We start from the raw sequence: 72,089 nt of genomic DNA, 5'->3' as shown, positions 1-72,089 counted from the left end.
ATCCATTAAGGCATTTTTCTATACGTTGTGTACTTTTTAAGTTCTAACATCAAATTACATATAGAATAAGAATCACACCGGTTAATAAGTTTTTAGTTATAAGATTATAATGTATCTCTTTTAATCCATAAATCCATAAAATAAGAATAAACGATGCAATGTACACGAAATTAGCATCGTGGCATGTGTTGGGGTGGTGGTAGGATGCGTTCTTGAGCCTCTTTGCCATTCTTAACGATGAATACTGTTTCCATCCCCCATGTAAGGTGACGTTCAAGATGACAATGCATAAACCATACACCTGTTCCAAATTTATTATTAATATAAAAACAATTCAAGATTATATATTAAAAAAACAAACAAACTATGTAATGTAATTTGCATCTTACCAGGGTTATGAGCTTTGAACCTAATCGCAACCCATCCATTTATTGGAACAATGACTGTGTTTCGATGAGGCGGGTCAACGAGGTTATACTTCAACGGGTCATTATTTTTGTCAAAGTTACCAAATCCCCATCCTAGGATGTAAAAATCGAATCCATGCAAATGCATAGGATGATCGATACCCGCTACCAAATTTGTTCCTTGAAAAACCACTTCTATGATTGAATTATACTCGATCACCCTCACTTCCGTAGCCCTCTTAGGTGTTAGTAAAATCGATGGTAAGTTAGTACTTGTAAAGTTGAAAAACAATGGAGGAACACTAGGAAACCGTGTCCCAAACACACCGTTGATGTTATAATAGTATGCTTCAAGTATATCAATAAACTGAGATACAAAACTTATGTTGTTCATACTAGCTGCTAGTCGTGTATCATTTGGGCCTGCGCATGAATTGTTCTGACATGGGAATGCGTTTACAGAAACGGTGGAATATATTTGCATATCGTACTTGTTTAACGGGAATAAGAGTGGGCCCGGGCTCTTGAGACTGATAAGAAAGTCAAAAGCAGCACTGGAGTCGTTGTAAAAAGGTAGAGAAGGGAAGGGAATTGTTGTTGGTAAATTAGATCCATTATCATATTCAAGGATTGCGGTGGTGGTGGTGTTATCAAATGGAATGCCAAACGCGGTTGAATATGCTCTGGCAGCCATGTAGTAACTGCCACCGGCCGCCTGGGTTGCTTCTAACAGGCAATCAAGTGTTTGGCCGGGAGCGATTACTGCATATTCTTTTGTCACTGGCTTGGTGTAACCACCATCGGCTCCCACAATTGTTAGTGAATGATTAGCAATGGCGAAAAAGAAGATTTCGTTCATTGCAGCATTCACCATACGTAAAAGATATCTTTTCCCGTATTTCACATTTAACTTGAATGTATCTGTAAAAAAAAACGTGTCAACCTTGAAAATATTTTCTTTACAAAACTTCGAGCTTTCAAGCGTGTAAAATTACGAATCTAACCTTGTTTCGAACATGGATAAAGATCACCGGGTTGACCGTTGATGGTATACGCATCAGAGTCTCTCGGGGCACCACCAGATGCGACAAATTCCTCGAGCACTTCCATAATATCTTCTTTCCACCACTCGCCTGAAAGAATGAACATTTTTTTATTGAAATATTTCTTTATTCAACAATGTTAACTTAAACGGATCAATCAGTTTATTATGAGAAATAGTTACTTGTTTTCTTTTATTTCTTATGGTGTGAACTTGTTTATGTGTGATATTCCTTTAACGTATATGGATCAATGGTGTATTATATATGAGAAATAGTTACTACCTCGTTTATGTGTGATATTCTAATCATGGGCTAAATCTAGTTCCTGGGCTAAGTAGCTGGGCTGGACAAAAGTTATGTTCAAATCTGAATGAAAGAGTGTTTTTTCAATGTTTTCGATGATAAATTCGTTAAAGATATAAAAATATACATGCTAAACAAAGTATATATATTATACGTACCAAAAATTATGGGCACTTCCTGATAAGGTTCGGGGAAGGGATAGGTGATGCCATGTTTGGGGTACACGATGATAGCACCATGGACGGTTGCTCTAGACCAGTCACTATGAGCATGCCACCATAGTGTCCCAATCTCCGATGAAAATATGATCTTGTAGTTAAACGAATCACCTGGTTGAATCGAACACTGTGTGATATATTCAGGACCATCACTCCATGGATTCCGTGGTTGCTTTACACCATGCCTGAGGTTTTGAACTCATTCATATACTTGTAAAAAAATTGTTAAGATTAATTAAGGATATATAATATAGTGTTGAGTTATACTCCTATATATGAAGTTATTGAGTTGATCATTCTCGTAAACTGTATGTTGTTTTTATAACATTCTCGTGTTATTGTCGTGCTAAACTTGTGTGCATTGTGCGTATGAGTTCGTATCTCGTGGGTTTGTGTTAACAGGTTTTTTGGTCTGCTTCTGCAAATTTATTTGTAGCCATGAATATTTAAATTTTAAAAAGTGTTTTGTGAATTGCTTTTTTACTAAATAGAATCACTACGTAAAATATAAGTAATAAATTTACTTACTTTATACTCTTTTGAGGTGGAAAGTATTCATATCTAAGACTGGGATTATATTTTTTTATAACTAAATAATACAAGTTTTTACTTGAAATTAAAATAAAATCATTTTATTGTGTGCCGAAAGCGGGCTTAATTTCATGACTGTTGCTCTAAATTTAATTAAAAGTATGTATTTTGCCAATATCATGAGCCAGAATCGATTTGTTATACTTTTTTTTTTTCTTATTAACATAAAAACAAACAAATAAGAATAAATATGAGTTTTGATCTGATAGTTAAACGATAATATTTAACTATTAGTCAAATATCTTTACATAAATACTGTATGAATTTAAAGAATCTTGTGACCAAGTTAAGTACTATATATGATGATGTTGTAACTTGTAATGAACAAGAAAAGAGTTGCAATTCATACCAATGAATGGTGATGTTGTATCTTCCATTGTTATGGACCTTGACATAAATTGTATCTCCTTCGTGAACATACAACGTTGGTCCTGGAAATCGTTCATTTACTGTTAAAATGGTTTTCGTTTCACAAAGTCGTGTATACGATGCCTCCTTCACCTACACAATCAAATATTTATGTTTAATCTATGCAATTTATACTTAATTATGAATGGACATGTATATAAAAGGTTCTGATATTAAAGGGACAAAAAATGCAAACTTTCTTCTAAACACACTTACGAAAAACACATGATGTCGACCCCATGCTTCTGAATTAGTGAATCTTGCTGATGATATGAAGAAGAACAACAAGATTTTGATACATGAAGGCATTGTAGATGACCATGCATACAGCTTTTCTAGTGGAAGTCATGTAAATTTATACATAGAATTGCGTAAGTGGGAGGAGGTGATATTAATTCAAAAAAGTAACGTGTATAGACTATATCGTCATGTTTCCATTAAGCTTTTTACGTATTTAGTTGAGTTACTAACTTAAATCATTAAATTTACCTATAGATAAAGTGGTCAAAACAATAATGAAAATAAATACTAATAAAATAGATCCCAACAACAATTTTGTAGAAATCAAAATTACTGTATTTTCACAAAAAGATTATTTGCTACAAAACTCCAACGTCGTCGTAAATTCTATCGTTAAACGTAATATGATATTTATGGGATAATCATGCACAAAACTCGCTTTTCAACGTGGTATTAACCCACGACTATTATTTTTCGACAAATAGCTACCTATGAAATTTGGTTATGAGTTTGGAAAAAACTATTCCACGAAAAAGTAAATAGTAAAAAAAATGTCTTCACTTTTTTAATATTTTATGAGTTGCAAAAAACTAAAAAGTTAGGAAATTAATAGCGGGGTTTAAGGTTTTCGATCTATAAGATATGAAGTTTACTATATTATTTCTTTTATATATCTTTGTTTTCAAACGATGTCTAGAATTTGATAAAATAAAAGATGTGCAAGCACCTCCAATACTCGTTTGAGGTGTTAATATGTATGAACACATATACAATGATATAAATATCCATTTTGAAATCTTAAATGATGTAATTAAATAAATGAAGATATAGTTATCCGCTCAACATCCAACTTCCTTTTTTAGGGAATAGTTTTACAAGTAAAGACCCGAACAATAAAAAGCAGTTATGTACGGGTGAACAAACAGAACAAAAAAAAAAAAAAACAATACTCACTTTAAAATTTAAATAGAGCCATAAGATAAAAACAGGAGAGCAAACTCCATTCCGCCGAGCTTTCTAATCCATTACCCATGTAATTATTCCATTTGAAAGATTGAGTTATGATGGAATCCGTAGTTTTGGTTGGGTTGACTCCAATCTTTTTGAAAATTTTATCATTCCTTTCAAGTCAAATATTCCGGATGGTAGGGTATAAGATCATACATAGCGTATTACTTTTCTTGGGACAATTCCGCCACGAGGAAGCATAATCAACGAACTCTCTTATATTCCCGAATTGCGAGTATTGAATCCCGCACCAGTGTAACATCCACCCAACCTGGGGTTCGAGCTTAATTTGCTCCCAATTCTAATTAACACAATTGTCACCGAGTGGTTATAAAGATATAAATAATCTATCTGAGTCATATGTGCAATTGCAATTAACACACTAGTCGCCGAGTGATTATATAAAGATATAAATCCTATATCTGAGTCATATGTGCATATGAACATTTAAACTTTACTATAATTTTATTGAAGGAAATTATACAAACCTAAATCCTTCACCTCCTTCGTATGTGTCATATCTAAGAACTTGGGCACCTCCTTAGTATTATTCATCTCATCCTCCATACCAATATATATAGTTTAGTAATTTTTTATATGAAAAAACTATAATAACCTAAATCATTTACCTTTATATGTGTTATCTCCTCAAACTCAAACACCTCCTTATTCTTTTTCTTCCTATTGTGTATGCAAACCAACATTTAGTTTTGTAACTTTTCGTCAAAATAAAGCTAAAAATACATGATGTGAACTAGCATTTCAGGTTGAGGATGGTAAGGGTAAATAAGACTTCAGCTGGACAAAACTGAGATCATCATAAAGTGGAACACCATCATTCACACTCCGGGTGGAGGTCTGGGGAGTACACTCTGACGATCAAGTTAACTTATGATGAGATATTAGGGTTTTGGGTGTGTATGTAGGTGAGATACCGTACTTATGTTTTGTGCACGATCTAGCCTTTGTAGGTCGATCATGTTGTTTGTCTTATCTTCCACTGACGTAGGGTGTAAGGGGATATTATCCTTATTTGATGGTTGATAGTCCTTCTTCTAGTACATTTTGTTAGAGTAAAAAGGTGGTTTACGCAGAGCAAGGCGTATATCAAGACAAATCGTTTGTGTGCTTATGGCATGCATGATAACTACTCTATGCTAGGTAGATCAGTTGTTCTACTTAGTACTAGTGTCTAGCACCGCCCTTGAATAGGTGTCTTCATCACTTCATAAATGCAATGTTATGAATTGTTCTTCTCGGAAATGATTCCTAATAACGTTGCAGAGGAGGCGTCGTCAAGTCCCCTTAGTCTTAGGTCTAATGATGTTGATGACATCAACGCCCGAGACTCTGAGTGGCTTTTCCATGCAACTTTCTAGTTTTCTAGGCGGTGGCATGTCAATTACTTATGCACATTAATTGCTCTGTCAGCACGGTAAATGATTACTTTTTTCGTGCTTGTTGAGTTTTTTTTCCTTTTTCTATGTGACATCTCTTATTTCATTTCATCTTTTTTGCTTTTTTCCTTACTCTCTGTTTTTCTTTATGATTTTCTCTAAACCATTTCTTCTATCTTAGATTATCCTGTGGCTTTTCATCAGGGAAATCCTTAACCATTATTAAGTTTGAAAATCTCCAACGTTGGTATGATCTTCATGAAAACGAGTTAATGATTCATGCCAAGGGATCTCGCCTCAATCCGATGATACATAACATTCAAGTATCACACATAAAACTAGCATCCTACAAACATAATCCAGTGGGCCAACATTGGTGCCTTCGACCCACAAGTACAATGAAGAGACTCACCTCAATCCGATGATAAGAAAGCCACATACACATGAGTTGTTGCTACAGTAGCTCCTCACACTGATCACATCCAAACCAACCCTAATTATCAATTAGGGTAATAACCCATAGTTAAAGGTCCAAAACATAATCTATCATACTAAGGGTGGAAGACCATTCTACCATTCTCACACTTGGCCCAAATAACTATGGTCCAAAACCCAATATAGCCCAAGGCCCAAAAAGCCTTCTGGTGAGTATGCTAAGCGTACTACCGCATTATGCCCAACGTACTAAGCTTAACAGAAAAGGGAAAATGGGGCTAAACATGTTACACCATGCGTACCTAGAGGGTAAGCCCAACATACTCCCCTAAATGCCAAGACCCAAAAATTAGGGTTTGCCTCTACCACGAGTATGCCCAACGTACTCAAGAGGAATTCGCGACCAGGTTAAATGATCTATGCCCCGCATAACCCTCCATTATGCGCAGCGTAATGGCCTTTTATGTAGAGTAAATAAATATTTAAAACTTAAAGAGTTTACCTGCGATCTGGGTGTTACACAATAAGGAATTTTGTAACGATGAAAATTTCCAAAACAATTTTTCATTTTTCAACACAATAAAAATCATATAATATTTCCAAATCACATGTTATCAATTATCATCACAAATAAACATATCCAAGAATCTCAAAACATAATAATAATAATCTTTTGCCAGTGTGTACGAATGATGCCCGCGCCTTCCTGCGATCCTCGCTAGTACCTGAAACACATAACACATAACACGGTAACCATAAATGCTTAGTGAGTTCCCCAAAATACCACATGCAACACATATTAGCCACTCGAGGCTATAACTCTGTATGACCCTCTGGTCAATGTGTCTCAGTGGGACCCTCCAGTCCCATAACTCTGTGGACCCTCTGGTCCTAACTCCGTGGACCTTTTGGTCCTAATTCTGTGAACTCTGAATCATACATAGCACAAATTACATAGAAATCACATCATACAAAAGCATACAAGATACTCTGTGACATAACTCTAATTACCACTCTAGGTAAAGTATAGTGAGAAGACTCACCTTGGGAAATCTCAAACAATCTCAAACTCGGAATACTGACCTAGCCTCCGCCTAATCACATAAATAAATTACTCTAAATGAATAACGGCTCTCAAAGGCTAAATAAGTCTCTTACTATAATTTCTAGAAGGGTAAAATACCATTCTACCCCTCTACTGGTCCAAAGGTCCACTGGTTAACTAAACCCGAAAAGTCAACTGAAGTCAATAGTCCATACTGACCAGAATCGTCGAGTTCATGCGACTACTCGGCGAGTCCATACGTGTACTCAGAGTCCATCCCAAGATCTCACTCGACTCACTGAGTCACTCACCTAACTCGTCGGGTCACCAATGGCCATGAATCTCGGGCAACCCGGTCCGACTCGTCGAGTCTACCAATGGACTCGGCGAGTTTCCCCCATGCTCATGCTCAATTGACCCTCTGAGGTCAGATCTGCTTCACCATCCTATAGATCTGGCCTCCTAGAACCCAAAAGTCACGTAAAGGTTCAAACTTTAGGTCCATGCATCACACTATCATCTCTATATGCCAAAATAACCCTTAATATGATAACCTAGGCTACAAGACTCATAAAGGATTGCATAAAGCTGAAGGATAGGGACTCTCTGGACCTCTCAAGGTCTAGATCTGATAATATTGTCACAAGGGGACATCACAAAAACTAGATCTCTACCAAAAATGAAGGGAAGAAACCCTAGATTCATGAAATCTATTACTCAAATGAAGATAGACATGAATCCATACCTACCACAACAGCTCTGAACGAAATGATGGTAGATTTGAGTCCCACAAGTCAATCTAGCCCGAAATCCTTCCTTCCCTTTGCAAAAACACACTAAAGAATGATAAATTAGCCCTTCTCTTCCTCTACAAACTCTCTCTCTACTCTCTAGGATTTCTGAGGGGTGTAGTGGCCGCAAATGAAGGCTATAAGGGCCTTTAAATAGGCTCTAAACCCAGGGAATTAGGGTTTTCTTCATCAGCACCGACTCGCCGAGTCCGATCTCTAAACGCTTCAAAGGATCCCGACCCTACTCGACGAGTTGAGGCACCAACTCGTCGAGTCCTTCCAAAAATCCCAAAAATAAATATTTAAAATAGCATACCCGCAAACCCGGATGTCATAGATTTCATGTTATCTACCACCACAATTGAAATCATCAACTCGTTTAGGAGGTAAAAAACTATATTAAGCACTAGAGAGAGTTTTGGATATGGCCAACACTCTCGATTTTCCAATGATAAATTTCTAACATACTCATATTACTGATGTGATGCCAACCTTGCTTGAGAACAATATCAATATTGCTAGGTATTTGAACATTTAATGAATGTGTAACGTTCCAAAATATAGAGTAAAATTTTCATATTTAAATCATAATAAAATAGTTCAAACATCATCCTAACAAAAGATAATCAAAACAGGAGTTTGTAGTTCCAATAAAAATCAGAGTGAAATCATAAAATAGATAGTGCAAAATCTTCGGTGGATGTGATACAATCAGGTTAGGCTTTTCCCTTTGCTACCAGAAGTACATGAAACATTTAAATTTAAACTGTAAGCACAAATCTTAGTGAGTTCCCCAAAATAACACATACCATAACGAGCCTCACCCAACAAATATATAAACATGTCTCTCCCTACAAACATATAAATGGGTCTTGCCTAACTATATATAAATGGTCCTCTCCCAATAAACATATAACATACATGCAAGAGTCGCAAAGAAAACAACTCCTGAAGTTGCATGGGCAAATCTTGGATCTTAGGTGGTGCAAGATGATAAGGTCCTTGGCTATCAGAGCTGCACCTAGAACTAAATCGATCTTGAACTCAATCTGCCTCTTAGGAGACACTCTTGGCAAATCCTCAGGAAACACGTCATGAAAATACCGCATGAATGAAACATCTACAATAGTCTTCTTTTGATATATCCTTGTATCCACCACATAAGCTAGAAACTTGGAACACCCATGCTGCAAACATCTCCTAGACCTTGTCGTTGAACAAATGGTTGGGCTGCTCTGACCGCCCTCACCATGAATAATTAGTTCTCCCCCACTTGGGGTTTAAACTCGCACCAACTGATGCTCACAGTCGATCATGACTCCAAACTAGCTTAACCAATCCATACCCATAATAACCTTCATCTCTCTTAGAGGAATATGAACAAGATTAATCAAATACATCACCCGGAACATCTACATAATGCAATCACGATAAACCTTTGATGCACTCACGGTACAGTCATCGACAATCTCAACAACCAAATAATGATCCAACGCTCCCAAAACAACATCGAAATTATTGTTGAATGCAAGAGATACAAATGATCGACTAGCCCCCGAATCAAAAAGTACAAAAGCAGGCATTCCATTGACTAAGAACATTCCTAATTATAAACATAACAACAATAAGCATAAAATAAGGAAAGCATAATAAATAAAGTAGAAGACACATATTGGTAATGACATCTGACACTACTCTAGCCTCCTCTGCAGTCAACTGAAAAGCTCGAATCCTCACCACAGGGGCCTCCCCCTTGCCCTGGAGGCCACCAATAATCCTCAGGGTGGATGGTGCGCGTTCCTTCACCATTTCACTAGCTAAACTCGGATAATCAAACTTCTTATGGCCGTTCTGATTGCAATGGAAACATATCAATGCCCCTGAGTGTAATCCCTGATTATGTGTCCTATCTGACCGCAATTGAAGCACCTAAATCTCATCACGTGACAAACCCCATTATGCTACCTACAGCACTTGCCACATCAGCTTCGATCCAACTAGCCCCAAAACACACATCATATGTCTTGGACTTCTTAGGTGACACCACTGTTAACACGCTGTCGTGGGCGTATTAAGCAAATAAAATTTCAATGTTAGTTGCACTAAAAGATAGCATAGGGAAGCACAGTCGAATCCTCAGGGATACAACCTAACAGTCAATGCCTTTTTGCATCAGGCACATTCTAAATAAATCAGAAATTATAAAAGGGGTTTTTGAATTAAACTAAAAACTAAAAATTGCAGTGAAAATAATTAAATAAAACTCAGTAATAAAAATGATTTCAACTCTGTTGTGACGTTCCTATTCATGCAATCAACTCAAGTCTGGTTATTCAAAATGCGTTCGATCTAAGCTGGTACTGAGAGAAACTAACAAGCTCTAGTATAATCTCGTTTACCTAGTTAAATTAACCAAAACAATCTCTTCAGTTAACCCTAACTTTTTACTGTCTAATTAAACAAGCTCTTAATTAAAATAAAAAAAAATTGCATTAAGATCTGTGTAAAATTCCCATCAATACCCAATGCTTCTCACAAGCTCGGAAGCGTAAAGATATGATACTTCAGTTTATATCAGAGTTAAATCCCAAAAACGAAACCAATCTGATGCTTTTTACTTATTAGTAGTTGACAAGAACAATTACATATTCTATTAACTGATTAAATGGAATGATAAAACCATAGCTAGGTGATCAGACTAACAAAAATTAAAAATCAAACATTCATTAAGTTCAAAACTGAAACAACTAGATAGAAGCACATAATGAAACTCATATCTGATAACTGGCCGCATGAAAAGTACTAGTCTAATGCAGAACTGAAAACTAGGGTTTTAACCAGACATGGCTAAAAACAAATCTAAACTAATAAAAAGAAACATTAACCGAATAATCTTCTAAACTAAGTGTATGAGATGATTCACACCCTTCAAATCTTCAAAAATTGTTGAAAGGTGTCAGAAATCTCCTTCATAAGTGTTTTTCGTCGTCTAGAACCGTCTCACCTTCGAATCTGATTATGAGGGTCGTATTTATATGCGAGCAGGAACATTTCTGAAGAAGTTATCAGAAAATGAGATCATAGATTTGAGAAATGTGATCACAGAAATTCAAATTTTTTTCCAAATTTGCCTTTAAATGAAGTACGATGATATTTCAAATGACTTTTTTTTCGACCCTGGAAAACTTCTACCAAATTATTCGATCGCAGAAACAAAAAATGCGATCACAGATATTGATTTTCAGCTCAGTTTAGATGCAATTCTTCATTTTAGGCACTCTAAGTCGTTCTTTATTGTAACATCCCAAAAATTCCAACAAATCTAAACTTTTCAAAACAACCCCTTTTACTAATAAAGGCGTCACAAAAACATTTTTTTTAAAACATTATTTAAAATCAGAGTCCCCCAAGATAAATTAGTTGTAAAACGAAGGATGTGTACGGTCATGCCTTCGCCTTGCCAAAGTCCTCTGAGGTACCTGAAACCATAAACTAAAAACTGTAAGCATAGCCTAGTGAGTTCCCCCAAAGTACCACCACATTAATATAATAACAAAGAACATGCATACAGAACCTTCAGCCTGACTGGAACACCGCATCGGCCTACAGACTATCTGGAACACTCACATAGCCTTCAACATGACTGGTGTTGGATTTGGTGTCTAAGACCATAACTATAACTGGTATGTACTTGACCCGATTGTAGCATGGTCCTTTTGGTTTTCCTTCACTAGTGCAATTTGATAGGATGGATTTTGAGAATAAGGTTATTTATGGTTTAGTAATGTATTACAAGTATAATATATTAAAACAAAATTATTTAATTAGTATTGGTCCAGAATTAATTTATTACTTTTGTGATCAAAAGAGACTAATTAAATATATGAAGATTGATTATGTAAATCAATCATTCTTGTAGTGTGGGCTAATGATCCATGATTATGGGCTAAACTAATCCATAGATAGTCCATGGAGGTTAAACCCATGGAGCATGAGAATGTGGAAGGTCATGGGTTATTAGGGTTTACCAAGTGTAAACTTAGCATGTCCAACACTATAAATAGAACCCTCCATAGACCAAAATCGGCGGCCTCTTCTCCTTGAGATAAATAGATTATTCTCTTAAATCATCCTCTTGCATATTGGTGTTTGTAAACCATTAGAGGCATCACACTTGAGGTGCTCAAGCTTTCAAGGGTCAAGAACTACAAGTCCTTCAAAAGGTATGTCATCTATCTAGATGTTTTATTCAATTGGAATTTTGTATGGTAGTTAGGATAATGCTTTGGAAAAATTGAAAATATGCATGTATAATAGAGAAAACATAGATCCAAAGCATTTAGTGTTGCATGTGCACTATAGGAGTGTTATAGTGCTCAAAACCCAATAGTGGTATCTAAGCCTATGATTGTTTTCTATTATATTTGATGCTTACTAGTTTTTCAAAGCTAAAAAAGTCAAAAATTTTGCCTCTAACTGGTGAACTCACCGAGTACATGAACAGACTCAACAAGTCCACTCAGTAACAGAGCAACTCGCCGAGTCCAATTCATGTACTCGTCGAGTTGAAGGCTCTGTGTGCATAATTTCAAGTTTCTTGGCCTGGTTTGGATTTGGAACACCACCACAAACTACCTTGGATCATTGGAAATGTTTTTTTATGATATGGTAGTGTTTGTACTCATCCAACCACAAGATAATTTTCAAAGTTTTAAAATAATTGTTGTTTTTATATGATAAACAAAATTGCTTTCAAATTGTTGACTAGAGATTATCTTTGATTATGAATTTTGTTAGATCGTAGATTATATGATAGTTTTAGTTGTTAGAATAATGATCTAAATGCATTTTAATGACCTCCATAACTTGTCCTCAAGTTATGGAAAATGAAAGGTCTTTTCATTAAAATCAAATTAAACTCATAGGTTATGAATGTGAAAAGTTTTGATAAGTTTCAAAACTTTCCCTTAAGTTTTGGAATTTGCAAAGTCTCATTAAATGAAACTTTAATTCCAAACCCTAGAGTTTTAAAAGTTAAAATTCAAACCTTATACTTTATAATATTACAAGTTATATATATATATATATATATATATATATATATATATATATATATATATATATATATATATATATATATATATATATATAAGAGAAAGTTAGTCTTACCGTTACTAGGCCACATTCACGAAGCCGATCTATAAGGGGGTATAAGGTTACTGCCTATAAAATGGTAGTTTAATAAATATCCACTCTCACCCACCGCTTCGTTGACTGGTGGAGGGTCGTTAGCCAAACGAGTACGATAAGACATTAACTCTCTCTTATTAAAAGTATAATGATAACAATATAAAGTAACTAAACTTTTATTAAATTCCCAACCTTAGTTACTTTAGGAAAAATGTGAAATGGTGCTAATCCATGAAAGTACACTTTGCACCTTGTTAAGTCGTTAGTGGAGCTTGTGTGGTTAACTGGGACACTAATCTGGGACTAACAAAGTGTGGAAAAGGGTAACTTGGTGGTAATCATAGATCAATGGAGTGTGTGTGGTTAACCGACACATTGATTAGGTGATTTGTAACATTAGGTGTACCAAGCTAACTTGCATGGTTATTCACTCCTTGTTTGTGATCCTCGGCATCCCAGTCACAAACTTGAAGGGCACAATCGAGATTTAAACATGCCATTGAAAATGTTTAATGAATCTAAAAGACCTAGGAATTTTATATCCAATTAAAACTTAATAATCCATTTCATTATTAATAGAGAAAATTGGTAAATCGTCATTTACCTACCTTCAAATATTTTACAATTGGATTACGGCATCCCTCTTCGCAATTGTAGAATATTGTGTTGGGTCCTAGCCTTAATATTTCATGTTGGGTGTAATATTAAGGATTATCATCTAAACTAAACTTTTTTCTTCTTCTTGTACAGATGTCTATCCCAAACAATGCTTCCAACGCAAACCCTTCAGGCTCTTTCTCCCTCATGAACCTATGTGGGAGGGTCATTTCCGACGGCTCGAACTTCAATGACTGGATTTGAAACATCACGATGGCTATTCGTTATGAGGACAAATAATATGTCCTAGATAAAGAGATCAAAGAGATTGATGTCACCACTACTACTCCTGAACAAATCGTTAAACACACTACTCACGAGAGGGATGCGACTAAGGTGTCATGTCTAATGATTGCAACCATGACTGTTGAGCTGCAGAAGTCCTATGAGGACTACTACCCCTATGAAATGTATCATGATCTGATGGAAAGATACCATCAAAGTGCTCGGCAGGAGAGGTATGAGATCATTGCCTCCATGATCACAACCAAAATGAAGGATGGTGAACCCATCATGGCCCACTTGCAAAAGATGCAGAAATTCATGGACCGCTTGCTTAAATTCAATGTCAATTTTGATGAAGATTTGGCCATAAATATTATTTTACACTCTTTACCTCCTTGTTATGATCAATTCTTGTCCCAAAAGACCCAAAATGGTGCATGTTATGATTTGGATGAAATGAGTTGTCCTTTCAGACCTTAGAAGAGGTCTTAAGTGATAAAATGGTGTCCCAATAGCTAGATTTGTCTCATGCATGAAGTAGGAAGGTATTAATAGATTAAGACCATGTGTTAAGAACTTTCTGTACGTCCAAAATGATAAAGTTCAAGACTTTATAGTCCTATGGCACATTTGGTCATTGGATCTAGAGTTTGGGCTTAAGTGCTTAAGCCATTAAGCACTTATTAGGGTTTTGGTGAAACCCCACATACGCCGAACGTAATTCCTATACGCCTAGCATACGGGGTCAACCACCCCGATGGTGGTCAACATAGAGCAAGAATACACCCAGCGTACTAGAGGGGTACGCCCCGCATACGTCCTCTGTTGGGCTTTTGACATTTGGGCTCCGAGTTTGGGTCTCGTTTAGACTATTTGGACTTAGGCCTTGTTGGGCCCTGAATAATTGAAGTTGGGCTAGTTTTGATAATGGGTCCTATGGTAAGTCCCAATTAGGAAGTTAGCCCAATTGGGAAAATTGGGCCATTGATGGGCTTATGTATATAGACTTTGGGTGGTGGATTGATATTGGGCCTTGGGCCCAAATTATAGAAATGGACAATATGGACCCTTTGGCAATTTTGAGATCTCACTTAATAATTTAGTATTCGTCATTTTAGACAGTTGAGGTTGTCGGTGAGGTAGCGGTTGGAGACTCTTAGTTCAGTTCGGCACTACTTTCTAGGTGAGTTATTCTCACTATATCAACAAGGGTCTAAGACACCAATGTCGGCCCTTCGGATTGTATCCAAGTTTATTGAATGTTATGCTTATTGATTAGCACTCTGGTAGTTAGGATGATAGTATGCTTAGTGGCCTATTATGTTGGTATATTTGTTATATGATGTTGTTATGCTAATTGATTTATTAGAGAGATCGATTGATAGATTTATATGCTAGCATATGTTACTTATGTGCACATGATTGTTTGTCTGGTGGTTGGGTTGAGGCGGTCCTGGTTTGTGCTCTACGCCAACATACCCGGTGCGGTCCGGATAGACTATAAGCCCTGTGAGGTGGTCCAATCATGCCAAAGGCCCAATGAGCAGTCCGGATAGGCTGTAGGCCCTGCAAGGCGGTCCAGTCATGTCGAAGGCTCGGGAGCGGTCTAGATAGGCTGTAGGCCCTATGAGGTGGTCCAATCATGCTGAAGGCTCATTATGCATACTGTTTGTTATCATGTTGTTTGGGTTGTATATGTTGGTATTTTGGGGGTAACTCACTAAGCCTTCGAGCTTACATTTATTGATTATTGTTTCAGGTACTTCAGGTGACCGTGGAAAGGCGAAGGCGTGACGTACATATCCTCACATTTTATGACTTAGGATTTCTGGGAACTCTGATATGAAACAGTTTTGAAAACAATTTGTTTGAATAATTTTACTTACTTTGATTGGTTTTGAAAAGTTTAATTTTGTGGTTGTTACAAGTTGGTATTAGAGCCTTGGTTTGAGTGAATTGGAGGAACACTTGTGTGAATCCACACTCAAATCAAGGTGAAGATTTTCAAAATAATTTTCAAATGATTTTCAAAATAAGTAAAGGGGATGTGATGTCTACTGTCAGCCGGAGCCAGTAAGTAAACCCCAGAATACCATACAGTTATTTGATATCTTGATATGTTAGAACAACATGCTAGTACTAGGCTAGGGATCTTCAGGAATTACAAGGTAAAATTGCCTGATTGTATGATGCATGATAGCCTAGGGTTTTCCTTATAAGAAATTGACATCATTGTTGTAGTCTCTTTAGTGTATGCATCATCGTTGTACATGATAAAGATCTTATAGCCTGAGAATGTTTGGTTTGGCCTTATTTCCTGTTCTTTTCTGATGAAGGGCTTAGGGTAGGATAAGGTATTTGAAAGTCTATAGGGTCCAACGTTAGGTATGGTTAACATACACGAGTGTTGCAGGGTTGGTGGAAGTTTCATGGGTGGGTTGTGTGAGGTCGGTAGGCCAGTTATGAAATACTTAGCCTTTCTCTAGGAGCGAGGGATGAGCGATCACCATGCATGTGTATATTAGGGTGTTATGAAGATACTTGAGACAAAGATGGGTAGGTATGGAAGGTAGTATGGGCCCGTACTACTAAAAGCACAGGACCCATACACATGTCAAGGAAGTCATAATCCCTAGGGTTAGTTGGGAGTTGGTTCCCATTATTATGCGGATTATCTGATATTCTTCTTGGTATATTTTCAATATGGTGGTTACGGGACACTTTGGGGATGGATCCGGATCGGGATCAGGATCATGATTAGGAGCTGGTGGTCAGGATGGATCAGTACCGCCCGAGGTCATTGGTCAGATGGGGACAGAAGAGTTGGATGCTAGGATTCGTGAGATCATGCATGATGAGGTTGCTACTTTATTCCGGGTGTAGTTATCAGAAATGTTTGGGTATATTAAGACCGCCATGGTTGAGTACTTTGACGAATGCTATGCAGCCCTTGCTGAGACGGATGTCATTGCAACGACATCGGCTGTAACGGCAGCAGGGGGAGGATCCGTCCGAGATTTTTAGTACCAGGACTTCGACAACACAAAGCTCTATAATTTCGACGGGGTTCAGGATCCGGTCATCGCTATGAGATGGTTGTCTGACGTGGAGGGATGTTTCTTCACGTGTTCATGAACCACTGATCAGAGGGTGAGGTGTGTTATGAACCTGTTATAGTCCGGGGCGAAGGATTGGTGGAGATTGATTACCAGATCATACACTGATGATCAGCGAGTTGCGATTACTTAGGATCAGTTCATGGACATGTTCAGAACCCGTTATGTTCCACGGGTGGAAAGGAAAGGCTAGCATAGGAGTTCTTAGATCTGCATCAGGGCACAGAGTCAGTGACGGAGATCACCATGTTGTTTATCGAGAGGGTGATGTTCTGTCCGGAGTTTGCTTCTGATCAGGCTCAGATGAATCTTTATCTGAGCATGCTCAAGACTAATATCAAACATTTTGTTGCGACACAAAGATGTGATACCTTGTAGGAGATTTAGTAGGCCGCGAGGTGATGTGAGTTGGAGATTGAGTTACAATTACGAGAGTTGAGACTGGCCCCAGGGCAGGTGCAGCCGGCGCCGAAGCGGTTCAAGGCCATTGATTCCAAAACGGGAGGGCAATGTGCCTGCACTTGTGGAAAGTATTGGAAGGTTCATACTGGAGCATGTCGATCGAGTACTGGATGCCATAAATGTGTCAAGGAGGGGCACTATGCGAGAGAGAGTGTAGCCAGCCCGCCTTTACCCCGAATATGAGGATTTGCTTTCACTTTCATCAGGTTGTTTATGTGAAGACCAATTGTCCGTAGCTAGCTACCAGGCCAGCGTAGGCTCCAACACCGGTTACATTGAGGATCACTGATGGGAGGCAGGGCATAGCAAAGCCCCCGAGGGCTCGGGGACACGCCTTCCAGCTCATATCCGAGGAGGCCAGGGCAGCACCAGATGTGGTGGCTGGTATGTTTCTATCCTTTTATCATTTTGATTATTATGTCTTATGTTTATATATGTGTATACTTGTATTAGGTATGTTTTTAGTGAACTCCTTACCTGATTTGGCATTATTCGACTTGGGTGCGAGTCGGTCGTTCGTCTCTTAGGCTTTCAGTAGAGAGTTCGGTTTGCCGGTTGGGGAGCTTGAGTGTCCGTTGCTAGTCTCTATCGCCGACGAACATGGGGTTTCTGCTTCATCAGTTTACCGAGGTTTCATATTAGAGATATTCGGGGTGCCCTTCCCGATTGACTTGATTCCTATCCCCATGGGGGATGTCGGCGTGATAATGGGTATGGATTGGCTAATTTGGTTCAGTGCCATGATCGATTGCTAGGGTCAGCGGGTTGTAGTTCGAACCCCAAGTGGGGGATAACTTATGATTTACGGTGAGGGCACTAGATCGAGTTATGGGTCTTGTTCAGCTGCCAGGGCTCGACAGTACATTCAGCAAGGGTGTGCAAGTTATCTAGTGTACGTGGTGGATACGCGAGTCAGGGATCAGCCTTCAGTTTTAGAGGTTCCAGTAGTCAAGGAGTTCGATGATGTGTTTCCGGATGAGTTACCCGGAGTGCCTCTAGAGAGACAGGTCGAGTGTAGGATCGACTTAGTACCTAGAGCATCCCCTGTCGCCAAGGCGTTGTACCGGTTGGCACCACCGGAGATGCAGGAGTTGTCATCACAGCTGCAGGAATTGTTACGCAAGTAGTTCATTCGCCCGAGAACTTCTCCGTGGGGAGCACGAATACATCCGGTGTGAACCATCCTGCTTCTTGACAAAAAGGATCGATGCTCCCCAAGGTGAGCTACTCAGTCTAATAAACCCCTTTCCCAATAGCTCCTGAAGCTGCGAGGATAACTCTTGCATCTCGGGAGGCGCAAGGCGATAGGGTGCCTTGGCAATAGTAGCCTCCCCTGGCACCAAGTCGATACGAAACTCCACCTGCCTCTCAGGAAGCACACCTGGCAACTCCTCGGGGAAAACATCAGGGAACTCCCACACAATTGGGACCTCATAAATCGAACTTAGCCTCCCAGCGGCCACTCGCGTATCCATCACATAGGCCACAAATCCTCTACAACCCTGCTGTAAACTCCGTCTCACTCTAGCAGCCGAACAAAATGCTGACTCAGGACGGGTGCCCTCACCGTAATTACTCCCTCACTAGGGTCTCGAATTATCACCAGCTGACGCTCGCAGTCTATAATAACTCCAAATTGGCTCAACCAATCCATGCCCACTATGATACATACGTCCCCCATCGCAATTGGGACTAGATCGATCAAAACCCCACACTGATGATCTCAAGTCTACATCCTCGAATCACCTCCATGGCATACACTAGTCGCTCGTTAGCTATAGAAACTCGCAGAGGTCGACTCAAATCCTCTCAACAAATACTGATATGACGACTAAAGGCTAACGACACAAAAGATCGACTCGCTCCCGAGTCAAATAGCACTAGGGCAGGTGCAGAATTCACAAGAAAAGTACCTACGCATAACATGATATAAGCATAATATCTCAGACTCAAATAAATAGAGAGAAGAATACATACCGACCACAACGTCGGGTGCTGCGCGGACCTCCTCCGCTGTCAACTGAAAGGCCCTCCCACGAGCATTTGGCGCCTCGGCCTTCACTGGCCGAACCTCAGTAGTCCTGGTCGCAGGCACAGATCCCTATTGAAGCTGAGGGTACTCAGTCTTCCGATGGTCGGTCTGGTTGCAATGGAAGCAAACCGAAAATCCCTTGGAGCAATCCCTCTCGATGTACCCCTCCTTCTCGCACTTGCAGCATACTCCTGCCCGACACGACCCCTCATGACTCTTGCCGCACTTCCCACAATTGTGGCCCTTTGTGCCCCCAGATCGCTTGGCTGCCGGCTGAGATTGAGTCGGACGCCGATCCATCCTATGTGACTCGGCCTCCTCCCTCGCCTGAGTCTCCAATTCGATCTCCCTCTTCCGGGCATTTTCCTGGAGCTCAGAAAATATCTGGTAAGTCGAGTTCGCCACGAATGCCCGTATATCTCTCCTCAGAACACTCAGATATCGGCTCATACGAGCCTACTCAGTAGACACCTGCTCAGGGCAAAACATCACCCTCTCTTGAAACTTCCTGGTAATGACTGTAATAGAATCGGTACCCTGCTTGAGGGTCAAGAACTCCTGAATCAACTGTTCCCTCTCCACCGGGGGAACATACTCGTCTCTGAACATGGCGGTGAACCTCTCCCAGGTCACCTCAAAAATCTCTGCCAGAGTGAAGCTCGCCATCACGAACTTCCACCAATCTTTCGCTCCCAAGCGGAGCTGGTTCATAGCAAACCGCACCATCAAGTGTTTTGGACAAGAACACATATAGAAACATCCCTCGATGTCAGAGATCCATCTCATCGCAGCAATCGGGTCCTGCGTCCCATCGAACTCTAGTGACTTCGTGTTGCTGAACTACCGAAACAACAACGAGTTACCTCCCTGAGGTCTGGCAGCAGCAACAGCAGCAGTAGCTGCAGCAGCCGCAGCCTCAGTCACCGCTGCATACTGCTCGTCAAAGGTCTCAATCAGTGTGGTCTTGATGTCCCCGAACATCTCTGGAATCTCACCCCGGATGGCAGCTGCCACCTCCTCATGAATCAATCGACGGATCTCCTCGTCACTGACCCCACTGCTCTCAGGTGTGTGTCGTGTCCCAACCATGATGCCTCTAAAATATAACATAAAAATATCAGAGACTCGATCGAGCATACTCGCACTCAATAACGCAGCCCTACTCGTTCTCCAATACCCAAAGGATTCTTACTTGGGCTGCTTGCTGATCCGGTGTCTTTAGTAGTACGCGCCCTATACTACTAACCACACCGCATTAGCATTCAAACCAAGTCCTCCTCCTTGGATCCTGGATCACAAGTACTCTACTCTCTTTATGCATTGGCTACCCTTCGATAGACCTCTCATGAGCTCCTAACTGCTACCTACTCGCTCTCCAAGCATCTCATAGCAGTAGAAATCTCCTAGGCTAACGCATCACAAATCAGGCCACTCTAGTCCTAATATGAATACCTAGCCTACTCTAGCATGCATAACATAACATAGCATATCTTATAACACATAATGTAAGGGTATTTTGGGGGTTCACTGTTCGGGCGCTGGCTGACCGTACACACTACTCTGCTCTGTTTGTTTCAAAACTCCTTGCTCTTTTTAGAAAATTTAGTTTTTTTTAATTGTTGAAAATTTCTCAAATCCTCGGTTTGAGTTCAAATACGCCCAAAGGTGCATCCAAGTCCCTCAAACCAAGGCTCTGATACCAACTTGTAACGACGAGATTTTTAAAACAAAATTTTCATTTTTCAACAACCAAAATTAAACAAAAACATTCTCAAAAGTATTCAACAATAGTTATCAAAATATAACATTTCCCAAGATCACATGAAATCAAATCCTTTCCTAATGTGTACGGGTCACACCGGCGCCTTCCCACGGTCCTCGCTAGTACCTGAGACACAAAACACAACAACTGTAAGCATAAAGCTTAGTGAGTTCCCCAAAATACCACATACAACACATATGCCACTCGAGGCTACTGTACGACCCTCCGGTTGATGAGTTTCGACAGAACCCTCCTGTCCCGTAGTTTGTTGGGTACTCCGGCCCGGTCTAAATCATTGGACCCTCTGGTCTGGTCTGTATCGTTGGACCTTCTGGTCCGGTCTACACAATCATATAGCATACAAATATCACATATCACATAGATTCACATAATCTCATACATAACACATAAGACCCTCCGGTCCACATAAATACCACTCTAGGTAATGTATAGTGAGAAGACTCACCTTGTGTAGCTCGGTAACTCATAAATCTCGGAAATCTTGGACTCCGTGGGATAAGACCTAGCCTCTGCCTAATCATATGAAATAAGTACTCAATATCAACACATTTACCAAGGCTAGACCATCCCTTCTCTTAATACTCTCATGAGGGTAAAAGACCATTTTACCCCTCACATGGCTCAAATAACCTAAATTTGACCAAACCCTAAAAGTAAAAAAAAAAAAGTCAACCCTTCGGGTTACGCTGTACGTACCAAACATGTACGCTGGGCGTAACCGATAACTTCAGAGGATCGGGGTGCGCCACCCCCTACGCTGCGCGTACTGGAATTACACCCGGCGTAATACCCAGTTTCAGTCCTTTAGCTCTTGGGGTCTTAAACAGTTAAGAACCACGTGACCACGTCCAACTTTTAGATCTGACCATTTCTAAGCCTCCAAAACCATAAAGTCGATGACTTTAAGCCCTTGCATGGCTGAATAAGTCACTAGCACCCAAAACATTTCATTCTCTAACCCTAGAAAGCATAGAACTCAAGCATGACCTCATATCAATGACCAAGATGGAGATTTATGAATCTAGACCACAAATACTACTGAAAAGGGACAGATCTCGGACCATGGAGCACCTTACACTCATAAAGTCTCCACCTTTGGGGTTTTTAACCCTAGAAATGGCACATGCAACAACAACCAAAAAGAAGAGGAAAGTTTTGAACTTTATACCTCTAAATGCAACTCCTTTCTCTGTAGATCTCAGATCCAAACTTACACTTCAAGCTTCTAGTCTCCACAAGCTCCTTTCTTCCTTCTTCAATAACACACCAAGGCACTATTAGCTCCAAGAACACACACACTCACTAAGGATGATGGAAGGCTCTCTCTTAGGGTCTTACTTATTGATATGGAGGCTGAGAAATGAGCCTTAGCATCCTTTAAATAGTGCACAAGTCTTATTAGGGTTTTGCATCTGGGCCGGGTACGCCCGACGTAACTATGTGTCACACCCCAAAACCAAGAACGGCGGAAACGTTCTGGGGTGGAGGACGTCATGTATAATATCAACAACAATGTAAAGTAGTAAACAAGCAACAACATCATCCATTGCATTAATAATATAATTATTATACAAATGTGTTCTGTCAAATTTTGATAAACACTAAAGCATAAATCAAAATGAAAGATAAGTCTTGAACAAGCTCCATCTTCCTTTCTCCTTGCATCGGTACCTGTCTATGATGACCTGAGGATACAAGAAATTTTGAAAGCGAGTATCAGCTTTAAAGCTGGTGAGATCATAAGTATTTAGTGTCTTAATTTGTATGTAAGGATATGTAAGTATATGTATTGAAAGTATTGAAAGTGTATATGAACTGTTAGTGTTTGAAAAACCCTAGAATCCCTATGATTCCTATTAGTAACAAAAGGACTCTTCTACCAAGACCCAACTGTTCTGAATGTAGTCTTCTACCAAGACCTAACTGTTCTAAATGTGTGTGTCTCTTGTAAGAGGATGTATTTTCCAAAGTATAACTATCATTATTCAAAAATATAGTTTGTACAATAATGTTTAAGTGAGGTTATCACTAAAAATATGTAATGGAAAATCAATGTAGTACTATGGTGTAGTGTCGAACTACAACCGTACTTATTACCTTAAATCTAGGGTAATACTTCCAAGTACTGTAGTATTTAATAAAAATAACTACATCGGTACTCAACCGCCTTATTTGAGGGATAAGGTATAATGTGATGTCTAGATCCCAGACTATACGCTCCCTTATCAAGGGATTTTGGGACCTACCCACGACCCCTGCATGAACGCAAGCCGTGAGCATCCACATTACCGAATGATCATTTATACTCGATATAACTATCACAATTGTGGTGTGATTCATCAGTATAGTTAGATCCTGAACTGGTTCCGTGCTATAGCACCTAGTGACGTCTATTCTATGTATATGTAAGTGTGATCATGTAATTGTACTCAAGTAAGAGCGATCATGTAATAGTACAGTAGTGTACTAAAATGTTCTACGTGTGCTAGCTGTAATGTGTGTTCTCTCTATCTAGCAAGTATTGTAATGTAATCGTTCTAGTATAGTTGTATATGTTCTCGTCCTAGTATAGTTGTATATGTTCTCGTCCTAGTATGGTTGTATATGTACTGTATTGAAATGTTCTAGAAAGTATTGACTCATGAATGAACTGACTCATTTTATGATATCGCGTTCTATTAATGGTTCTAGTATCTTCCTGAACTACCCATATGGTAGCTTTCTAGTAATCTAAGTGGTACGTATGGACATGGATGTATACTCTTGCTACCCAAGGGCATAGGATGAACTGGAAGGACCTTTTATGACTATATATGTACACATGATATATAACTAATATTTAAACGACCTTCGGACGAATACCCAATATCCCACCAGACCACATCTCAAGGCGCGAAAAGGAAATAGGGTGGATAGCCTTCCTAAGTCTTTTAAACATTTCTTATATAAGTATACATATAGAGGCATGCAATTTATAATATAAAAGCATAAATAAGATTTGTAAGACATTTGAAATATAAGTATTATTTTAAGAAAAGATCGACTTGGTGTCAATCTATAAAACAATTTGAAGGCATAAGTTTAATAAAACAATTTAAGTATAAGGAAACATTTGTTTGAAACACAGTTGTAAATAAGTTTGAAAGGAAATGTACGGAGTAAGCTGTACAGTGTAAAAAGGAGTTTAAAACATTTAAAATGTTTATAAAAAGTCATTTGAAGGAAACTGTTTGGTAAAACGGCTAATGAGTAGCCAAATCATTTGAATGTTGTATATTAATCACATGTGATTGATGTAATAAGTAATATAATCCTACTTGCTAATCACATGTGATTGACATAATAAGTAGCATGATTCTACTTGTATCCCCCCCCCCCCATAAAACATTTAAAAAGAGTTTAAAACATTAGTTAAGGGGTATGAACTCACCTGCAGTAAGTGACTGGAATTGCACGGGTTGTTATCGTACGGAAGGATCGGACAAGTGCTTGGTGTCAAGTGGAGACTTAGACACACACAATGATCCTAATTACATATGAAGACATATGTATATAAATAATTAGAGATTTAATCACTAATCATACAAGTATAAACATTTAAGCACGAGGACAACACTTTTGGTCAAGTGCTAGGAGGCTAATGGGTTGGAACAAAGGAGTGCAATGCCCCTAATGGAAGTTTAAGGTCAAAAGACCATATTCATTAGAGTTTACGGCCCAGGGGAGTAAGCTCCTGGCCGTAAACTCTCAAACAAGTCATGAAATGGAGTTTAGAAGTACTACAACCTTATAGGGGAATTTTTTTCAAGGCTTTACAAGTGTTTGGGCACCATATTGACTCCTTTGGGGAGTTTACGGCCCAAAGACCCATTTTCCCTTGGAGTTTACGGCCGTAAACTCCCTTGGGAGGGTTCTTATTGTCCTTTCAAGTCTCCAACATTTCTAGGAACAAGTCTAGGCTTCAACCATTGGCTTAAGGAAGGTTTATGGCACTAAATGGGACCATTTGATGGAGTTTACGGCCATATAACTCTTTGGGCCGTAAACTCCCTCACACATGAGGTTCTAAGAATTTTAACTAGTCCAAAACTCATCTAGGTACTTGCCCTAAAAGTCTCTTGGCCTAAGGAAGTGTCTAGGGTGTCCTTTGACCCCTTAATAGGAGTTTACGGCCCAAGAAATACTCTTGGCTGTAAACTCTTCAACACTTGAGCTTTTCATGAGTTTTCTAGGTCCTAAACACTTTAAGGTATTTGCCTAAAATGAAGACTAAGCCTTAGGAAGAGTTTGAAGGGATTTTGGCACTTAATCTTGGAGTTTACGGCCCAAGGAGCTACTTGGCCGTAAACTCCCTTCTAGAATTGATTTCTAATTGTTTTGTTGGCCTAAATCATGAGTTTAAGGCTTCTAGGTTTTTGTTCTAAGGCTAAAGGAACATTAGGCACTCATTTGTGCCCTTTACTTGGAGTTTACGGCCCAAGAGGTGTTCCTTGGCCGTAAACTCCTCAAACTACTTGGTTTTGAAATGTTTCTAGCCTCTAATGCTCATACATAAGGTCCTTAGTTAGATGCCTAACACGGAAATGGGACTAGGTGGCCTTTAGGCTTGATTTTGGAGTTTACTCCCCAAGAACGTTCTTGGGCGGTAAACTCCAAAATCTTGTATTTTGGACATGTAAATAATGTTATTAAGCATATAACAAGTATTAAAACACATCTAGGGAAGTAGACTCACAATCTGGGATGAAAACTCGAAGATCCGTGAGAGAGAAATGGGCTTTTCTCTAAATGGAATTCAACTAATGAACCAATTTGGTTCAGAATTCTATTTATAGTCCTGAAATTTTTGGCAGAAAATATTTCTATTCTCGGAATGGATTCTAATGATTCTAGGGTAATGGAATTTACAGTGTTGCACAAAATCCTAGTGCAACCACTCTCCTAATACCCCTTTTTGGTGTAAAACCCTAAAACTGCCAAACTTATATTCTAAGTCTGAATTTTCATTGTAACTGCTCTACTTCTATTGGATTGAAATGGTTTGATTAGTATGGAAAATTTCAGGTTGTCACACTATCGGTACGCCCAGCGTACCTAGCGACTCAGCGTCCAAAATAAGCGCATGAGTACGCGCAGCGTACCCCTCTGGTATGCCCAGCGTACTCACTTGCCAAGCCTCCTCCACTCAAGGACCAATCATGACCAATTGACAAAGAATAAGGGTGAAATAAATGTACCTAAATCTTGGGGTGTTACACTCAGGCAGAGGGTATGCATCAGGAGAACTGGAAACTGGAGAGGATTAATGGTGAGAACATACGGTTTGTGCAAGATAGCCGGGGATTGTTGACCTGTTGTGGTCGGGTCTGGGTTCCGATATTTGGTGGGGTCAGAAAAATTATTCTGGAGGAGGCTCATAAGTGTGACAACCCGATATTTCGACTCTATGTAATGACCTAAAAAGTCAAGTATTGTAACCACTTTTGAATTAATGAAATTAACTTCGAAAATAAAATGTACAAAAGTCTCTATTGGGTTACCTACTATGCTAGATATTGTGTCAAGATTACAGAAATACTAAGAACACAAAATTTCGAGTTATAATGAAGAAGTTATAACCATTTTAAGATTTCCGACAAAACCGGCAACACAGATTAACGAAAAACGTGAAGTTTCAATACAATAGTTCTTAGCTTTAAGTATCTAAATGAAAGTTGTAGATATCATTAAACCGTGACCGTACATAAAAAGAACGTCCAAATCTGACTTCGTATGAGGAAGTTATGATTTTTCCAAGATCCGGATATAGCAGTAGACAGCTAAAAACTCGAAATAGAGATCAAGAGACTTTTGACCCAAACAACCTAAATAAGAATTGAATATCTCAACCAAAGTAGCACAACGTTAAAAAGTCTGACGAATATGGTCATCGGATGAAGGAGTTATGGAATTTAAACGGACTTTTCCAGGTCCGGCCTGTTAAAAATAAATAAATAAAAATAAAATCACAATTAGCCGACGAATTCTAAATGAGAGTTGTAGAGTATATTCTCACCTATGCGTACATATAAAGAACATCGAAAATGGAGCTCCTACGCGAAAGTTACGGATTTTACAAGTTTGAGACCCGAAATCCAAGGCTGTCAGGCTTGCCACGACATGGTACAGTTGGCCACGACGTGGCAACATGACTGATGGTGTCTTGTCAAATGGAAGAGGATAGGATTTTTATCCCCACGACGTGGCCAGCCTTTGCCACGATGTGGCACATAAAATCCACCCCTATAAATAGAACTCTTGGGGTGTCGGGTTTAGGTGCTCCATTCTTCCATCTCTCGTGCCGAAACTCTGCGATTAAGCTCCCGAAGCCCTGGTTTTCACACTCAAGTTCCGAAGGAAGGTTCTACACTCCCGAGACTGACGAGATTCTCAACAATCCCGAGAAAATCCAATCTTCCAAGTCGAAGTTCTGCTCGATTATCATCCCGCTTTCTCCCATCAATCAAGTGAGTTCATACCCTTACAAACTACAATTTCAAATGTTTATCAATGCTTTTTATACACTTTTAAGGGTGGGGGAATACAAGTAAACACACGGTTATTATCATGTGTAACCTAAAGTTTCACAATATACTCTTTTTATCAAGAAAATCATATGTGATTCATAACTACTACATGAGAACTTTACTATGCGATATATATTCTCGATAACATCTTGTCCTTTGGGAATAAAACATATTCATATACATATACACAAATCAAACACTTTATTTATAATTTAGGTATATGTGATCATTTATGTCACTACAAATATTATACTTTACATAAAAAGTGAGTATTACACTAGGGTTTACTATACGAACGAAACACACACTTTGAAAAACTATAATATAGTTTACGAGAAAATCATGAACATGTACATACTAGAAACACTATATCAAAGAGATATTTTCATACACAAGAACAAATGGACATTTTCATACATAAATCTGTTTTATACTAAGTTTTGTGAGACATTTCATGTACTTTCGAGTATGCATTTTAAGTTCTGTATTATATACCATAATCCCTTGTAGGGGGAGCGTGATACTTGTGTATAGATCTATACGAGATTGACAATCCCACACCTAAGTTGTTAGCTATTGTTAGGCCGGCAGGCCTGGGTTGACAAATATCACACCCCAAAACCAAGAACGGCGGAAACGTTATGGGGCGGAGGACGTCATGTAATGTATCACAACACAGTAAATGTAAATAAGCAAACAACATCATCCATTGCATTAAATATATATAATTTTAATACAAGCGTGTTCTGTACAGTATAGACACCAAAAATAATGTATATCAAAATAATAAGATGAGTCTTGAATGCGCTCCATCTTCTCAAAAGCTGGCATCGGTACCTGTCTACTGATGACCTGAGAATACAAGTTATTTTGAAAGAGTTTATCAGCATTAAGCTGGTGAGTTCATAAGTATTTTAGTGTCGGTATTTGTCATCCAAAAATGTTTGAACATGTATCAAGTATAAGTTTGTAAAATGTATGTAAAGGTTTGCAATTGTTTGTAAAAGTTTGAATCTCTCAGAAAAACCTATATTTTCTATTAAAGTAGCCTTCTACCAAGGCTTAACTGTTTTGTATGCTCGTTTGATGTAAAAGTGTGTAATTTCTCAAGTGTAACTATCATTTAACAAAATATAGTTTGTACATTATCGTTTAAGTGAGGTTATCACTAAAATATGTAATGGGTAAATCATTGTAGTACTGTAGCCTTGTATTATAAGAACTACTGTTGTACTAACTACCTTAAACCGGATTTATATTAAGGCATTATGTGATAAATTGCACCATACTATCGACTAGTAACAACGACATAATGAATGGTCGTAATAACGGAATGACGTTTGGCACCCGCAGACCTGCAGGTCCGGCTGTAGCTAGCAGCAAGGTGTAGGATTGTCAATCCAGTATAGATCTATACGTAAACTCACGCTCTCCCTCCAAGAGAATTCTGGCTACAACTCGAGCCATGACATTTAATTCATGCTCCGATTTAAATCACAGTAATTAAAGTATTCATGTATATGAAATGTTTCTCGTTCTAGTATAGTTGTATATGTATTGTTTCTAGTATAGCTGTATATGTATTGTTTCTAGCATCGTTGTATATGTATTGTTTCTAGCATCATTGTATATGTATTGCTTCTATCATCATTGTATATGTATTGTTTCTAGCATCATTGTATATGTATTGTTTCTAGCATCATTGTATATGTATTGTTTCTAGCATCATTGTATATGTATTGTTTCTAGTATAGTTATAGATGTATTGTGTTACCCCGATGGTAACTAGCTATTGATGTACTGGTAAATGGAAGTACTTTTTATGTCTATATATGTATATATGATATATAACTAATATGGAAATGACCCTCGGATGGTCACCCGAAATCCCACCAGACCACATTTCTGTGCGCGAAAAGGAAATAGGGCGAATGGCCTTCCTAAGCCCTTTAAACATTACTTATATATATATATATATATATATATATATATATATATATATATATATACATATATGGGCATGCAGTTTATAAGAAATAAAACAAAGTTTAATAAAAGCATTTGATAAGTAAAAAGAGTTTGTAAAACATTTTGAAGTGAAACAGTTGAACAGTGATAAAATCATTGGTTTTCTAGTTATTAATCACATGTGATTAATGCAATCACATGTGATTGATGTAATAACTATAAGTATTTGACTTGTATTCCCCCACATAAAGTATTTAAAACATTTAAAAGTATCTCAAAGGTTGATTTAAGGGGTATGAACTCACTTGAGGTGAGTAGATTGAATTGATGTATCGGGTACCGTGCTAGGTGGCAACGGAGACTTATTCACACGTTCGAGCCTAGTTATCATATAATAAGCATATATATAACTAATTAGCCAAATAATAACTTAACAAAGTAAGTTAAGACACTTAGGAACATGCATACACTTTATATAAGTGTTATAGGTCCTAATGGTTGCATCTAAGTTGATACGGGACAAGGCAAAAGGGGTTTAAAGCACAAATGGCCTTGTATATAAGTTCACCACCCAACAAACCCCACCCTTTGGAGTTTACGGCCATGAACCCATGAGTTTACGGCCGTGAACTCCTCACATGGTGGTTTTGGGTGTTTTGAGGTGTTATCTTGATCCTAGAATAAGCCTTGTCTTATTGGAATAATCTTTGAAGTAGTTTAAGGCCTTGGAATGCTCCTTTGGGGAGTTTACGGCCAAAGGACCATATCCCCTAGAGTTTACGGCCGTAAACTCCTATGGGGTGTTGGTTTTAATTCTTTTGAGGCCCTTGCATGTGTAGGATAGCTTCCATGCTTTTAACTAAGGCTAAAGGGGACACGAGGCACACTTTTATGTCATCACTTGGAGTTTACGGCCCAAGATATGTTCCTTGGCCATAAACTCCCTTTAAGGGGTGATTTTGATGTCCTTTACTCCTCATTCAAGTTCTAGGTATTCAAGGGTAATAGTCTTAAGGTCTTAGAGGTGTTTGTGGCATCTTTAACCTTTGAAAAAGGGGTTTACGGCCCAAGATCTTTCCTTGGCCGTAAACTCCTAAAACCCTAAGATCTTGAAGTGTTTTGGTGTCCAAATTAAGCACAAGCATTAGTGGGTAAAGTCCTTAAGCTTTAGGGGGTGATTAGGGCACACTTTGTCCCTTGGAAATAGGGTTTACGGTCCAAGAAACTCTTGGCCGTAAACTCCAATAGTCTTATGATCTTGGATGATTTTGGACATTTAAACAATGTTATAAAGCATATAACAAACATTAAAACACATTTAGGCAAGTAGACTCACAATCCGGGATGAAAACCCGAAGATCCGTCAGAGAGAATTGGCTTTTCTCTAGTTGGAATTGTAAATAATGAATTAATTAAATTCAGAAATCTATTTATAGTCCTGGAATATTTTGACATAAAATATTTTATTCCGAAAGTCGGACTATAACATTATGAAACTTACAATGTTCAAGTTTCACAATTACAGGAGCATCCACTCTCCTGATATGTCCAGAAACGTAAACCCTAATGTACACAAACTTGTTCGGAAAAGTCTGAAAATTACAGAAACTGGACTAGCTTCTATTGAATAGATAATGTTCGTACAAATGGAAGTTTCGGGTTGTCACAACAAACGTCATAACTTTCCAACACCTGAAGAACGTTGTTATAGGTATCCTGGTCAAATAGTATGGTTATAAGACTCACATTGAGTATTAAAAACACATTGATTTACGAGATTTTTCAAATTCCTTAACGATTTATACATAAACCTACTATTTTAGGCATGAAAAGCACTATTGCATTACAGTTTTGGAACAATTAAACTACCGTCTACTATAGTAGAAAATATGGGATTTTCTAGGAACATTTAAACCTGTACAAACCATTTTCATTCTATTTCATACAAACAGTGTCACTAAATACTTATGAACTCACCAGCTTAAATGCTGACCTACTCTTTCAAAACCACTTGTATTTCTCAGGGATTCAGCAATACAGGTAAACTACAGCTTTTGAAGAAGGGACATTGCGGTGTTAGTTTAATTTCATTTTGACATCATATTGTAATTTCTTTTGAAACAAGTAATTTTCTACATTGTGAACTTTCAAATTATATATATGATGGTTGTGTTACTTTCTTTACTATGTATTCAATTGTTTCGATACTACATTAAGTCATCTGCCCTCGAACGATTCCACCATTCTGGTTTAGGGGTGTGACAGCAAGTCTCGTTTTTCTATTCACCCAGGGGCCACCAAGATGTACCGAGCTTTGTGTTTGAGTTACTGGTGGTCATGCATGAAGAGGGAGATTGCTTGGTACATTGAGAGGTGCCTGACCTGTAGGATGGTCAAGGCTGAACACCAGAGGCCGCATGGCAAGCTGCAGCCTCTAGAGGTTCCCATGTGGAAATGGGAGCAGATCACAATGGATTTTATCACCAAGTTTCCAAAGACGGCAAGGGGTTTCGATGCTATATGGGACATCGTGGATCGACTGACCAAGAGTGTCCATTTTCTAGCCATTCGGGAGAGCTCCTCAGAAGAGGTATACATCTGCGAGATTGTCGCACGACATGGGGTTCCAATATTTATCGTCTCAGACTGTGATGTTCGGTTCACCTCCCGATTCTAGTAGAAGTTCCATGAGGAACTGGGCACATGACTATACTTCAATACAACCTATCAACCACAGACGGACGACCAGAGTGAGCAGACCATGCAGACTCTTGAGGACATGTTGAGAGCCTGTGTTGTTGATTCCGGTGGGAGTTGGGACTCCTACCTACCTTTCGCAAAGTTCTCATACAATAACAACTTTCATTCCAACATTGGCGCACCGCCTTATGAGCTGTTGTATGGGAGGAGATGTCGCACCCCAGTCTGTTATGGTGAGGTGGGTCATAGTGTGATGGGTCGAACCGAGGTAGTTCTGCAGACTACCAAGAGGATTCAGCAGATTAAACAGTGACTGCAGACTGCTCAGAGTCGGTAGAAGAGCTACGCTGACCGGCGCCAATCTGAGTTGGAGTTTCAGGTCGGTGATATGGTGCTCCTGAAAGTCTCACCCTGGAAGGGTGTGATCCACTTCAGGAAGAAGGGAAAATTAGGTCCCCGATATATTGGACCATTTCAAGTTATTACCAGGGTTGGCAAGGTTGCTTATATATTGGATCTTCCAAAGGAGCTCAGTCAGATACACAACACTTTTCATGTTTCCCAATTAAGGAAGTGCATATTGGATGAGGATACGGTAGTGTCGTTGGATGATGTTCAGGTTGATGAGCGTCTGAACTATGTGGAGCGTTGGTGGCTATTTTGGAAAGGAAGGTAAAGGTTTTGCATAACAAGGAAATACCTCTGGTAAAGGTGCAGTGGCAGCATCGGAAGGGATTCGAGTGGACTTAGGAGCCAGAGTCCAAAATGTGGGAGCACTACTCGGATTTTTCGTTGCATCAGACTTCAGGGACAAAGTCTAGGTCAAGTGGGGGAGAGTTGTAACATCCCGAGCTTTGCAGGTCTATTTCGAATCTCCTCTCTATTTTTATTATTTGCCATTTGTAGTCCCTAGAGTTGGTTGAGTTGGGCCATGAGAAGTGTAAGGGCTAAAGTTTCAACTTTAGGTCAGGAAGGAGTACGTTGACCATACAGAAGGGTACGTTGAGCCTACTAGGCACGCCCTAGTACGTTGGGCGTACTCACATCAGGTGAAAACCCTAATATTTAGGGTTGGGGACTATATAAACACCCTTATAGCTTATTTCCTCTGATTATCCTTAGCCTCCAATTCCCAGAAAGCGTTCCAAACCCTAGTTTTCTGAGAGAGTGTGAGTTGGTGTGTATTTTGAACCTTTGAAGATGAAGACTATAGATCTTAAGTTGTGTTGTGCCCTAGAAGCTCCAGAAGGTAAAAAGCTTGGAACTTTATACTTGTATGATATAGATCTAGTCATTTTAGCTTTATGGAAGCATTCTTGTCCCAAAAGTCCCAAAATGGTGCATGTTGTGATTTGGACGAAATGAGTTGTCCTTTTAGACCTTAGAAGAGGTCCTAAGTGATAAAAATGGTGTCCTAATAGCTAGATTTGTCTCATGCATGAAGTAGGAAGGTCTTAATGGATTAAGACCATGTGTTATGAACGTTATGGACGTCCAAAGTGATAAAGTTTGAGACTGTATAGTCTTATGGCACATTTTGTCGTTGTATATGGAGTTCGAGATTAAGTGATTAAGCCATTAAGCACTTATTAGGGTTTTGGTGAAACCCCGCGTACGCCCAACGTAATTCTTGTACGCCTAGCGTACGGGGTCAACCACCCCGATGGCAGTCAACATAGAGTAGGAGTACGCCCAGCGTACCGGAGGGGTACTCCCCGCGTACATCCTCTGTTGGACTTTTAACATTTGGGTTTCAGGTTTGGGCCGCTTATAGACTATTAGACTTGGTCCTTGTTGGGCCCTGAATAATTGAAGTTGGGCCAGTTTTGATAAGGGGTCCTATGGTAAGGCCAAATTAGGAAGTTAGGCCTAATTGGGAAAATTGGGCCATTGATGGGCTTCTGTATATGGACTTTGGGTGGTGGATTGATATTGGGACTTGGGCCCAAATTAGAGAAATGGACAATATGGACCCTTTGGCAATTTTGTTATCTCACTTGATAATTTAGTATTCATCATTTTAGACAGTCGAGGTTGTTGGTGAGGTAGCGGTTGGAGACTCTCAGTTCAGTTCTGCACTACTTGCTAGGTGAGTTATTCTCACTATATCAACAAGTGTCTAAGGCACCAATGTCGGCCCTTCGGATTGTATCCGAGTTTATTACATGTTATGCTTATTGATTAGCACTCTGGTAGTTAGGATGATAGTATGCTTAGTGGCCTGTTATGTTGGTATCCTGGTTATATGATGTTGCTATGCTAATTGATTTATTAGAGCGGTCGATTGATAGATTTATGTGCACATGATTGTTTTTTTCTGGTGGTTGGGTTGAGGCGGTCCTACTTTGTGGTCTAGGCCAACATACCCCTGGCGGTCTGGATAGACTATAAGCCCTGTGAGGCGGTCCAGTCATGCCAAAGGCCCGACGAGCGGTTCGGATAGGCTGTAGGCCCTGCGAGGCAGTCCAATCATGTCGAAGGCTCGGGAGCGATCCAGATAGGTTGTAGGCCCTGCGAGGCGGTCCAGTCGTGTTGAAGGCTCATTATGCATACTGTTTGTTATCATATTGTTTAGGTTGTATATGTTGGTATTTTGGGGGTAAGTCACTAAGCCTTCGAGCTTATATTTATTGATTATTGTTTCAGGTACTTCAGGTGACCATGGAAAGGCGAAGGCGTGACGTACACATCCTCACATTTTATGACTTGGGATTTCTGGGAAATCTGATATGAAACCATTTTGAAAACAATGTGTGAACTATGTTGGTGTTTGAATAATTTTACTTACCTGGAGTGGTTTTGAAAAGTTTAAATTTTTGGTAAATTTGTTCCCCCAAGGTACTACCAAATAAACATAATAACAAACAACATGCATACAAAGCCTTTAACCTGACTGGAACGCCGCACAGGCCTACATACTATCTGGAACGCTCACAGAAACTTTAGCATGATTGGAACGCCTCAACAGGTCTTCAGCCTATCTGGACCTAGAGTTGGAAAAAATCAACCCAACCCGAACCTAACCTAAAATTAGCGAGTTGGTTTTAGATTTTCAACCCATTTAACTTAAATGGGTCAACTCGTCTAACCCATTTAATTAAATAGGTTTGGTTGGGTAAAAATTATCAACCCGTTTTCAACCAGTCAACCCATTTAACTTTAATATATATATATATATATATATATATATATATATATATATATTATTTGAATACTATCATGTATTAATTTTGTAAATTATAATGTTGCATTATTAGTACAGTGAGGAAAACTCACATCTGTATCTGAACAATAGTTGATGAGGCCCCGAATCCGCATCTCAGCTCTTACCGATACCTAACCATTAAAAGACCAATACTCAAACATAATCCAAAATACCCAAAATACCTCTTTGGGTCAAACTGGGTCAAATGGTCAAAAGTCAAGAAGATTCAACTCAGTTGGCCACCATGTAACATCCCAAAAATACGAGCCAAAAATTTCATTTTTAAAACACATACTTAGCAAAACATTAGAATTAAAACATTCACCGATCATATCATTTCATAAAAGATGTGCGTGTCTGGAAACCAGTTTATAAAAACATAACAATGTCAGAGTACAAATCCCCAGGAAGATCTCATAGTGCGGAATACAAAGCATGTGTGTGATGTGCCACTACCGCGCCAGCTCCTTCCCCTTCGAAGAAGAGGTACCTAAAACCAAAACCGAAAACGGTAAGCACGAAGCTTAGTGAGTTCCCCCATCATACCACATACCATACAATCACATATCATACATATTGCTGGGCAAATCTAGGGTGCCCGACTTACCCGGTACGGCCATTGTGGGGTTCCGACCTACCCGTGTCAAGCCGTTCTAGGGTGCTGACTACCCATGTCAAGCCATTCAGGGGTGTTGACTACCCATCGGCCCCACAACCGATCCTCGGGGACTATTTCACCCCTACTGCTACTATCACATATATCATAACATAACATATTATCAAATATATATGGGGTGCCTGAACTACCCTTCAGTCCTATCAACTGAACTTGGGGACTGATCCCCTCCTACTACCTCTATCACATATAACATAACAAGCTAGCATGCAAACATATCATCACGTACTGTCAGACGTATCTGGGGTGTCTGACTACCGTTCGGTCCTAACAACCGAACTCTACTACTATCACATACAACATATCATGCTAGCATATAACATATCAGGTAGTAGCAAACCTAGATGATATCACAAAGACAATCATCTATCATACGTCTCCTACTGGTGGGCCGGCATTGTGGCCTTAGACCCACCGCTACTGGAAGGTAACTCACCTTGAAAGTAGCTGTTGAAATCTGCTTGCTGAGTGCCTGACTACTGAATCGCAAATCCTCCGGCTATAAATCATAAACATAGGTTAGACACCCATAAATACCCTTAGGTCAAAAGACTGACCCTCCCTTGGTCCAAGGTCAACTCCTTGGTCAAATTCAACGTCCATTTGATTGGACTCGCCGAGTCACGACATAGACTCGCCGAGTCCTTCTCCTATTAACCCAGTCCTACTCGACCAGTCCTTCTTCCCACTCACTGAATCACCCTTAACTCATTACGTAGGACGATTGAACCGACTCGCGACCCAACTTGCCGAGTTTGAAGAACAACTCGCTGAGTTCCAGGCAATCTTCATAGGACTTGCCGAGTTGTTCATCCAACTCGCCGAGTCTAAGGCCATCTTCATGGAACTCGCCGAGTTCCTCCTTGGGACTCGGCGTCCCTATGACCCATTTCCCATATAGGCCAAAACTGAGACATGCAATGCTTCAAAACCACAGATCCATGTTCCTTGAGCATGCTTATCATGTAAAGTTGCAAACTGTATGTGCATGCATAGCCCTATAAGCTCATAAGGCCAAAACCAAACTCTTAATGAGGTCATACACTCAATGGGGACCTCAATCACTTCAACCATAGAACTTTATGCTTCTAATTCATCCAATAAGTCTAGATCTGAAGTCCTTTCGGATCATTAAGCACAACACATGGAGTTTGGTGTTTTAAGGCTTGAAAACCACCAAATTGGGACAAAAATGGTAACTAATGACCTAAAGATCAAGGTAGGGACTTTTCTACCTGAATGGAAGCTTCTCCCTAAGTAGAGTTCGGATCTACTCCTTTCCTTTCACTCTTCAACCACCTCTTTCTTCTTCTAAGCTCCAAACCTCCTTCACAAAGCCAACAACACCCACAAGAACAATATGGGGCTAGGGTATCGCTCTACTGCTCTCTGGAAGTGTTAGGGACAAAGGAGGCCAAGTTAGAGCGTTTAAATAGGGTGCAAACACCTGAATTAGGGTTTTTGCCCAAACAAGATCTACTCGCCGAGTCCGGGGACCGACTCGCCGAGTCCAAGGTCCAATTCCCGCGCCTTATCCCACTCCTACTCGGCGAGTTGGCCCATCAACTCGCCGAGTCCGAGGAAAAATGCATTATTTTAAAAATGTAAATAGCAAGGTATACGTACCGGGAACCAGGTACTACACGCCACATCGTGGTATCCTTTTACTACGTCATGGCATCGAATACGACAAAATAGTCGCGACTAGCCCCGCCACCACGTCGTGTTAATCGGGTTTTCAGCAGCTTAATGAATTTAACCATTTCTTCGATCCTAAAGGGTCTCCAATTCAGATCTGGCCCAACTTTATCCAATAGAATCCTCCAAAGTGTATAGATCTCAACTTTTATGGTCAAAAACACTACATGACTTGAGCAATATGCACTCAATCCTTGAGGTTACTTGTCTAAAGGCTCCAAAAGAGCTTCTAACACTAAACACATCATAAAAATATGTGCTTTTCAGAACATGCATGACCAATGCATGTCTAGACCTCTTATTAGGTCAATTTACGTAAATAAGGACCAAGATTCCATGCATAGCCTCAAAACTCAAATCTAAATCAGATCCAAAGAGTCAAATGCTCCAAATGGCCTGGAGATTCATAAAGTTGCAAGCTTTATGAGTTTCAACCTTCCAAAGAAATAAGGCATAGAGAAGAGCGGACAAAATCCATAGATCTAACAACTAACACATCAAGATGAAGACCTTATATCTCCTTAAGATTCTTGATGAAGATAAACTCCTAGATCTATGTTGCTCTGGACTCCCAATATGATTTTCTACCACCTTCTTCCTTCACAAGCATAAAATACACACACTTTAGGGCTAAAAAACTCACACAAGGGATCTAGGGTTTGCAAGGGACGACTTGGAGAGAGGAGGCTAATGGGAGGGAGGCTATAAGAGGTTAAGGGGTTTAAATAGGGATCAACCCTTAAACTTTAGGGTTTTCTCCAACAGCCACCACCACGCTGTGGCAAACTCACCACATCGTGGTGCTTCATTAAACTCCTGCGACCCAAAAGCTATCCGCCACGTCGTGGGGAGGCTTCACCATGTCGTGGCCTAAAAAGAAATCATAAACAATACTTTCATACCTGGAAACGAGTGTTACAGGAACGATGAGAAACTTCATGTGACAGTAACAAAATCAAATACGTCAAGAAATCTCTTGGGCTTGGTTCACTTCCGACAATGACTTCCCTACCGTCGAATCCTACCAGGTCGAAGATTTTTAGTTTAAGCTTGTAGAGAAGCCCAATTCCAAGAGGGTTGAAGTTTAATCAATAAAACTCATACTATATGATGTATGCAGATGTGTTGGAGGAGAAGAATCCACGACGGAGCTCCACCCAAAAGTAGGGATGTCAAAAAATCCCGTGGGACCCCGAACCCGTGGGGCCCCGATCCCGAATGGGGATTATTTGTTTAAAAAATAGGGGACGGGGGCGGGGGCGGGGGCAATGTCAACCCCCGTTTTAGTTTCGGGGGCGGGGATGGGGTTGGGTAGTCCCGTCCCGAACCCCCAATGGGGACCCCGTTAATATATTATTTATATTAATATATATTAATTATAAAAATATAATAAATAATAATAATGCTTTTGAACTACCAAAATTCAATTAAATATCATGTTTTTAAGTTTATAGTATAGCGTTTTTAAGATGTTATAATATTTTTATTTTAAATATATAAACTTATGCTATAAATAATTATTTTTATCCAAAATGGTTTCTTTTAGCTCAAAAAACAACTTGTTTTAACCTAAACTACACATTCGTTCGCCCAAAAAAAAGTCAACCCAAACGGGAGCGGGGAAACGAGGGCGGGGGCGGGGGAACAGGAAAATTTCGGGGGGTGGGGGCGGGGGATGCAATCCCCGCCCCGTTTGCCTCCGCTGACATCCCTACCCAAAATGGTGTCTCCATCGACGATGGTATAAGCAGAAAACAGATACACCTGGGTTTGTTATATGATAATTGATTCGCATGTAGCATTATATTTATGCTTTTCACATTTGTCATTGTGGTTTTTATATCAACGATTTTGGTTTTAGATTTGAGTTTGAATTGCAGGTTTGATTTTGGATTTGGGTTTAAATTTTTGGTTTTGTATTTGAGTTGCGGATTGGATTTTGGTTTTGGATTTGAGTTAAAAGTTCTATTTTATACCTATTTCAATAGGTAGCTTTATGTTGAGTTTTTGGTGATTTATATGGTAATGGATTTATGGTCGAAGATGGTGATTGGAGTTGGTGTTGGAAATATGATATGTGGATAGAGATAGTGACCGGAGGTGGTACCGGGAATTAGAAGTGGACTAAGGAGGGGTGGGTCCCTTTTGTAGTAGTTTATTAGTAATATATTTTATTTAATAGTAACTTAAATAATAAAATAAAATATATCATTAAGGGTAAAATTGTCATTTTAAGTCTGTTAGGGACCAAAGATGCAACAAAAACATACTATAAGGACTATCCGAGTTAAAAAAAAAATATAAGACTAAACACACAGATTACTCCAAAACATAAGGACCATTCGTGTAATTTACTCTTATAACTACGAGAAGGAAGGAGAGACCCACCACGTTTAAAATAATAGGATAAATTATATGAATCGTCCCTCGTGGAGGTGTCAGAAGACACATTTAGTCATATTTTAAAAAATTAACTCGAAATGTCCTTCATTTGTATTAAACTAGCATGTTTCATCCCTTGTTAGTTTAAACTTGTTCGCTTCATTGTTTGACACGATTGAAACGACTATACTGCCCTTACTTATGGGGAATGAGAAGAAGTGGGTTGGGGTGTGGACATGTAGTTTGGGTTGAGGTATCATTTTCTTTTCTTTTTTTATTCTAAAAAATGATTAACAATTGTAAAAAAAAAAAAAAAAAAAAAAAAAAAAAAAAAAACTTATTAAGGGCAAAATAGTCATTTATGTCTTTAGAGATGCCCTGAGTAAAAAAACATAACACATGGATAGTCCGGATAATTTTTTAAAATAGAAACTAAACATGTTTTTTGTACTTATACGATGGACGATTCGTGTAATTTACTCAAAATAATATATCATTAAATTTGCATGAGCAATATACAATTTATAAGGATGTGTTATTTTATATTAGTAAAGTGGTTTTTCTCGATGTAGTCACGTTTACAATTCACCCATCACATATGAATCACTCCAGTTATAAATCTTAATTGTTGACGTACATCATAAAATTTGTAAAGGATTTACAAATTACGCTAATATAGATGAAATTAGCATCGTGGCATGTGTCGTGGTGGTGGTAGGATGCGTTCTTGAGCCTTTTTGCCATCTTTAACAATGAATACTGTTTCCATACCCCAAGTAAGGTGACGTTCCAAATGACAATGCAAAAACCATACTCCTGTTCGGGATTTATAAGAGAACGACAATATATTTGTATAAAGATAAGGTAAGAAAACACAAATGATTAGTTTATAAACTACAAAAGGGTTGTTAATTGTTCCCTATGTATCTTCATTACCTGGGTTATGAGCCTTGAACCTAATCGCAGCCCATCCATTTATCGGAACAATGACAGTGTTTCGGTATGGCGGGTCGACAAGGTTATAGTTCTTGGGGTCCTTCTTTTTGTCAAAGTTACCAAATCCCCATCCCACAACATAAAAATTGAATCCATGCAAATGCATAGGATGATCAAGCCCAGCAACCAGATTGGTCCCTTGAAAAACCACTTCTATTGTCGAATTATACCGGATCACCCTCACTTCTGTAGCCCTCTCTGGCGTTAGTAGGATCGTTGGTAAGTTGATACCCGTAAAGTTGAAAAACAATGGAGGGACCCTAGGAAACCGTGTGCCAAAAACGCCATTGATGTGATAATAGTATGCTTCAAGTATATCAATAAACGGAGATACAAAACTTATGTTGTTCATACTAGCCGCTAGTCGATTACCATTTGGTCCAGCACAAGAAGCATTCACACATGGGAGTGTGTTTACAGAAATGGTGGAAATTATCCGTGTATCATACTTGTTTAATGGGAATAAGAGCGGATCTGGGTATCTAAGGTTGCCAAGAAAGTCAAAAGCTGCAGTGGTATCGTTGTAAAATGGTAATGAAGGGAGTAGAGGTGAGGTGGTGGTTGGTAAAGAATAACCATCATAGTTAAGGATTGCGGTGGTGGTGGTGTTATCAAAAGGCAAGGCAGTAGAATATGCTCTAGTAGCCATGTAGTAACTACCCCTCGCCTTTTGGTTTGCTTCTAACAAGCAATCAAGTGTTTGACCAGGGGCAATTATTACATAATCTTTTGTGAGTGGCTTGGTGTAGCTACCATCGGCTCCCACAACTGTTAGTGAATGATTGGCAATGGCGAAAAAAAGGATTTCATTCATCGCTGCATTTATCATACGCAAAAGATACCTTTTCCCGTATTGCACATTTAACATGTAGGTATCTACAAAAGATAAAAAGTTATGAAAGTAACTCTTGAAATATATAGGTTTCATTAAAGTTTGAGCTTTAATTTAGGGTATTAAAATTACCAAACTAACCTTGGCTCGAGCACGGATAAAGATCACCAGGTTGACCATTGATGGTATAAGCATCGGAGTTTCTTGGGCCACCACCCGATGCAACAAATTCCAGGAGCACTTCCCTAACATCTTCCTTCCACCACTCGCCTGTGAAGAATTCGACACAACAAAACATGAACATTTTCTGATTTCTGTATTAAAATTTTGAAAATATAGAAACATGTCTACTTACCGAAAATTATGGGCACTTCTTGATCGGGTTTGGGAAAGCGATAGCTCCTTCCATGTTTGGGGTACACGATGATAGCACCATGGACAGTGGCTCTAAGCCAGTCACTATGAGCATGCCACCAAAGTGTCCCAATCTCTTCAGAGAATATGATCTTGTAGTTAAACGAATCGCCTGGTTGAATCGGACACTGTGTGATATATACAGGACCATCGCTCCATGGATTTCGTGGTTGCTTTACACCGTGCCTGAGGTTTTGAACACATTCAAATACTTGTAAATATTTTGTAAAGATTAAGGATAAGATAGTGTTTCTATTAAGTTATATATGATTAAACCACGTAAGTCGTAACCCGGTGTTCTCGTAATATATATGTTGCTTTTAACATTCCTGTTTTAGTGCTATTCTTGTGTGCGAATGAATTCATATCCTATGGTTTTGAGATTCCTTAACTGTTTATTGGTCTACATGTGTAGATTTTGTGCAAAAAATAATGCATCTTTTCGACTGTCCTAAATTATGTTTTAACATATGTAATTTAATTTGTGTATAAAAAATCAAACTATGTCTTAGAAGAAAATTTGAAAAGTAGTTTTAAATTTTTGTACATGGATATTTCTTAGACTTTAGTCTCTCTTATTAAAATAAAAATAAAAATTGTTTGATTATTAGTCAAATAGCTAAATACCTTCAATGACATATCAGAAAATAAAAGATTTCTGCAGTATTTTCAGTATGTTGTATGCAAAAGAAAATGTTTTCATACCAATGAATGGTGATGTTGTATCTTCCATTGTTATGGACCTTGACATAAATTGTATCTCCTTCATGAACATACAACGTTGGTCCTGGAAATTGCCCATTTACTGTTAAAATGTTTTTTGTTGCACAAAGTCGTGTATATGATGCTTCCTTCACCTACACATTCAAATAAGTATACTTTAAGCATGACATATTCATCACTAAAAAAATGGACGAAAAATGTTAGCCTTCATTATTTAAAAAAAAAATACTTTTTTTGAGAAAAAAATATATAATATAATCTTAAACTACTTAAACCCTCAATTTAAAAAAAAATTAACGGTAACATCTAATATCGCGAGACTAGCCGCCCTTTGGTTTTAGAAAAATACTTATCATTCCTATATAAAAATACTTACGAAAAACTTATGATGGCGACGCCATGCTTCCGTATGAATGAAATTTGCAAATAACAAAAGGACCAATACCACAATTTTTTTGCTTACAGCCATCTTGAAAGGTGAGAATATCATTTATCTCTTGTCTAAGTGATGTGAATTTATACACAACTTCCATAAGTACGAGGTGATACAATTCAAAAAAGTAACGTGTTTCTTTTTAACTTTTGTATATATCATAGTTGACTTACAGGTTAGAAAGAAACAAAAATGGTATAATGTAAAATACAATTAAAACAAAAATGACCGATTTATTTCACAAAAATGACTATTAGAAGTGCCAATATATTTGATCCGGTTGGAATTTGGAAATACCTATTTCGGATACGTCCTTTGGATCCCAGACTACTTCATTTCAGATTTCGAACATATATATTTTAAAATATCTTAAAGACAACTAATTCATATTATCACAAAATGGCTTCTAACCTAACGGTATCATGTCTTGTTTTCCCTCCTTGAGATCAAGGGTTCAAGTATCTTCGTGGACATAAGTGAAATTGAGAAGTAGTTAGGAATATATTAGATTAGGCCTCACAATTGGGTTGAGTTCGGGTTGGCGGGTCACGGGTTGACGGGTTGACGGATCAGAAAACAAAAACTCAACCCAACCCATATAATATATGGGTTGACAGGTTGACGGGTTGGAAACCTCAACCCAATTCAACCCATATAACCCATTTAAGTATATGGGTTCGCGGGTTCACAAGTTAATGGGTCAAACCCAACGCATATAATCCATTTAATAAATAAGCAACACATTTTAAAAAATAAGGTTTTTTAAGCATAACTTCTTAAAATGATTAAAGTAATTAACATAAAAAAAAAATTCATAAAATCAATAACATGCAAATAAAAATGAAAACATTCATAGAAAGTGGATATGTTCTTTGTTCTTGACTCGTGAAAATAACGACATGCATTTTTTTCTTTTTCTAATTAACGAACCGCAAATGCAGATTAGTCACATACGAATACGGAAGGAATACAATGATATATATATATATATATATATATATATATATATATATATATATATATATATATATATATATATATATATATATATACGGGTTGGCGGGTTGACCCGCGAACTCAAACAGATAACCCAACCCAACCCAACCCATGAAATAAACGGGTTGACGGGTCAAAAATCTCAACCCAAACCCGTTTATTTTCGGGTTGGGTCAGTGTCGGGTTACGGGTTTGGTCGAGAGTTGCCACCCCTAGATTAGATTTGTTGTTAAAAAAACAAAACAAAACACATTTATGTTATCATGGAATAATCTTCCTCACTTGCAAAGTTGTATGATACAAGTATAAATACAAGAGAATAAGGTCATAGATGGCGAACTATAACAACGTTGAATAAATACATCTAATAATACACATGCACTAATTAATATCCCCCCTATAGTTTTGTTGGTATGAGATCTCCGAAATCAGAACGTTTAAACTAGAACAAAAGTCAGAAAATAGTGATGTAGATAAACCTTTGGTGAAGATGTATTCATATTGAGCAAATGATGGAACATGAAACGAATAAGGCCATGAGTAAACTATGCTAAACAAAGTGAATATCAATCTCAATATGTTTAGTGCACTAATGCTACAATGAATCGGAAGACATATGTACCATGTTGATGTCGTCCCAGTAAACAATCGTGGCCTTTGTGGACAGGCAACACAATTCATGAAGAAGGTTGTCAAGCCATCATGTTATGACTATTGGAGTATCCATAATGCAAGTAGTATAAGAGTTGAATGGAATCTATGATTAAAAAAGAGTTGAATTGAATGTATGTGATGACATGGAGTAAAGTTGAATGGAAGAGTGAAATGATCATTGAATGGTTCAATACAATGAATAAAGTAGTGAGTAGGATTAAATAGGTATTTAATGGGTTGTGGGTGATATTGTATAAATTTTTAAGGGATGATCTCATAAAGTTTAATGGATTGTGGATGCCTTTAGCAACATTTTGTCAATGCTAAAGGGTTTCCAAAATTCTCAATCAACGAAAAATAGGAGAAAATTTTTCATGCATATCATTTGGTGATGGAAGTCATCGTCATTAGTTAGATTTTTCAATTCGTCTTAAAACTATGATTAAAAAAGAGTTGAATTGAATGTATGTGCTGACATGGAGTAAAGTTGAATCGAAGAGTGAAATTATCATTGAATGGTTCAATACAATGAATAAAGTAGTGATTAGGATTGAATAGGTATTTAATGGGTTGTGGGTGATATTGTATAAATTTTTAATGGATGATCTCATAAAGCTCAATGGATTGTGGATGCCTTTAGCAACATCTTGTCAATTCTAAAGCGTTTCCAAAATTCTTAATCAATGAAAAATATGAGAAAATTTAATGGGTTGTGGGTGAATTGAATGTATGTGATGACATGGAGTAAAGTTGAATGGAGGAGTGAAATGATCATTGAATGGTTCAATACAATGAATAAAGTAGTGATTAGGATTGAATAGGTATTTAATGGGTTGTGGGTGATATTATATAAATTTTTAATGGATGATCTCATAAAGTTCAATGGATTGTGGATGCCTTTAGCAACATCTTGTCAATTCTAAAGCGTTTCCAAAATTCTCAGTCAACGAAAAATAGAAGAAAAATTTTCATGCATATCATTTGGTGATGGAAGTCATCGTCGTTAGTTAGATTTTTCAATTCGTCTTGGAATCGCTTTAGCATAGCCTAGTTGTCGCTTTAGAGCAAACATATAGCAAAGACACCGTATCGTTCCAAATAGGTTTGTCGCAAAACATATTTGTTGTGTTTATATATAAATAAAGGGTTACTAACTTGTTTTTGCAGGGGCCTTGCCAGTTTTTACTAACTTATATAATAAAAATCATTTTGTTTACCAATTAATATAGTCATATTTCAACTTGTTAACAAATATTTCTCAATCTAGGCATGAACAAATTAGTAATAAAATAGTGAACAAAGATTGTGAACAAATTCACTTAATAAAGACACTAAATATATTGGTTAAAGATTGTGAACAAAGGTTAGAATTTGATTGCATAGATTGGTAAACAATAAATTTTAATGTGGAATTTATTCATGCCCATATTACCATATATAGTTGTATTGAATGTGATCTATCGATATATATATCTTTTCTTATGAGGTAATCCAAATATTGTGCAAGAAAATCCAGATACTGTATGTAATTATGTATTGCAGTACTGTATGATAACAAACATACAGTGTGAAGGTTAACTAATATGTATATTAAGTAATAAAAAGACGGAATTAAATTAATTTTTTCGTAAATCCGTTGATTCCGTTTGCTAATTGCACATAACAACACATAGTCACTTACACACTTATAATGTTGGTTACTATTTTTTAAAGAAGATGGTTTTTGTTGCCATTACGTATAATTTACGTTAGTTACAAAAGTAATTAAAGGATGAAGTTATTTATAAATTTGAAAAACTATATTTATAGAAAAGATGATTACATTATCGTTATCATAATCTAAACTTGGTCATTTTCATACATTTAAGAAAACGAGAGAAATTATAATCCATAAATATATTTTCTTTCATACACACATATATACTTGTACGTGTATGTTTGATAGTTTATAGTATAAAAATACTTTCGAAAATTTTGTTTTAAATGATTCTTTTTCAATGATTGACAAGTTAGAAACGTGTTGTTAATTTCTGAAGTCAAAATGGAAGTTTATTTTGTGAATTATTCTTGGAATTTTATAATGTATAATAAAATATCGTTTATACTTGAAGAAGATCACAATCGCTTAATAGGCCATGAATGTCCGTAAGGTTGCACACGAATGTCTTCGACTTCACGATTGGAATTTAACTCGATTGATGACAGACATTTGTAATTTTCATTGGATGTTGGATGTGTCACATATGTTTATAAAGGGTTACAATTGCTAAAAGAATGATTTATCAATTAGAGCACTGAACGTCATTAGTGAGATGAGATGACATTTTCTTTTGTAAAGAGATTCTAACTCGTGATGTAACAAATGGTGTGATATTTACAATGATATTTCAACCCGAAACATGATCATTTCGGATTTCGGATACATATTATTATCATTTCATTTTCCATCTTCCACTTCACCACTAAAAACATCTCTCAACCGTACCACATAGATGTTTAAATCACTGGAAGAGATGTCCAACTACATCCTGTAAAGCAATATGATCAATTTCAGATGAATTAATTGTTGGATTAAGGTGTCTAAACTAATAATTAAATTGATATATACTTGAATTAAAACAAAGTCTTTTTTAGGTTGCTCTTAAAACTAGCAATTGACTAGAATGACTTTTGGAGAGAGATGTTGAATTATTGATTTATTATATGATTAATAAATAGAAATAAATAATTTATTAATATATTATGAGATTAAATATTAATTAGAAATAGTATTATTTAATTAATAAGTAATTAGAAATTAAGTGGAATTAATTTGAGATTAATTGAATTAATTAAAGTGCAAGGACTTAAGTTGTAATTGTTCAATAGTTGAACAAGAAATACTTCATAACCTTCCACGGGTCATGGATGGTTTTTGGGAGTTTTTTAAAGGGCATTAGATTAATTCTTAAAAGATAATTAAGGAGTTTGATAATTACCAAATTTGAAATAATAGTATTATATTCAAATTAGGGTTTCCAAGTCTCTTTGTATCAGCTATAAATAGAACCATTTGGCTCATTATTTTCGTCCTCTTTGTATCAGCTATAAATAGAACCATTTGGCTCATTATTTTCGTCCATCACTTCCACCAAAGGAGTTTGAACATTTGGAAGCTTATTTGTGTGTCTAAACTATTTCAAAATTTACAGCAATAAGTTCCGAATGTTCAAACTATTTGTCACTTCTCACAATTCGGACTATGAAGAGGGATGTCGTAATCATAATCCAATTTGAGAATGCAATTAACGCAACTGCTATCTCCTTAAATCTACTTAGTGAAAGCGTTTCCTCACAATCATTTTCATGAATTGGAGAGATATCTTATGACACTTAGATTAATGGTGTATGTGTTCCTATCCATGTGAAAATGTCATTTCCAACCATTATCACAAGACAAGGTTAGTGACAAATCCAAACTCATATGGACTGAACTTGTTGAATCTTAATTTCTTGCCATCTGGCAGCACAAGGGCCTACCATTGCTTCCAGGTTGTTATGCAAACAACTGAGAATTCATATAACTGACATGCATAGTCAACTTTAACTGTAATGGCCATAAAAGCAAGAATATGTCAACACGATAGGTTATCAACCTCAAGTCGTGTGCTAGTGATTAACAATAGGTTTACTCTTGATTAGCTCTTGAACCTTTTCAAGATCTTTAAGACTCCTACTGACCTCTTGACATATAAGATTCACTTTGTCAAGAAACATTATTGACAAACAAATATTCAAGAGTTAGTTGGGTTTCGTATGAAGACAAACACTTCACACAATTAGTCTTAGTTGGTCTTTGCTTTATCCAAAACATCACAACTTACCAATTTCAAATGTACAAGAGTAGAAAATATTTTACTCTACATTTGATAAGTGTTATAAACGTTTCTTAAGATCATGTCACTCAAGGCTCGATCTTGGAGAATGTCTCTAAGACTCGATTTTGGAACGAAGTATGATTTATCTTCTTGATTTAACCATTTCAAAAATTCATGATTCATCTTCTTAGCCATACAAATGCACCAAGGTGTTCTTAGAGGATTAATTGTGATATGGTTTTCATAATCACTAAGATGATCATAAAACACGATACTCAAGTACTCTCCCTTCTTTTCAGATTGGAGAAACTTTTATCTTTCTGCCTAATTTGATTCTTCTTATTCATTCTGCTATACATTGAAACTTTTTCAATGACTTAGAATTATACTTAATCTTGTAAGTATAACCCTATTTACTAAACTTTAAGTAAATCATGACGAATAGTCTTATCGTTATTTGTGGTGGACTTTGACCAACGCACAACCAAGTGTGCCCGATCCCCTAGTCCTTCACTTGACTCACATATACATGTCAACAAGGACTTAGTCTTAATTTTCCAAAGATGAAGGTTCTCATTCATCACACAATACAACTTGCATGATTCCAAGTTTCTATCCAACTGAAACTTAGGTGATAAGAATCTTTCCTTATTTGATAAATTATGACACTACCACAAACGGAAGAATCAAATCCAATTTCCAATATTGCTATCAATGGAAACATATAAACAACAATTTTCACAAATGTCATTGTAAGGAAACTTAAAATAAAATAAAAACAAATTTTTTTCTTTATTTACAAAATGCGGAAAACTTTTACTTACAATGCAATGACAAGTGAGAACTTTGTTGTTATCTATTCCTAAGCAATATATCACAACAACTCAAAATTCTGTTTATCGAACCATGCTCGAAATCCTTCTCTTCGCGATCAGAATCAACTTGCTTTTCCTTTAAGCTTCCTTTCTTTTATTCGATTCTACAAAACATCAAAATGTAATTACATTACATCATGTATTAAGAATCTCCAAATAGGAACTTAATAGAGTTAGATAGTGGACTTATCTGAACTAGAGTCAAACTTTTTGACTTTACCATCCTTATAATCTTTCAGGTAAATATGGAAGCTTCGCAACCAATGCCCATTCTTTTGGCAATAGAAACATATCGACTCTTTGGGAATGGTACATGGGACTATCTCAGACTTATCTTTTCTTTTTCCCTTGGAAAGAGAAATCTTTTCTGGACTTCCAATGTTACCATTGTCAATGTCCATGGAAGTTTGGGAAGTAGATATTCCAATCAAATTTGCATTACCAGTGCGCCAAATCATTGTTGATTCAGCAGCAACAAACAAATAGGTAAGATCGATAAGGGTCATATCATGATCTATCATATAGTAGTCCTTAATGAACTCACTATACGACTCATGGAGAAACTGAAGAACCAAGTCAACAGCCAGCTTCCTTGAAACATCGACTCCTAACATTCCCAGCATGTCAATGTGTGACTTCATCTCCAAGACATGTGCACACACAGACCTTCCATCTTGATGTTTGCTAGCCAATAGGGTTTGAGTGACCTTGAACTTTTCAAGTCAACGAAATTGTGGGTCAGGGAGAATTATTGGAGGAGGTGGAGGAAGTGAAGTATGATTTCCATCTCCACGATCAAATCGTAGGACATCATCTTCATGAGGAAAGATTTTCCCATAAGATTCGGGAAGACCATAGTTGTCAAAACTAGACATCTATAAGGGAGAAATTCAAGTTTAGTTGATTTAAGTCCTTAATATAACACCCAAATAAATATTAAGGCTAGGACCCAACATAATATTTTATAATTCGGAAGAGGGATGTCATAATCCAATTGCAAAATATTTGAAGGTATGTAAATGACTATTTACCAATTTCCACCATGAAAAACCAAAATGAAATTTAGGTTTTAAATGAATTGAAATTCCTAGATCCTTTGAGATTCATTGAACTTTTCAATGGCATATTTAATCTCGATTATTCCCTTCAAGTTTGTGACTGGGATGCCGATGATCACAAACAAGGTCTGAATAACCATGCAAATTAGCTTGGTACTCTCGATGTCATTTATCACCTAATCAATGTCCGGTTAACCACACACGCTCCATTGATCTATGACAAACATCGAGCTACCTTTTACCACCCTTGTTAGTCCAAGTTAGTGTGACGGTTAACTACACACGCTGTACTAACGATTTGGCAAGGTGCAAAGTGCAATTTCATGGGTTAGCATCAAATTTAGATTTTTTATAAGTAACTAAGATTGGGAATTTGTAAGATATTTAGTTGCTTAAAATATTCATTATACTTTTAATGAGAATTAATGTCCTATCATACCCGTTCGTTTGACGACCCTCCACCAGTCAAGGAAACGGTGGGTGAGAGTGGACACCCATTAAACCACCATTTTATAGGCAGTATCATTATACCCCCCTTATAGACCGGCTTCGTGAATGAGGCATACTAACGGTAAGACTGACTTGTCTTATACATATATATAATTATTAAAGTTTTAATATTATAATAGTATAAGAGTGTATTTTAAAATTTTAAAATAATAGATGGTTTAATCTACTAATAAATTATACTTTTAATTTAATTAAACTTAAATCATGTCATTATAGATTTATTAATTCTGTTTTAATTAAACATTTCAATTAATTTAATAAAGTCCATGAGGTGTAATTGAATTATTCAAAGCAACTAGGTTATTAAAAATTCAAAATTAAAACTATTTAATTAATTTTTAATTTATGAACCCAAGAGTTACACCTTTTTAATTACAAGAGTTTCTTAATTTGAGACTTTTTAAATACCAAAACTTGAGGGTAAGTTTTGTAACTCTTGAAAACTTTTGGTTTTCCATAACTTATGAGTTAATATGGCTTTTATGAAAAACTTTTCATGTTCTATAACTTGAGGACAGGTTATGGAGGACTTTAGAAACATTTAAGATCAAATTTACCAAGCAAAAGTATTATATAATTTTCATGATCTAAATTAACTCATAAGGCAAGACAATTCATATCAACAATTTACAAGACATTAGCCTATCATACAAACTAATACAAATCTTGATATTTTGACAATTATATTTTGATTGGTTGAGCATGATCACTACCATATCAGAAAAACAGATTTTATGGTGCAAAACAGTTTGTGGTAGTGATCCTAATCCAATCCAGGCCAAAAATCCTGAAAATTTGTTGTCTGATCATCCAACTCGTTGAGCCTAACTATGGACTCATCGAGTTCAAGACCAAAAACAACCTACTCGTCGAGTTCAAGCATGGACTCGTCGAGTACATGCAGACATAACAGTTTTTCAGCTTTGAAAAAATAAGCAAGCATCAAATATAATAGAAAACAATCATTGACTTTGATACCACTGTTGGGTTTTTGTAAACTACAACATCCTATGGTGCACATACAACCTAAATGCTTTGGATCTATGTATTCTCTAATTATACATGCAATATTGTTTCCAAAGCATTAAGCCTACAACTAGCATACAATTGACATAAACAACCTAAAAATGAGTTATAGAATTACCTCTTGTTGTAGCTTGTAGTTTTGGCCTTTAAGAACTTAGCACCTCAAATGGTTCACAAACACCATGAATAAATGGAGGACTTTTGAGAAAGAGATTCTATGCACTCAAAATCGGTTATGGGAACTCCAAGAATACATGTTCAACCAATTTTAGGCTAAAGGGGTGTCATATATATATATATATATATATATATATATATATATATATATATATATATATATATATATATTGTAGGAATCCAAAGGTCATGGGTAAACCCTAATCCATACACTTGGGTTATGATCCATATTTCATGTGGGATAACTCTTCATGGATACTTACATAAACTTAGCATATCATTGATCAATAGCCCAAACAATATATATATATATATATATATATATATATATATATATATATATATATATATATATATATATCACTGATTTACATAATCAGTTCCCGTTAATTTAATTAGTCTCTTTTGATCACTAAATTAATTCCAAAGTAATTATTGATCAATAATAATTATATAACATGATTTCATATTAATATATTATACTAGTAATGTATTAATAAACCACAAATAACCTCTTCTCAAAAGTCTATCCTATCGAATTGCTCTGGTAAAGGCAACCCAAATGAACCATGCTACTCTCGGGTCAAGTACATACCAATTATAGTTATGGACTTAGACACCTAATCCAACAATAACATGTATAGTTATTTTAGGAACCCCTCTCTTGTTCGGGCTCCGACTAACTGTACACACTACATCTCCCTGTAAAACAAGGTTAAGTCAAAGGTCCACGTTCTTGATCCTAAGCCAACAATCAAACAAGAACAAAACAAGAGATCGAGCCCATATCCATGACTCAATCCTTTTATTATAGATTTCTTTTTAAAAAATGTTTTGTGAAAATTATCCAATCCTAGTTTGAGTTTGGATTCACACAAGTGTTCCTCCAAATTCCTCAAATCAGGACTTTTATACCAACTTGTAACGTCCCATTTTCACAACAATTTTTTTTCACTTTATTAAGGTAAAATTCCACATTATAAAATCCGTGTTAAGAAAACCATTTGTTCCAAATTGCATTTTTAAAATCAGAGTAATATAATATCGCAGAATCTTCATTGTTGTTGATGAATGTGTACAATCACACTTTTTCCTTCCCACGGTAATCGATGATACCTAAAAACAATAACAATTGGGTAAGCACAAAGCTTAGTGAGTTTTCCCAAAATACCCACACAACAGATTATATACAAGCATGCATACTCTGTCCACAATCATCGGACTAGATTACCCCTGAGCCCACAACATAAGCCTGGATTGTCCCTCCGGCCCATAACTTATGTCTGGATTGCTCTCGAGCCCACATCACAAGTTTGGATTGCTCCCGAGCCTACAACTTATGTTTGGATTGCTTCCAGGTTTGTTGGATATCACAAATAACAATATTGCCTCAACCCAACCGCTCTTCCTGAGCTACGTGCATACAGCTCACAACCGACCCGCACCTAGTCTCTTGGCCTACAGCACACAGCAAGACCACCTTAACCTCAATCGTCACAATATGTCGACATATAAACAAACAAGAGATCAAGTAGGCACATAAATACAAGCAACTACCAATCATACAGCTCACTACTTCCTACTAGATCCTCCACAGCACACTGCTCCGCTACCGGCAACTCTCCATCGAATGCATAACTATAAGGAAACAAAGGTGAGATAGCCACCCGAACAGATGATCCTACACTAAAGCCACAACCAAACAAGTAACATGCAAGAAAGCCTAGATCAAGAGTTCTCAGGCTATCCGACATGGCTACATACAACCCCTATGACATTCCACTAGACGATGACCAACCTACTGGTACTCTAACTAGCATACCACTACCGATGCATCCTAACACACAAAGATATATATATATATATATATATATATATATATATATATATACACACACACACACACACACACACATATATATATATATATATATATATATATATATATATATATATATATATATAACAACCCACTACATCACAACAACATCCTATACACAAGGACCATAACCAAATCTCCAAGGAATGAATAGCCATATCTATCCAGATGTGAGACAGACACCCGAACAAATGATCATACTCTAGGTCCACAACCAAACAAAGAACAAGCAAGAAATCCTAGATCAAGAGTTCTCAGTCTATCCTACGTGGCTAAATGTAGCCCGTAGGGCATCCCTCTATTAAATGATAACCAAAACTAGTGGGTCGACATTGGTGTCTTCGACCCACGGGTACAGTGAGGAAAACTCACCTGAAATGAAGAATTTAGAAACATTGTGACACACTTCCCTTTCTGCACTGCTTGCTCCCACGATCCCTCTAGCAACAAAACATGAAAGAATCTTAATCAACAACCCAAATCCTTCAAGTTTGACCCAAAGTCAAACTGGTAAAATAGTCAACGGTCGACGAAAGTTACCTGTCAACTACCCCTCACAATGTGACCATCTAATGCTCACATCGTCAGCTACTAAAGGACAAAAATAATTGAGACCCCTTGATCCTCATGACGTAACAAACATATCCTCATGTCGTGAGATCTATCTGAATGACATTTTTTTATGTATAAGCTCCTTATTCCATTAAGCTACTAATCCATCTTCTCTAAAAGGCTTCCTAACGCCCCAAAGACCATAAAAATGACACTTTAAGGTCTTGCATGTCCAATGCAAGACTTGAGCTCAAATTAGGGCATTCATGAAAAAAGAGAGGCCAAAACTCAAGTATGAGCTCAAACATCACCAAAACTTCAGATCCATCACATATAATCACCAAGGGACTCAAATGACCCATAAAGTTGCTAACTTTATGGAGTCCCCACACTCTAACTCTTATAATCTTGGATAATGATGCATAAAACCTTAGATCTAGCAACAATGAATCATAAAGCTTGAATCTTGGTTACTCACAATGGTCCAGAGAAGTTGCTAGAAGATGCAAATGAAGCTTCCAAGATGGATCTATGCTCCAATGGTGATCTCTTCTTCTTCAAGCCACCAAAACACCACCAAAAGCTCAAGAATCACAAAGGAGAAGCTAGGATTAGGGTTTTTCTGTGCTTGAGGATGAAGGAGGCTGCAAATGAACCCTAAAATGAGGTTTATGGGGTTTAAATACGAAGGAAACCCTAAAAGATCATAGGCTTGGGTTGCAACGCATCCCACGTCGTAAGCTTAATTAAATCAACAATTTTCATTTAATCACTTGCCACGTCGTGACTTCTCTATGGTCACGTCGTGACGCCTGGTTCCACCCAAAAACCATGCATTTGACTTCTTGAAGCCCTAAACTGATCTGTTTTGTAAACTAGGTGTTACATTTATTATGATATTAATGATATTTATGAAATTTGTTGTGATATTGGTCGTGTGTGTGTGTGTGTATATATATATATATATATATATATATATATATATATATATATATATATATATATATTTAAATTTAACAATTAACAATATATTGTCCCCGATTAATCTCCCGATAAATCCCTTAACCTCAGTCTACCGACTAGCTAACGTCCAACAATTTTTTACAACCTTGATATTTATAGTCATTGGTGGACGTTTATATGAAAGTTGTATCTGACTCACCTTTTGTCAATGTAGTAAGGTAAGATGGTCGTTTTTTGGGTATTCAGGGGAGGGGACATCATGCCTCCTCATTTTATTTGGGCGAGTGTGCAGTTTAGGTCCCGATGAGCTTTCCTACATTATCTGTTATGTATTGAGAATCTGAGTTATCGACTTAATCCAAACAATGTTCGGGACTGCATATATGTTCCACTGCTCTTATACGATGCTATGATCAATAAGGAATACAAAAATATTGTTACTATGTAATGATAGTATCAAACTATCAAATCACAAAAATATAAATACTTCGCTATTAGAGATTAATCTTTCTATATTTTATCACATCATATTCACATCATATGTAAGATCTCATTGTTTTCTACCTTTCGTCCTTTGTAAAATTGCTTGTTGCAAAATTAGAAAATTTAAAACAAAAGTAAAAAAGGACGAAAAGGGAGTTTAGTGTGATCAACTCGGTCAAAACTCAACAAGAACGACAGCTATTACGTTCGCTTCTTTCAGCCGGTCTGGACCATTCGCAGACCACCGCACACGGCACACGCAGCTTAAATTTCTTCATCGCCGGTATAACTCATCAGCCACAGCCATCGTAGGAGGCGCCACCACTGTCTCAATATCACATCCTGTAGCAATTCATATTTATGCACCTCCGAAAAGTAAGTTCGTCGTTATCGGTAATCTCCAACGATTGCAATCTCTACTACAATTGTCCCCCAATTTTGAAAATAAAATTGGATTTTAAATCTCTGTAAATGTAAATTTATCAGACACTATAGAGGGATCTGATGAACTTTAATTTTGCCGGATTCAAGAAAAAATACAGACGATCATCTTTCTATCGTGATCCAGTTTATCGGGTACGCTAGAGATCTCCAGAATTTTCCTTTTTTAAGAAATTAGTTTTTCAAAGGCAGCGTCTCTCTCCGTTCACGAAAGCTCTGCGTTCGAACCTTGCTTCCATCTCTCTCGGCGAAACTTGTTCCTCTCACCTCGAGATCCATCAACGATTTTTGCTGCATACTCACCGACTTTGGCGATTACTGCTTCTGCGCAGACCAATTTCTGGTTCACGACAGGCGATTTTGGCATACACTCTGATTAAGGTTAGTAAAACTCATCGATTAAGCTCCATTCTTTATTTACTCGTGGATTTTGGCATCCAAATAAGAATCAGGAAGTAATTTGTTTTTTTTTTAGAATCGATTGCACTTGAATTTTCGTCTGTGTTGTACCAAACAGTGAATCAATTCTCTTTCTCTGCTGCAATTCCATTTCCTTGTACAAAATGTGCCCTAAATTTACACAGACATGCTGAATTTTTCAATATCTTTATCATTACAGGCAAGATGATGGTCGAAGATCTAGGAATCGAAGCTAAGGAATCTGCAGTTCGTGAGGTTGCAAAGCTCTTGCCCCTTCCTGAACTTCTGCTGTCCATTTCTTCAATCAAGGCAGATTACATTGCACGCCAACAGGTTCATTTGAATGCTTTCTTCTGTAAATTTCCAATATTTATACTCATCACTTGAAGAAAGAAAAGAGTATCAAACTCACCTTTTATTTTTTACTTTCAGTCGAATACAACTGTAATTTTACTGGTTGCTAAAGATTTATGCTTCCGCAAATTAGTCTTATGTTCAATTGTTATTGTGTATACTATCTCTCACATACTTTTTTCTTTTCCTTTCATTTATTTCAGGCAACTGATGCACAACTTAGCACTATGGTTGCTGAACAGGTTGAACAAGCACAAGCTGGATTAAAAGCACTTGCTTCATCTGAGAAGAATGTAAATCAACTCCGCCAAAATTTTGTTAATATTGAGAGGTACACTTAACATTTGATTCCACATGAAGTCACTTTTATAAAATTTGTATAAAATTTGGCTTCAAGACTGATTACAATTTATATGTTTTACTTTTTCAGGCTATGTCAAGAATGCCAAACATTAATTGAGAATCATGATCAGATTAAGCTTCTTAGCAATGCACGAAATAACCTAAACACAACATTGAAGGTAAGCATCCAAAACAGCTCATCATTTTGTTTCTCTTATTCTTTCTTTTCTTTTTCTTGTAAATAAATAAAATTTACATTTAGGATGTAGAGGGGATGATGTCAATTTCTTCAGAAGCTGCAGCAGCACATGATTCTTTAAGTGATGATAAGGAGCTCATCAACACATATGAGGTAACATAAGGGCAAAATGGTAAAAAAAAAACTTCCCAAACATGAATCTTGATTGTTCAAATATGAATCTTTACAGAGATTAACATCTCTTGATGGAAAGAGAAGATTCGCATTAGCTGCTGCATCAACTCATGAAGAGGAAGTTGGAAGACTAAGGTCAGGATCAAAAGTTCAAAATCAAACTCCTTAATTTTATAAATAGTTTTTAGGGTTTAACATTTTCTTGATATGAAAATTCAGAGAATATTTTGAAGAAGTTGATAGAACTTGGGAGACATTTGAGCAGACTTTATGGTCACATATTTCTAACTTTTTCCAACTTGCTAAAGAAAGCCCACAAACACTTGTACGTGCTTTGAGGTAAGTTTATAACTTTATATCAATCAACTTCTTTAAAAACTTTCATATTAACTTTTTTATAAATATAAACTTTTAGGGTTGTTGAAATGCAAGAGATTCTTGATGAACAAGTGGCTGAAGAAGCAGCTGAGGCTGAAGGAGGTGGTGCAATGGCATCTGTAGCAAATCCTCGTAGAGCTGGAAAGTATGTATAATATATTAGTAATTAACTTTTACAATTTAATCTTCAATTAGGGTTATAATTTAATCACAAAAATATGCAGAAAATCTACAGATGCATTAGCATCTTCTAGAAACCTTGCAGCTCAAAAGGCAAAACAGGGGAAATGTTACAAGGATAAATGTTATGAGCATATCACAAAAGCTGTTGAAACAAGATTCAGTAAACTTTTATCAGAAGTACTTTATCAAAATACTCTCTTAATTTTATAAAATTACATTATTGCTAATTATCAATTTGATTTCAGTATTTTTTTTTTTTTTTTTTTGTGACAGCTTGTCTTTGAAAACCTGAAAGGTGCCATAGAAGAGGCAAAAAAGGTATGCACATTTTATTTTTACATTATTTTAATTAAATATGTGGATTACAAATTTACAATTAACAATTTGCAACATTACTTTCAGATTGGGGAAGAGCTTGGAGATATATATGATCATGTGGCTCCTTGTTTTCCTCCAAGGTTTTTTATTCAAATTCTAGATTTATTATTATTTTTTTTTATCTATTTTATAATTTAAAGTATTATTCTTGCAGATATGAAATATTCCAGCTGATGGTGAATTTATACACAGAGAGGTTTATTCAATGGCTAAGACTACTGAGTGATCGTGCTAATGAGATTACAAATATAGAAATCTTAAAGGTGTTTTTTTTATTCTTTCTTATGAATTTAGGTTTTGAAATATTTAAATATTCATTTTATTTAATAATAAAAATAAATAAATAGGTAACTGGGTGGGTGGTTGAGTATCAAGATAACTTAGTTGCACTTGGAGTTGATGAGACATTAGCTCAAGTTTGTTCAGAGAGTGGTGCAATGGATCCACTTATGGATTCATATGTTGAGAGAATGCAAGCAACCACAAGGGTAAAGTTGGAAATTTTGAATCTTTTTTTTTATTTAATTTGATATTCCTGATACTTTTTTTTGTTTGTTTGGTTTATAGAAATGGTATTTGAATATTCTTGAAGCTGATAAAGTCCAGCCTCCAAAATCAACAGATGAGGGAAAACTTTATACTCCAGCTGCTGTTGATTTATTTAGAATTCTTGGAGAACAAGTGCAAATTGTTAGAGAAAATAGTACAGAAATTATGTTATACAGAATCTCTTTGTCCATCATTCAGGTACCCAAAAAAAAAAAAACATTTTAGAAGTAAAAGTTGATATTTTTATTTTATTTTATTATGTTAGATTGATTGAAAGCTGAAATTTAAATTTTTAGGTGATGATTGATTTTCAAGCAGCTGAAAAAAAGAGATTGGAAGAACCTGCCTCTGAAATTGGTCTAGAACCAATATGTGCCATGGTTTGCAATTTTCTACTTTCCAAATTATCTAAGCTTTTTTTTATTTTATTTTTTTAAATTTTCATGATATGACAGATTAACAACAATTTGAGATGCTATGATCTTGCTATGGAGCTAGCTTCTAGCACTATTGAAGCCCTAACAGAAAATTATGCAGAACAGGTTATTCCTTTTTATATAAAGATAAAAATTACAAAATCATTATTTATTAATATTTACAATTTTAATTTTTTGAAACAGATTAATTTTGAGGACACCTGTAAGGGGTTTCTGGAGGTTGCAAAGGTAATGTCATTGTTGTGCATGTGCTTTAATCATATTGTGGAAAAGTCTTGTATGTTGACTTTCTTTGACCGATTCAGGAAGCTGTACACCAAACAGTCAATGTCATATTTGATGATCCAGGAGTGCAAGAACTACTAGTCAAACTTTACCATAAAGGTAAATAAAAATTTTCCTTTTTTTTTTTTTTCAAAATGACCAAAATACCCTCCTGTAACCATACCCAAATCCTGTCATCTACAGAATGGAGTGAAGGACAGGTTACTGAATACCTAGTCGCAACATTTGGTGATTATTTCACAGATGTGAAAATGTAAGTTTTCAATTCTACTTAGAACATAATTTCTTACTTTATTTATTTATTTATAAATTTAAATAAAAATTATCAGGTATATTGAAGAAAGATCATTTAGACGATTTGTTGAGTCTTGCCTTGAGCAAACAGTCATTGTTTATGTCGACCATATGCTGTCACAGGTTTTTTTTTTTAAAATAAAAATTAATCATCCATTTTTTTATTTATAAAAATTAAGATGTGAAACTAACGTTTATAAATTGATTGTTGATTAGAAAAATTACATAAAGGAGGAAACAATCGAACGCATGAGGCTTGATGAAGAGGTTCTCATGGACTTCTTCAGGGAATACATAAGTGTCAATGTAAGTCACTTTACATATAAAATTATATATAATCAATCTTCATTTTATTGATTTTTTTTTTTTTTTTTTTTTTTTTAAAATTTGCAGAAAGTTGAAAACAGACTAAGAATACTAATTGATTTGAGAGAACTTGCTTCAGCTGAAAGCCCAGATACCTTCACTCTTGTTTATACACATATTCTTGAACATCAACCTGATTGCCCGGTAATTTTATTATTTATTTATATTTATTTTGTGATTTTACTTTTTCTAATTTATCCTTGTTTGTGATTTTAGCCTGAAGTTGTTGAGAAAATTGTTAGTCTACGAGAAGGAATACCAAGGAAGGATGCCAAGGAGGTAATTTATTTTTATTTTTATTTTGGGTAAAGAAAAGTAAAACTAAGTAGATTGTTTTTTTTTTTTATTATTATGGGGAAAATCAGGTTGTACAAGAATGCAAGGAAATATATGAGAACTCTCTGATTGATGGAAATCCACCGAGGTCAGGATTTGTGTTCTCCAAATTAAAGTCCCTCAAAGCATCAGGGATTGGTAATATTTTCCGTAAGTTGCATTAAACATTAAACATTAAACATTATTGTTATTGTTATTTGTGATGTAAGTATTTTTGGTGAGATGTAGTAGAGAATCCAAATGAAGAGATTTTTCAAGTGACATAATAAGTACATGATTTGGATGTTTATTTGTGAGATATGAATTTTTTTTTTCTTTTTAATGTTTGAACTTTAGTTTTAAAATCCTTTTTCGTGGTTAACTTTGGTTCAAATGGCAAGTTATTGTGGTTCATGTTCAAATGAAGTGCCTAGTTTTTGATGGAAGTCATTTTCTTCATTAGAAAAGAATATTTATGACCTTTTGAGCGAAGACATTTACTTTAAAACATGAGAGAAATCAATTACTATGAAAAAATCATTTGACCCCATGTATGCAATGTTTACACATTTTAAAATTTGTTTGCATGCAATCATATTTAATGTATGCACGATGAAGCACCCCTTTTTTCATTATGAATCATTTATTCGCAAGCATAAGAGACACCCATTTTTTCAGTTTGAATTCATTCATTCACTAAAATTTCACATGGTGCTTTTACATATAATAGAAAAATATCATATTTCAAGAAAATCTCATCCAACGAAAATAATATAACTTTGTGTCAAAAATAGGAAAAATTCACATGAAAACTAGTTTCAAGTCTACTTTAGTTGCAATCCAATCTTGCCTATACATATTCAATATTGAACAAATGCATTTATCGTTAACAAAACCATTTCACATTTCTTTCTAGGTATTCATTACTTAAACCGTCAATTTCATAATTCTTTAATTACCATTTTATATTAACTTTCCGTATCTAGGCAACTTACTTTGAAAATGAATGTAACTTTATCTAGGTGCCTTTCACATAGTTTCATTTCATTACGTTACTAAACTAATTACAACATAAAGGTTTCCTAGTACGGAAGTACTACATATCATATAAGTCTCATATTTCATAAATAACAATTTTAGCAATTTGCTTAAACGTTTTTCATTTGTTCGTTTCGTGTTACTTAAAAAAAACACGACATCGTGTTGTGTTCATATTACATAAAACAGTGTTGTGTTGTATCGTGTTAGACAAAAACACGATACGATAACCCAATTTATTATTTTTTGGTTTGTTTCCAAAATTTAAGTAACTAGTCAAATTTTCCAAAAAAAGTGTCATTTTGTGATTTAACAATTGTTATTTCAATACTAGAACATCTCATTAGTGGTTATACGTGGAATATAAATTACAATACATCATTTAAACCAACTTTTTTTTTTTGACACTTTTCTATTTAGGCATTCTATGTTGCGTAAGGCAAATTCTTGCAAATTAATATGTATTTCTTGAAACTTTCTTCTTATAATATATTTACAAGTCTATACTAATATTTAGATTTCAAAACTTCCCTCATTTTCACATTGTATGCTATTTTGGCAAATTATTTCAATAAATTTTCTCAAAATAGAAAATTTTGTCTAAATTATCATTTTCCATATAATTGGATAGGTTTCCAAAAATATATAAATACCATGCCAATTTTATTTCATATTCATATGCATTCGTATGTATCAAAAATATAAATTTTAAAAAATATAAATTTTTATTTTAACGACAATGTTTTTGATCGTTTACACTTAAGCAATTTAACTATTTTTACCAAGATTTTGATATTTCTTTCTTTATTACATAATGATATAATAATGAGAGATATTACTCATGTTTTTGGTCTTTTCCATACTTTCATCTACCCGTTCAAAATAACATTCTATTTCCCAAGTTACTAAATTCCAATCATTCTTCGTCGAACCTTTCAATTATCTACTTCTACTTGCATTCTACGTATTATTGGCCATTTTCCAAGTTCATTTTCAATCATATTAAACATTCAAGAATTCTTACCTTTTACATCACTTCTAATATGGAATTTTATTTATGCTATTGAATTACAACTTTTCTTGCTTGGCTAGGGTTACATGATGTAACATCCCGAAAAGAGATATAGTTCTCTGGCCTTAATCTTTTATGTATTTGCCAATACTAGTCCTTAATGAGAAAGGGTGGCAACTGAGTATGCAGGGCGTACACATGTGTAAGCGCAGCGTACTCATGCACTGTGCATGATCGCAGAGGCTACCTAGTACATTGGGTGTACTAGGCTCAGAGTAAAATCCTAATGCCCTCTTGTGCCCCTACTTAAGGAACATGATGGCTTCATTTCCAGCTACCCTTTCCAGCCTCCAACGTCCCTCAAACCCTCATGTTCCTAGCTTGTGCGAGTGTTTGTGGCTCATTTGAGTGTTCTTGTGAAGCTTTTGGTGAAGAAGGAGCTTTGAAGGAAGGGTAGCTTGTGCTTCTAGCTATTGGATCTGAAATCTACTCTTGTTGGTGCATCTTCCAGAGGTACCAAGTTTGAAACTTGCTCATTGTTGTGTTAATTCATGTTTTGGGTCTATTTTTAGGGTTTTATGTCCCAAGTTTGGAGCTTTGTGAGTTTAGTGAACTCCAGCATAACTCCTGTCCCTTTAAGTGTATTTTGTTTTCTAGATTCATAAAAGTGGAAGCTTGATCGTCTAAACCTCTCCATGCATGAGTTATATGGACTTTTATGTTGAGAAGGTTATAGTTTGTGAGTTTGGGATTTGTTCAGCCATGCTAAGGCTTAAAGTCCACGACTTTATGAACTAATAGGCCTTATTTAGCTTAGATATGAAGTTGTAGCATTTGTCTTAACAGATTAAGACCAAGAGAAGTGAGGAATGGAAGTCTGAGGAGTACGTTGTGCGTACTCCCGGCTACACGCATCGTAACGCTGAGACACCCCCCCAATGCATGCATGGCTGGTTGTACGCCCAACGTACTCGCTGGGTGTTGAATTTTGTTGACTTTTGAGCTTTTGGCCAATTTGTGGACCTTTAACTTAGGAGGGGCAAAATGGTCTTTTTACCCTTATGAGATTTTTTAAAGAGACTCGACCTAGCATTTTGAGGTTATTAGTATGAATTATTAATTAGAGTTGTATGTGACATAATTAGGCGAAGACTAGACCGACACTTCGGTTGTGAGATTGATTGCTTTCCAGCGAGAGGTGAGTCTTCTCACTATACTTACCTGTGTGGTAACTTTTGTGTGACTGGAGGGTCTTAATTATATTACTGACCTGAGGGTCTTATCTGTTTACGTGTTATTATGCATTCTGTCTTGTGAATTATGTTGTTATATTATTCTGATTATTTGTTGAGCTAGGACTGGAGGGTCCTTACCGAGACATGAGACCAGAGGGTCCTTATCGGGTTTAGCCACGAGAGGCTAATTATTTGTGTACATGATATTTTGCAGAACTCACTGAGCTTTGTGCTTATAGTGTTGATTATATGTGTTTCAGGTACATCAAAGGATCGCAGGAAGGCACCGACATGATTGTACACACCACCTTGATGATTAGGGTTTATGTGGATTCTGGGATACTTGACTTTGTTTCATGATATTTTGTGTTTGACAATTACATTTATGGGTTGATGCTATGAACTATGTTTTTGTGAGATTTAACAATAATTTTTTTTTTTGAAAATTTGAGCTGTTACACATGAATTTATACAGGGTCTTTATATAGGATCAAGTTGACGTATAAACTATGAATCAAGCCTGAAAAGTGGTGAATCTCGCCCATAACGCATCTATATATATAGGAGTGGGACATGATGCTTAGTCTATTGAGCGGTAATGTGATCACAAGGAAGATCAGACTTCACAACTAAAAAATCTCCCATTCAAAGGTTGATCAACTAATCCATTGTCATCCAATCTAGAACTAAATAACCCCCATCTCCCCCCTCTCACCAATATGTGCCTTCTCTCTCCCTAGTCTGCACCTCAATTACCAAAGATAATAAGGGTTTTTAAGGGCGTGTTTGAGATTGCTTCTCAAATTTCTTATTGGCTTTTTGGAAAAACTAGAATTCCTGGCTTTTTGGAAAAGTCATTTTTTGCTTATAAAGTTATAGTTTGTCAAACATCTTTTTAATTTATTGACTTTTTGAAAAATCAATAAGCTAATAAATCATTTTAAAAAGCACTCTCAAACACCCACTAAATACTTAAGGTACACTCAAAAGATTCAGTGATACAAAATGAATATATGATATTAAAGATTCTAGATCCACACCGTGAAAATGTATTCACACTTATAGTGCTACTATATTTTTCAAAATCCTCCCATCATAAAGTTATAGCAAGATCTATGATATAATATGAGTTAGAGCATCTACAATGGTGAGTTCAATTAGAGAGTTGTATGATGTGGCAAATCTAGTTGTCATTCAATGGATGAAACTCTACCATAGTGAGATGCCACCTTGGCATTCAATGAATTTGGAGCTCAATGGCCATTGAACTCTTCAATGGGAAAAATGAAAGTTTTTAATCTTAAATACATACTATAAATTAGCTTTTGTAATTTTCTATTGAACTTTGTAGAGTTGAATGCATTGTAGGAAAAAATTGATTGAGTTGTATGAAATGTAGAAAAATGATGTGGCAATCCATTGAACTCTATAAAGTTCAATGCATTGTGGATGCCCTTAGTCTACACATATTCAAAGCATAACGGTTGATCATGCCAATGTTGAAGCACGTGGGATTTGAAAATGGGTCTAACTTCATTTTGGAATGTTTCATATCAAGTGATCACCAATAGGTTATCTTGATGGTGGTGGTTCTATATACGAAGACATGAAGTTTAATGGAAACTAATATTATTCTTGTTAGGGGCATTTTTTTTGTACATATAAGATAAGATAACTACAATACAATAAAAATTCTACTTTTCAATAAACAAAAAACCATAATTGCAGCATATATTAATGGAATGTAGAACGAGAGCGATTGAACTAGTTGGTTTGACCAGAACCTCCAGAGCTAATTGGACCTCTTGACGGTGGACGTCCTGCTGCTAATCTCTGGCCAAAATGTCAAAATAAACACCATAAATTTCAAAATTCACATAAATATGATCGTTTTAGGGTAATACTATAAATAATTACATCGAAATGAATTATTATGTGTATGAATTATCGTAATCATTCAAAATTTTGGTAAGTGCTTAAATGGTTGTCTTTTGTGAAGACTAATGGTGATTTGGTTAATTTTTATAACATCTCCAAGAAAAGTTATTTTACAAAATTTGCAACTATTTCAAGAAAAAATCCATAGTTTTTTACAATTAGAGAGAAGTTTTTTAAGGATTCATTTCAACCACTTAATAATTCCAACAAATTATTCCTCTTATATAATTTGTACCTTTTACACATACAATTAATAAAATTTCATTTTACACTCTAGATGTCTTCCGATTTCAAGATTAATTATTAAATGATTAGTTAATCTATAAATTAAGTATCCAAAATAAAAATGAATATATTTATAAGAAAATTTATGTCATTAAAAGGTAAATGTCAAATCTTTTCAAAATGTCACACATATTAAACAACATGCAGTCGCATTATATTATATTTTTTATTTGAATATTAGTGTCAACCATTTTTTTTCATAAATATGATATACATTTAAAATTGTTGATTTGTATGAAAGAGTTTTATAAAACATTAAGATGTATAAATATAAAGTAGTGAAATTTTAAAAAAACGAAATTTTGAAAAAGCTAACCATTAGAGAACATTAGAGAATGTTTGTGTAGAAATGTTCAACAAACAAAAGTAGTTGTGACCTTTTAAAGGTTTAAATGACATAAAATATAAACTATAAAAGCTAAAAGCTCCTAAAACTATTAAAGCCTACTTGAAAGAGCTTTTGAGTTATGAGAATTTTGTTTCAAATAGAAACTTTAAGCTCGTACTAATGAATAAAAAAAAAAAACTCTTTAATTCAATTTTTTTCTTAAAAACTAAAAGCTAATAATTTATAAAATATCTTAAAAACTTGTTGTCGAACATATCTCAAGAACATATCTCAAGAGCATCTTCAAACCCTCTCTAAATTCTATTTTACACCCTAAAAACAGAGTGTAAAATTAGTTGTGAGATTGTATAGTTACTCTAAACTTAGAGTGTCATTATATTTATCTATTTATAGAGTATAAAATAAAAGAGGGTCAAAGCATTTATTTGATTTTACACTCTATAAATAGAATGTAATAACGAAAATAAAATGGGGATGGAGATGCTTTAAGACTTTAAAATACTAACCATCGACTATATCTTTAGAATATTTCCAACATATGTCCACTTTTGGTCTTAACATAAATTTGGTGTAAACCATCTCCAATCAAACTCCAACTTTTCTTTAAATAAAAAGGGTGTTGTGGATAGTAATACTCCAAATTTGGAATGTTACAATTCATTTCCTCACTTGTAATATTTTAGCATTCCAAGTTCAAATTAAAAAAAAAATAGAAAAAAAAAAAATGTAAAGTTTGTGCATATGCACATGCACACCTCGTCTCTCTCTCTCTCTTTTTTTTTTTTTTTGGCTTTAATTATATATTTCATAAATAAACGCCTAAAATTATTATTATTATTATTATATAAACAGTATTTTTTTTCTTTCTTCAATGAAAACATCGAAGAAAAAGATATGAATTTACGGTACTTTAATCACAAACAAACATGATTTTTGCTTTAATTTCTTTTAAACATGAATTTTGCTTTAATTTCTTTGCATATTGATTAAGACAAATTTGTCTACTAGTTGTGAAAAGGATTCTTCTAGTTGTGAAAAGCTAAAATATGAATAATGATATTAGATTTGACAGTTAGTATTATTGATACACATTATGTCTCCCATCGCCTCCATTGGGCTGAACCCAAATAACCCATGGAAGATCCATATTATCACAAGAAGCAAAAATATACTTAAAAGTAAAGATGCAAAAGTAGTAAGATGAATGATGTTCAAGTTATGATAGAAAATTAATTATACCAAAACCATTCGATTTTGAGGTAATTTGTAATAGGCAGCAAGTGGATCACACTCTAGTTCAAAATATATACCAAAAAATCCCAAAAAAAAAAAAGATGAAGAACTTCAAAGCTTCAAAAAAAAAAAAAAAAAAAAACCGATAAATCGAACTCCAACCATAGGTTGTGCAAAGTGAGGAGTTATCTTCTTGAATAACGTTCAGTGTTTTTTATTAGATGGCATATTTCGACTTCAATGTCATCGTAAATATTACTTTCAGTTTTAACTTTTAAATTTTAATAAACATTAGCCAATGATTACATCAATATTACAAAAGAAAATGGTATTAAAGCCATAATACTAAAGAAGTATTTATTATATAATGAATGCAATAAAGTTATCATTGAGAGTTTGACTTACGGTTGCAGAAGCAGGTTCATCGACAGGATCTATAGTCGATGAATCATCAGAAATGGGTGTCGTGAGTGGATCATCCATCTCTCCTCCACCATCACCACCGGCCCCACCACCTTCTTCTTTGCTACCACCACCACCACCACCGCCGACGCTTCTTTCTAACCCCAAACACCTAAAAAACCCGTTTAAAACTTGTTGTAAATACCTACAAGGGTTACCATATCCACTATCATATACAGATTCAACTCTTTCCTCTTCCATTACTTTATATCTCTGATCAATATAAGATTTGAACTTATGATCGATCTTATACACACAGATAAAAGAAATGCTCTTGTTTCTTAAAGACTACCATGTAACTATGGTCTTGAAATGAAGAAGGAAGGGAAGTGAAGGTTTGGTTGGATTTGTGCATAATATTTATTGCAAAAACTGTTATACATTTAAAGCACCATGAGGGAAGAGTATTTAATGCATGGGTTGGTGGGGTTTGTGTCTTGGGAAATAACTCTACACACTACAAGATTTAGTAGGACAAACACGTAATTCTATTTCTCGATTAGGGGGATGTTGTAATTTTATAGGTTTCATGTCAAAATTTGAGAAAATATATTCGACTTAGTAAAATAAAACAGTTTAATTAAAAAGTAAAAATGTTCACTATAACCTTATTTCCGGTTTAATATGAATAACATGGTTTTTCATGTCTAAGTTTCTGAAATGACTTTTTATTTGCCTATAGATATGTGTATAATATGTTAAAAAAGAAAATTAGAATTCATTTTAAGGAAAAAGATATTGTTTAATCATATAGATAAATGATCATATTTCAATTCTAATACATCATATATTCGAAATAAGGGTCAAAATGATGAAAATGATCGCAGTGGTAATTTATTTAAAATTCGTAACTTTTATTGACAAGATAGATAATGGGAAGAAGAAAAGGGTATTTTGGGGAATACATAAAGTGCAAGAGCAAGAGCAATAAGACAGATGTTGTATATACCTACTCTAGTCTCCAGGTGGAGGGTGTCAGAAGAAGGAACATTTTATTTCTTCTTCTTGGCCTCTCTCACTGTGCTCTTTTGCCTTTTGGTCCACACACTTTGACCATCTGTAAAAATCAAAAGGTATCAATTTGTTCATGTAATAAACTATTAATGTTAGTCTTTTAAGTTTTAAGTGGGGATGGGTAAATAGTTATTGGAAAAGGTTTGAGATTTTTTCTAAAATATTTCATGGTTTTAGATAGTTATGTGGTATTAGTCTAATACCCGTACGATTACTCATTCTTATTTACCCGATCTTATGTGTGATATTAGAAATAAAATAAGTAATTACCGTCTACATACTAAAAAAAAAGATTGATGGTATTGTTTTTATCATTATGTTATGATATGATATAGATTAGTTTATTATGAAAATCATATAATTTAAAATATATACGATGAATATTTTATTTATGTAATATTTGTTAGATATTAACCTTGTTGATTTTGTTATAAGGTGGAATATATGAAAAAACTTAATTTATTTTTTGGATGAGATTATGATTAGGTTTTAGTTGATGAAAATTTCAATAGGTGATTTTAAACCATTAAGACTATATCTAGGATACCTATACTCGTGGGCAATCTATAGGCATCGGAAACACTATAAAAACCTTATGTGTACATGCACACTAATTGATCTAGGTTTGTTTTTTTTATAACAGTTTACTTTGAAAAACGATAAATTTACTAACCTCTCAATCTTGTTGATTCCTTGATTGAGATCATGCAACAACCACATTTGCTTGGATGAGAGGACCTAATAGTATGAATCATTCTTTTGCTTCACACCCAAGACACCAAGAGAGAACACATGAAAAACCTTAATAACAAATTACTATTCAATCATTTTAATTAATTCTAAAATAATCTCCAATTAATTTATTAAATCATAATAAATTAGTAAACTTATTTCTCTTAATCTAGCTCAAATGGGTCATGAGGGCAACCCAAAAGGACCCTACTATTATTAGAAATATTAGCAATAGTTAATGACCTTAGATATTCCTTCCAATAGTTTTCCACTTGGACAAATCATTAACTATATGAGGTCTAATAGTTCTCCAATAATCAACAAAGAGTATGTCATCCAATGCAACTGCTAAACTCTGATCTAATCAAGATTCACCCTTTAGATAAGTGATTAGTTATTCCTTTGTTCTAGATATTTGTATGAACCTGGGACACAAATAAGGGTCAATCTTAGTTTTAAATATTATGTTTCCCGATAAATATTTGTGACGAATATATCATACTACTAAATAAAACACATTGATTTTAGTCAAGGCTCGGCTAAGCATTTCAAATGTCAGCACTAAAGCATTGAGGGACCTATAGATATCGTTTCTCCTGTTAAGGCGGAAGGTACAAATAAACTTTGACTACATATTATTTGTCTACTCACCATATCATACATGGACATATCCTTTATTAATACCAGATACAGATAACGTTG

At 36.2% G+C, this 72,089-nt stretch overlaps 4 protein-coding genes across 4 annotated transcripts; 1 reads left to right on the top strand and 3 right to left on the bottom strand.

Annotated features, from left to right (window-relative positions):
• Positions 1-170: 170 nt before the first annotated feature.
• On the bottom strand, positions 171-1,544 carry LOC145000577 (laccase-15-like). Its single transcript, XM_078959826.1, has 3 exons — positions 1,412-1,544; positions 390-1,328; positions 171-301 (listed from the first exon to the last, which is right to left on the bottom strand). The coding sequence occupies exons 1-3, from the start codon at positions 1,515-1,517 to the stop codon at positions 171-173; spliced, it is 1,176 nt and encodes a 391-aa protein (XP_078815952.1). The 5' UTR covers positions 1,518-1,544.
• A 39,687-nt stretch (positions 1,545-41,231) lies between these two features.
• Positions 41,232-43,980, bottom strand: LOC145003077 (laccase-15-like). Its single transcript, XM_078962228.1, has 6 exons — positions 43,888-43,980; positions 43,494-43,645; positions 42,730-42,974; positions 42,516-42,644; positions 41,483-42,418; positions 41,232-41,362 (listed from the first exon to the last, which is right to left on the bottom strand). Exons 1-6 carry the CDS (start codon positions 43,978-43,980, stop codon positions 41,232-41,234), a joined length of 1,686 nt encoding a protein of 561 aa, XP_078818354.1.
• Positions 43,981-57,131: 13,151 nt separating this feature from the next.
• SEC6 lies at positions 57,132-62,432 on the top strand. Its single transcript, XM_078960111.1, has 25 exons — positions 57,132-57,349; positions 57,461-57,796; positions 58,035-58,168; positions 58,393-58,520; positions 58,620-58,710; positions 58,794-58,883; positions 58,960-59,039; positions 59,124-59,243; positions 59,320-59,427; positions 59,507-59,642; positions 59,739-59,783; positions 59,868-59,923; positions 59,998-60,106; positions 60,191-60,331; positions 60,411-60,590; positions 60,689-60,772; positions 60,848-60,934; positions 61,013-61,057; positions 61,135-61,213; positions 61,298-61,367; positions 61,444-61,531; positions 61,625-61,714; positions 61,802-61,918; positions 61,991-62,053; positions 62,140-62,432. The coding sequence occupies exons 3-25, from the start codon at positions 58,040-58,042 to the stop codon at positions 62,272-62,274; spliced, it is 2,271 nt and encodes a 756-aa protein (XP_078816237.1). The 5' UTR covers positions 57,132-57,349; positions 57,461-57,796; positions 58,035-58,039; the 3' UTR covers positions 62,275-62,432.
• A 4,549-nt stretch (positions 62,433-66,981) lies between these two features.
• LOC145001325 (uncharacterized) lies at positions 66,982-69,987 on the bottom strand. The gene is made up of 2 exons (XM_078960699.1): positions 69,585-69,987; positions 66,982-67,207 (listed from the first exon to the last, which is right to left on the bottom strand). Exons 1-2 carry the CDS (start codon positions 69,840-69,842, stop codon positions 67,139-67,141), a joined length of 327 nt encoding a protein of 108 aa, XP_078816825.1. The 5' UTR covers positions 69,843-69,987; the 3' UTR covers positions 66,982-67,138.
• Between the last annotated feature and the right edge of the window lie 2,102 nt (positions 69,988-72,089).

This window comes from Lactuca saligna, chromosome 6, assembly GCF_052625555.1.
Source record: "Lactuca saligna cultivar CGN05327 chromosome 6, ASM5262555v1, whole genome shotgun sequence".
NCBI classification, from domain to species: Eukaryota; Viridiplantae; Streptophyta; class Magnoliopsida; order Asterales; family Asteraceae; genus Lactuca; species Lactuca saligna.
The sequence above is the reverse complement of the archived record's forward strand: the minus strand, read 5'-3'. Positions and strand labels throughout refer to the sequence as shown.

Excerpts from the sequence above, each read along its gene's own strand:
- LOC145003077 (XM_078962228.1), bottom strand. The coding sequence starts at position 43,980 with ATGGCTGTAAGCAAAAAAATTGTGGTATTGGTCCTTTTGTTATTTGCA. Across the intron at positions 43,646-43,887 it reads GTCGCCATCATAAGTTTTTC|GTGAAGGAAGCATCATATAC; the intron begins GTAAGTATTTTT and ends TTGAATGTGTAG. Across the intron at positions 42,645-42,729 it reads AGAAGTGCCCATAATTTTCG|GCGAGTGGTGGAAGGAAGAT; the intron begins GTAAGTAGACAT and ends AATTCTTCACAG.
- SEC6 (XM_078960111.1), top strand. The coding sequence starts at position 58,040 with ATGATGGTCGAAGATCTAGGAATCGAAGCTAAGGAATCTGCAGTTCGT. Across the intron at positions 59,244-59,319 it reads ACACTTGTACGTGCTTTGAG|GGTTGTTGAAATGCAAGAGA; the intron begins GTAAGTTTATAA and ends ATAAACTTTTAG. Across the intron at positions 61,919-61,990 it reads AACATCAACCTGATTGCCCG|CCTGAAGTTGTTGAGAAAAT; the intron begins GTAATTTTATTA and ends TTGTGATTTTAG.
- LOC145001325 (XM_078960699.1), bottom strand. The coding sequence starts at position 69,842 with ATGGAAGAGGAAAGAGTTGAATCTGTATATGATAGTGGATATGGTAAC. Across the intron at positions 67,208-69,584 it reads ATGAACCTGCTTCTGCAACC|AGATTAGCAGCAGGACGTCC; the intron begins GTAAGTCAAACT and ends CATTTTGGCCAG.
- LOC145000577 (XM_078959826.1), bottom strand. The coding sequence starts at position 1,517 with ATGGAAGTGCTCGAGGAATTTGTCGCATCTGGTGGTGCCCCGAGAGAC. Across the intron at positions 1,329-1,411 it reads TTATCCATGTTCGAAACAAG|ATACATTCAAGTTAAATGTG; the intron begins GTTAGATTCGTA and ends TTTTTTTTACAG. Across the intron at positions 302-389 it reads GTTCAAAGCTCATAACCCTG|GTGTATGGTTTATGCATTGT; the intron begins GTAAGATGCAAA and ends AATTTGGAACAG.